This window comes from Pinus tabuliformis, chromosome 8 (genome assembly GCF_031772625.1).
Source record: "Pinus tabuliformis cultivar Carrire ecotype Pingquan chromosome 8, CPIR1, whole genome shotgun sequence".
Classification (NCBI taxonomy): domain Eukaryota; kingdom Viridiplantae; phylum Streptophyta; class Pinopsida; order Pinales; family Pinaceae; genus Pinus; species Pinus tabuliformis.
The window spans coordinates 364,779,690-364,851,778 of record NC_142294.1 but is presented as its reverse complement, the minus strand read 5'-3'; the positions used below and the strand labels follow the sequence as shown (position 1 = coordinate 364,851,778).

The 72,089-nt window shown below is 37.0% G+C and overlaps 1 protein-coding gene and 1 non-coding gene across 4 annotated transcripts; one reads left to right on the top strand and one right to left on the bottom strand.

Annotated features, from left to right (window-relative positions):
- Positions 1-60,767: 60,767 nt before the first annotated feature.
- Positions 60,768-62,069, top strand: LOC149235634 (copper transport protein ATX1-like). 3 transcript variants are annotated; one of them, XM_089461423.1, is made up of 4 exons: positions 60,768-60,965; positions 61,064-61,229; positions 61,344-61,425; positions 61,543-62,069. In XM_089461423.1, exons 2-4 carry the CDS (start codon positions 61,194-61,196, stop codon positions 61,689-61,691), a joined length of 267 nt encoding a protein of 88 aa, XP_089317549.1. In that variant the 5' UTR covers positions 60,768-60,965; positions 61,064-61,193; the 3' UTR covers positions 61,692-62,069. The 3 variants fall into 3 exon arrangements, 2 of the variants coding, with proteins under 2 accessions (XP_089317549.1, XP_089317548.1); XR_016268311.1 differs by having other exon boundaries at positions 60,768-61,229; positions 61,553-62,069; XM_089461422.1 differs by having other exon boundaries at positions 60,768-61,229.
- Positions 62,070-62,257: 188 nt separating this feature from the next.
- Positions 62,258-62,363, bottom strand: LOC149235633 (U6 spliceosomal RNA). Its single transcript, XR_016246830.1, has one exon. It is a non-coding gene; the product is annotated as a U6 spliceosomal RNA (small nuclear RNA).
- Positions 62,364-72,089: the final 9,726 nt, after the last annotated feature.

Genomic DNA, 72,089 nt, shown 5'->3' with positions numbered 1-72,089 from the left:
CTTAGTTAGAATCAAGACTATTGATGAAGAAAATATTACCTTCCTTGTTAATGGCCATATATTAAACTTATACTATAAGCCCTTGATAAGAATATTTTTTTTGTCAAATATTTGCAAAATAATTTTGATTTCAAGTTGGTTGAAAAAGGAGATCCTTCTCCTCATCTTCCAAATAAATTACAACTTATTTCCTTAAATTGAATAAAAGAAAAGAAAATAAATAATAATAATAAACATGAAAACCAACATTGTTGGCATGTCTATACAAAAAAACGTTAACTGAAAACCAAGAATCTTTGGCAGTTTAGATTTTCATAATTCCTTGTCTTGTCCCATTTCCTTTTTATCCCTCCTTTTTCTTCTAATGGAATTTTCAGTTCTAATAAGTATTCTTGGAGACCTGGTTTTCTTTAGAGGTTAGAAAAACCAATAAAGATCAGTTACATCAACAACAACAAGTTTTCTATAAAAGTTATAAAGTTCGAAAGGCAGCTACATAATTTGACAATTTTCGTAGCTCAGTTCAAATTCCATAGATAATGGAAAATCTGAAAAACTAAATCAATCTGTAAGCATTCAAAAGAAATCATAAATATGAAAAATAGACAAATGGCTACATCAAAAGGTACATACAAATAATATTAAGTCATTTTTTATTAAAGAATGATAGATCTATGGGCTTGTATACTAATTTTTAATACACCTTCTTTTCAAATTATGACCGTGTACTATAATACATCACGTTCATACCCGATCACTCTCATCGTAATCCATCTCATTATGATAAATTCCCCCCGTCATACACGAATGATTTGAAGAATATCAACAATCCTATAAAAATGGATCAAACAACCCATGGGAGATCATTAGTAAAAGAGAAATTCAATTTGTACTCAATCAATTGCTTATTTACCCATACCTTGCCTCCATCAACCATCAATCCTATTCTCTACCACTATATCCATCCTCAACCACCCTTGTCAAGAAAGTGGAAATTCAAGGGTGCAACATCTCTTTTGCCATGCGTGTTACTGTTAGATTCGAGCCACGTGGGGCAATTTTTCTTAGAGCTTATCCTCGAATCAGAGACTAGTCGCAGCACGTAGGATGGCTTCAATTATTTTAGAAATTAAACGACTATGAAGAGAAGGTCACAAGATATTTTATGAAAGCATTTGATGGTGTTGAATCACAAACAAGAGATATCATGCTTAAGATTTCTAAGTTAACAGAGGCAACATGACTGCCTCAAATTGGAAAAAGTTGGTTCAAAAGTTAGAGGCTCAAGGATGAATATTGGAGGAATTTCTTGCATAACTCGCACATGGACACCTCAACATTTAGAAAAGGGATACCAAATCACTACATTGAAGACTAAGTGGAGAAATCTACTGCTAGTCCTCCAAAAGTTTCTAACTTGTGAAGGAAGGTTTGGTACTATGCTCTTTTACCATGCTAGGTTGCTCATGCACTTTGTTGAAGGAAAATAAATGAATTTACCTTACTATTTAATGTGGAGTTTAAAGAAAATGGCCTTCAATATTCAAAGAGATTCTTGGAATATCGATAAATCCTTATATCATCATGGTCTGATAAAAATTCTCATTAAAGATCATCTAAATTCCATTGGTGATAATTGGAGATATTTTCTACTTAAATATCATTTTGTATAAGCTTAAAAAGAGGAATAATTTACAAAAAATAAGATATGACAAAAATCATCCCAAAAGCCTAACCCTGAAGTTGTTATATAAAAAAAAGAGGGTCTTCCAGACAATGAACCAGAACCGATGGAAATTCTAACAGAAGAGGGTGCACCACATAGTTGGTACTTGAAGAAGATTAGAAAGAAAAACAATAAACACGAGGTTAGAAGAGAGAATGAAAAAAAAAGAACACAATAACTAGGAGCCACGAAGAAGACAAAAGAAGTTGAAGAAAATCAAGCCAAGATACAAAGAAATGGTAGCAAGAGAAAGATTACACAAGAAACAATGAAGCTAGAGTAGAAATTAAGTAAATAAATTTCCAAGCTTTCAAATGAGCCACCAAACCAGAACCCTCCAACAGCTGTTAATCTTGAAGAGGAAGATGATGTTTACATAGGAACAAAGGTAGAATTTTCATTCCATTAGAGTCCAATAAGAAAGACTACAAAAATTTACCCATATCAACAAGAAGTTTATGTATACATGGAGAATTTGGAGAAAAAAGCATAGAAGAAGGTAAAGACCCTTGAAACTCAATTTCATGAAGAGGATTTATATGATGATAATCCTATATTTGATTCAGAGGTACATACAACTACTTCTCAAGGGAAAGAAGAAGTTATTGACACTTTCAAGCAAGATATTTCTCAGTTAGAGGTACTAAACAAGTATATCATAGAAGAAAATGAAATCATAGTATATCAAAGTACAAAAGGAACTTTTGAAGGCACAAAATGACAGTATGTTGTTAAGAATGTGTTTTTTGTATAAGAAAAACAAAAATATTAAAGAAAGCAACAAGGTGCTCAGAGATAAGGTTAAAGGGTTGCAAGAAAAACTTCTCACAAGAAAACCCAGATGGTCTATTAATGTGAAAAAAAAGGGGATGCCAAGCAATATAGACGTGTTGATAGACGTGGAGATTTATTTAGTTTTGAGTTTTGTGCATGAAGACATGCAACATCCTCAACATGGGGGAATGTTGGATCCTCAAATTGTCCTCAATTTTGACACTCTTTTTCCCATTTTTCCATCCATCCCATATATGTTTTGATATATATTTATAGGTCATAAGGTCATCAATGTCATTTCAACTATAACAAAAGGTATCAAATCATTATTTCCCATAATCTAGAATTTCTTTATGAAATTGACTAAAATATCTCTTTGGCTATTGAATTATAACATTTTCGTAGCTGACTGATTTTTCCGTAACTCAATCCATGGTTGGATAGGATGAAAATACTTTCAAAGCAAAAAAAAAGGACATGAGAAGATGCCAAATTTAAAGGACATGCTTATCCACCTATTATTCCAACTCAAAAGATCGACTAGATTGAGAATATGTTTGGTCAAACATATAGTTCAACAATGTTTTGTTCATGCGCAAGGGTTTTAGGAAGTGGTTTCAGCATTAAGAGAGCATGGAAAAATGATATCAAGAAAGCGAGTCTCATGTAGCTAATGTGTAGAAAAAGATGATTTTCTACAATAGATCAAATCATGCTAGATCCATTTCTTAGTTAAATTCAAAGACTGTGTTGTCGATCCACGAACTTGCCTCTCGACATTTATTTCTTTAATTTGTTAAATTAGCTAGTGTATAAATATCTCCTTGAATTGAAAGTGGAGATAATGAAGAATATATTATAGACACTATGTTTGGAATTGTTGAAGACTCTCTATTTTTATTAATACAAGTACTTTGTTCCTGAAGTGTGAATGTATCCTTAGCCAATTTGATTTGAATTCATAGCACCTTACACTCAACGAGAGGCCCCCAAGAACAACTGTAATATAGTTTAGATGCTTTGTTTCAATTAGTTACAGTTGGATTTGCAGTTAGTTTACTCTGTTCACATCTTTTACTCACTGTTGATTTTGTTGCATAGGATTGAGTGCTCTTTAAAATTGAAAACAACCAAAAACATTTTAATTGTTAGTTCTTTTCATTAAGATTTTCCACTTAGTCTCAGATTTAGACGTTTATATTTATTTAGATCTCTATTACACAAATTAGCATATCTCTTAAAGGAATGTTTTATAAGTAACTCTTCTCTAAGGTGGAGTTCATATCTACAAGAATCTTGAAAAAAGAGTTTGTTATAAAAAATTTCTCAATGAGTCTTCCATATGGTTACTCTATGCTTGGAAGAAGAATTTTTGCATACTTTGGAATGGCTAAATATCAAGACTCTTCCACAAGATGAGATGACTTAGACATGATGATATTGATTAACACTGAATATGGTTTCTTGAAGAAAGAAAAGGAGTTGATAATAAAAACTCCAAGGAAGAAGAAATTGCAGTTTCCTGGTCAGTTTGTTCCATGGGAATTTTGATTACAAGTGATTAGCATGGAGAAGGATCTTTAGTAAAAGAGGAAGATAAACCATGCAAAAGGATGTTGATCTCAGAAGTAAGAAAAAATTGAAGAGGCCATCATATCAAGGTAATTTTGGTATTGATGTCTTGGTTTTGGTTATCTAATCAATATATGTTTTGCTACTTGAAAGGACATTACATAAAAGAATAATGGAAGTTGAGGCAAGTATATCTACAATTGTTGGTTTTGAACTCAATGAATACATAGATTTAATGAATGGTTTTAGAAATCCTTGAAGGATTGTATGATCAAGATGTTTACATCATCTCGGGATTAAGAGGTAGCAATACAAAGAGATAACTCATTATTCATATGAACGATGAAGATCACTTTCATGTCTAAAGGGAGATATGACTAAACTCTACTTTGATTGGATAAATATAATTCCTTTATTGATGATGACTAGAGAAAAGTGATATGAAATATTGATGGCCTGAATCTTGTCACAGTTTGGATCTTACACATTTGAGAAGCTGAAAGCACAAGAAGAGGAGGAGACATGTAGCTACTTTAATATCTTCATGAAGGACTAGTAGCTGATGTATTTATGAAGACACATTAGAAATATTCCCAATGGAAAGGAAATAAAATAATCTCCTCTATGCTTTAGAGGGAGTAAGGAATCTCCCTAAATGTTTGAGAAGGAGCAAGGATCTATTCCCAAATCAAGATCAGATAATGAGGATATCCTCTTTAGGTTGAGAGGGAGTGATATTAGACATCATATTATCTTCTTCATGTGTCATCCACTAGACCAGGATTAACATTTGTACATGTAAGTGAAGGCCATGGAGGGAGAATGGTGGATGAAGGATTGGATAAGCATCTAAGATTAATACTCCTTGAGGATATAGAATCCAAGATAGGAATTAGTCTTGTTGATTAACACTCTTTGAGGATTGGACAGATATCCAAGAAAAGAATGGTGGAAGAGGAATGATATTCTTTGAGGATTGGGAATCCAAGATAAGAATAATACTAGAAGGAGATACCTAGTGAACATCCAGATGGGGTATGTACCTTGAAGAGGTAGTGTGGTGTCTCATGTAAAGCATCCCAACATTATGCTCTAATATAAATAGAGCTTATCAAAGTGAAGTCCTTACTATGTTGACAGTGTTGGTTATGATGTTGATGATTAAAGATGGCTTACTAATTTGAATCTTCTTATGAGAAACTCTTCAATTTGAGAATATCCCTGTACCGATTGTATAATTATGAATACCTCCCCAATAATTTGAAAAATGTAACTAGTTTTGGTCTTCATAATTTTCATTGTACTCATGTCATTATGTATATCTTATGTTACAAGAAAAATAAGAAAAGAAAAATATTATTTTAAAGCATAGGTTTCATGCTTCTTTTGATTGGTCATCTAGGTTAAGCATGTTCTCCATGCTTCTAGGGTCTATCATGTCAAAGTAATTATTGTCATGAGCCAAGAGAGTTAATATCATTTGTATAAGACCCTATTGGGAAATATGTAACATGTAAACGATATTAATTTTATGTCTATAAAGTAAAAAGGACCTCCAAGCACAAGTCAACCTTGCCAGTGACAAGTCGGCCTAGAAGAGGCTATTCGATCTCCATGACTATGTATATATAGAAGCAATTTCGTCCTCATTTGACACACATTCAATCTAGATAAGAGACAAGTTCGATTTGAAGTAAGAAGTAAGAGCGAAGTAAGGGTCAAGGAAGCAAGAAGAAATAAAGAAATGGAAGAAAGATATGATTTTGAGCCTTATTCTTTCACACATGCAAAAGAATTAGGGTTTATGTAGCTATTGTAGGGTTGAGAGTTGAAGGTGGAGATCGCAGATCTGAGTTAGCGGCTAAAGCTAAGATTTGAAGCAGGTTGAAGGAGGATTGACCCTTGTTGACTTGGTTGATATTTGACCTATTTGGAAGAGATTATTGGAGGGAATACTTGATGCTTGGAATAGGTCTTGGAATAAAGGTTTGGGTCTTGGTTTTATCATTTGAAGCAAATTCTATAAGAAGAGAAGAGATTCTTTCTGGGTTTTTCCCTTGGAGGGGTTTTTCCCTGGCTTGGAGCCTACTTCTTGTGTCAGTTTCTTTTATTGTTATTGCTCTTGATATTTGTTTGATGAAAAGATATAACAAGGAAACATAAGACGATAAATAAATTTCACAATAAATTATTAAGGTTAAGGAGAATTGGTTTAAATAGTTTCCCTACTAGATTCTCCAACATTATGGAGGAGAGAAAAGTAAGAAGTAATTGCAATAACTACTAGAGTAGGGCATGACTCAAACAAGTAGCTCATGTTTTGTGTCACCTATGGCACCCATCATAATTGTGCCAAAGAAGGATGGTAATTGGTGAATATGAATTGATTACAAGGAATTAACAAAAAATATTCTCAAGAACATGTACCCCCTACCTAGGATAGATGATTTATTTGATAAATTTCATCAAGCAAAATACTTCACCAAGATGGATTTCAAATTATGGTATCACTAGGTGTGAGTCAAGGAAGAAAACACTTGGAATACCACCTTAAAAACCATACAATATTTTTATGAGTGGTTGGTCATGCCATTTCAACTATGTAATGCACCAACTACATTCATGATATTAATGGATGATGTATTGTTCCCTTATCTAGATTCATTTTTTATTGTTTACTATATATGATATACTGCTTCATAGTGCTACCTAGAATGAGCACATATCACACTTGATTTAGGTGTTGGAGGCTTTTAGAATCACCAACTATTGGAAAATATCAAGATATGTGAGTTTGGACAACAATGTTTAGTGTAGTAGGAATGTCTTTAGGTTATGTGATTGGTGGAGGGGAGATCAAGATAGACCCTGCCAAGATGGAGGCCATCATGAAATGTTTTGTTCCAACAAATGTTTCTAAGATTAGGAGTTTCATTGGGGCAACATAATTCTTGAGGATATCGATAGTGTCATTTTTAGTGGTAGCTACACCAATCCACACCATAATAGTGAATGATAAGAATTTCCAATGGGTGTTGGGTCAATAGAAGGTATTTGAAGAGTGAAAGAAGAAAATCAGTCAAGCATCGATTCGTGCATTACTAAACTTGTAGTAGCCTTATTAAGTGGATATGCTATGGGAGTGACATTGATGCCAGGAGGAAGGCCTATATGAAATCATTATAAATTGTTTCATGGGGAAGCTGTCAACTGCCCTACCAAAGACAAGGAGCTATATGGCATAGTAGAACTTGTCAAAAATTGGCAGCACTATGTGATGGGAAAGGAGACAATCATCCACATAGATTGCTAGGCACTACAATATATGTAGGCCCAGAGTAAGTTACAACAAATAAGACACTACAAGTGGATGGTGTTTTTACAATAATTCCACTTAGTGACCAAGTACAAGAAGGGAAGCATAAACAAGTTGACCAACAGGTGAGTCAAGGCCACCTACATAAAAAATAAAAGCTTTGTGGACACTAGTGCACATGGATCCTTTAATCCATGATGCATATAGAGGATGGGGACTTAAGGGAGGTGTATCAACAACTATAGGGATAAAGTCATGTGGATGATGGTGATAACATAATTGACTATCATCTATAGAACACGTTACTCTATAGGCTTGATAAGCTATGTATTCCTAAAGCTCACTGACTATAGCTGATTAGAGAGGCTCACACCTCCAAGGTTGCAAGGCATTTTGGTGTTGGGAAGAAAATTTCCAATTTGTAAAGGCATGTGTACTAGGTCAAGATGTAAGAAGATGTAGCTAGGTTTATTAGAAGATGCATAGTTTATTGCTCTAGCAAGCCTAGTAATAGGAAACATAGTATATACCATCCCCTATTTGTACCCACTCATCCTTGGGAAAGCATTTACATGGTATTTGTGGGAGGTTTTCCAAAAACTAGGAAGGGACATGACTATCGGTTCATGGAATTTGACAAGTGCTGCCTGTTCTCATGCCCTATAAAAAGACCATCAGGGGGAAAGAAGCATCACAATTTTTCTTTAAACAACTATGGTGCATTTTGGGATACCTAAGAGCATTGTTTTAGATAGGAAAACTATGTTTATTATTGAATTTTAGACTACATTTTACCTGCAATCCCAATATTAGGAAACAAGGTCTATACCATCCCTTACCTATACCCCCTCATCCTTGGAAAAAGATTTACATGGAATTTATGGGAGTTTTCCAACAACCAATAAGGGACATGACTACTGGTTCATGGTAGTTGATAGGTTTAGCAAGATGTGTGTTTTCGTTCCTTGTAAAAAGACCATTAGGGGGCAAGAAGCATCGAATGTGTTCTTTAAACAACTCTTAGTTCATTTTGGGATATTGAGGAGCATTTTTTTAGAGAGGGACACTAGATTTGGGCTATCATGTGGGAGAAGAGGGAGACAAGATTTAAGAGGTCTACAATGTTCCATCCATAAATAGATGGGAAAATATAAGTAGTCAATAGGTATTGGGTATAGCATTTGAGGAGTTATAACCAAAAGAATTCAAAGACTTGGGATGGAAATGTGGTTAATATACAACACTCCTACAACAGAGTAGTCCACACTTCAACATGTAAGTCACCTTTTGAGACTTGTTTTGGATATTTTCCACCTTCACCTATGGATGTAGTATATGGAAAACTAGTAGGAGTGAGGGAGGATCTCATAAGGGATGATTTAAGAGTAGAAACATTTATAGAGAAGATCAAGAATGCCCAATTATAAGTATAAGAGGAACTAAATAAGTCACATGAAAAAATACAAGGCTTAACATGATCAACACAAGACAAAGAGGTCATTTAGAGTGGAGACATAGTATGATTACAATTGAATAAAGAGAGGCTATGGTGCCCGGGTAATAAAATCAAATCTCTACAATGTGGTCCTTAGGAGATAATGGAAAAGGTGGGATGTAATTACTATAGACTTAGTCTACCCCCATGCATGCATATCTACTCAGTGGTTAATGTGTTTTATCTCAAACTCCATGAACCTTCCATGTGGGATTATGAAGAGGAGTAGGTCTTTCCTCCCATAGAGGACACATTTCTAGATTCTTAGGAAAATTTGACAAAAGATATAATTTTACAGAAGAGGTCCAAAACTACAACATAGAGGCAACATGACCTTTGGCATATTGGGTTGAAACCACAACTTATAGGCAAGGCTAAATGGTACTCTAAGAAGAAGGTAGAGGAAAAATATCTCACCTCATTTTGTAAATATTTTGGGTATCAAAATCCTTCCAAAATGGAAAAGTATGATCTATATTGGATAATTATATAATTTACCATCCAACTGAATGCATCCAGAGTCAAAAAATGAAAGGAATTAACTTAAATGAGTAGTTAAATCGATAAGACCAAGTTTGGAGAATTAGGTTTTGAAACATTTCAGGGCTAGTTTTAGGCCTTAAATGATGCTTTTTTGAGTTAAAGCTTTCCTTCTTAATCATTGAATCTTGTGACATTTTTTTTACACTAAAATACCTTTCGAATAGTGCAAGAAATATGCCAATCATAGTTTGGATACAAAATTTATGCCTCCCAAAAGTTGACTTATCGTGATTGACAACCATAGTTTGAGAGGATGCCACACATGTCCCAATTATTCATGGAAAAGGAGCTATCCACATGAAAAATATGAAGAAGAATTTCGAAGCGTTAAATTTGTAACTCTGGTTGAGAGTTGAAGGGGTCAAACTTAAACCCTAGTTTTCTATCAAGCTACATTATAATTAGGCCAATAGGAGGAAAAAGAAGGTTTCGTTCACTATTGATTGTATCTTGTTTCATAGTAATAGAGTAGAACAACATGGGAGTGGGAATGAGAGAGCATAACAAAGGGGGTTTATATTTTGCAACATTATATAGGACACATATCTTAGATAACTCCACAGAGAATTCCTTTTCCTTTGTACTTTCTGTTATCACTTAGAACTATAAACATATGTATATAATCCTTTGTCCAAGTTAAATGTCAAAAAGTTGGTGTCAAATGGTTTTTGTCCTATGTGTCTTACTTAGGGTTGAAGTTTTAAAGGTGTTTGATGTAAATCATTCTCTAATCCTATCAGTCATCCTCCATCATGATTGTTAAAGCCATGTCTTGTCTTACCTATGTCACCGATCCTTTCCGTAATTTCGCAACGCAATCTCATTGGTCAGTTCTGCAGCGTAATCATTGTTTACCCATTTCGTAGCGCGTCAGCATCAAGCCGTTTCGCAGCGCATTTTGCCAATTCATAACTAACTGCGCTACGAAATTGCAGATTCGTGCGTTTTGTAGCATATATTCCTCAAAGGGTCAAGTCTGTTGATGAGTCATCACTTCTGTCCATTCATGTCAGTGGACGTACTTCCCAAACACTCATTAACCATCACTCCACCAATAGATTTTTAGGCATGCACATAAATATTATTCAAATGGTTTTACCGTGCAAAGATTTTTTATGATGATCGTAGATGATGCATAAATGACCAACCTGTGTGATGAGATATTTGATTTTGCAAGCGAGCCCGAGTTTTTCAAGTGAGCCTGTTTTCAAGCGAGCCCGCGTTAAAAAAAATTGAATTACCATTTGAGTTGAAGCTGTTGGCCATTCTCTGTGTGAAAATTTCAAAAGCGAAATGGAGAAGAAAGAGCATAGGTCTGGAAAATGTCAGAGAACAGAGCCTGAAGGTTTGGACCTTGCATTAAGAGATGAGGGCGTGAAGAAAGCCTTCAAGGATGCCGGCTGTTGGAATTTCTGTAAGAAGCTGCAGGGTGGCCATGCTCAGGTAACAAAGGATTTTGCCTTAAACTTCACGGGTTTGAATTCTAAAATAGCTATGTTAGAAGTTCAAGTGTCTCCAGAGGCAATTTCTACTGTAACTGAGATTCCAAGAGGGGGACAAGAGTGGTTTAAGAACTTTAAATTTGATATGAACCCCTGCAAAGAGTTTTTAAAAGAGGCATATGTGAATGAAGATCTAACAAAAGCTGTGCCTAGGAACTATGTTAAGGAGCACTATGCCCTTCTGCTCACCTGTATTCAAAAGTACTTAACCTGTGAAGGAAGATATAATAAGGTCTACTCCTATCACTTTAAGTTGCTGTTGCATTTTACAGGTAAAGCATCTATAGATATTCCATTTTACTTGTTTCGCAGTCTCAGCAAAATGTGTGACAAAGTGCAATTAAGGAAGGATGATTGTGAAACATCATTATTTCACCATGGTTTGGTTAAACTGTTAGTGCTGGATGGTCTTCAGAAAATTGGTAGAGACTGGAACTCTTTCATCTTCATGGCTGGTTTCCAGAGTAAAACAGGTCTTACTCCACAGCCGGTTAGAGAAAAAGAAGAATCAGTTGAGGAACCCACGATAGCTGAGCTTCGAAAGGAGGCAAAGGATAAAAAGAAGGCCAAGTCACAGTTGAGAAAATCAGTGAAGCCCTTGGTTATTAAAGAGCAACCTCAGCCATCATCAAAAGAAGAAGCTAAGCATAAGAAAGATGCACCTGGACCAAGTGGATCTGAAACAGTGTCAAGAGTTAGGACAAGGAGTCAAATAAGCAAAGAAAAAGGCAAAGCATTAGCTGTTGAGGAAAGCCCGATATCTAAGGCCAGCTTGAGTGATTTGCTTGAGGCCATTGAGTTTGAGCAGGTTGAACCGGTGCATGTTGAACCAATGCACATTGATTTGACTCAATCATCACCAGAAAGCACTAAAAAATCTAAAGCTTCAAAAAGACTGAGGTTTGATGAACCAGGTGAGGAATTTATCTTCAAACCAAGAAGACCTGTTACAAGAAAACAAGTAAGGGAAGCTGAGAAACTGCCTAGAACAGAGGTAGCAGAAGAATTGTCCAGAACAGAGGAGGGAGAGAGAATTAAGAAAAAAGGTAAGAATAGAATAGTCATTATTTCCCAAGGAGGTAATATTATAGCCATAAAGAACCAGTTGGAGGCAGCAAAAAATGAAATTGCTAAGGTGACAAATGCCACTAGGGAGTTTGCAGTCAGGTATGCAAATTATCGAAGAGCTGTGTTAAAAGGAAGTAAAAACCTAGTAGGTCAGGTGGATTCAGTAGCTGATGTTTATACATGGACAGTTCTAGCTCTCAAACAAGCTAAATTCATCAGAAAAATAAACATGAATCTAAGAGCTGAAAACAAAGCCCTGAGGAGGGAGGTTGCAGACTTAAAAGCACAGCTAGGTCAATTAGCTGCTCATTGATGGTGAGAAAGGTCTTATTCTAAGTTTTGTAAAAATTTTCTTAGTTTCATTATTTTGAGGACATATAGATCTCTGCCACATGTAAAGAAGGTTTAAAAATTTAAAGGTCCGAGCAGTGAAAATCTCAAGGAAAAGATAAACTGTTTAAACAGTTTCGCAGTTTCGTAGCACGCTACGAAACTGCGAAACCACTGTAGGTGTTGTTTTTAATACAGGCAAACAGTTCGATGGAATAATCAAAAATTTTCAAAGGAAACATCTGAGGGACATTTAGGAGACCGAATGAAGATAGCATAGCCATTCAAATGATGACAGGTGTACCTTTGTAAAAGTGTAATGTTTTGGTTCAAGTTCAAGTTTTTCTTGTAAAGGCACTTTATTATCGGTCATTAGGGTTTGGAAGGAGCTGCATACGGGGAGTTTTGGCTTGCACACCTGTTCATCAACGAAGCTTCCAACACATTTGGAAATATGGTGATGCTCATCATTTTTGGGATATTAAAGAGCTCGAGACATGCTGCTACATTTTCGAAGAGGTAGTGGAAGACTGGAACAGGAAAAACAGGGGTTTTATCCTAATATTATTGAACCATCAACACATCCAGCATCCAAAGCTAGCCTGGAACATTGAATATTATTCTCAGCTATCTCGGCCAAACTGAAAGGAGACAGGTGTCAAGGAGCAAGAAAGAATCATTCTACGAGGAGGATAGAATTAGAGTTTTAGTTTAATTAGGACTCTTTAAAATTCCAGTTTAGCACTTATTGTATTTAATGAGTCAGTTAAATAGCAGATAGGGGTAATTAGTAGCAGTCATCGAGCTCCCCTCATGCTGGAGGAGGAAGCTCAAAGTAGTTAAAGATATGTTTCTATATATAGATGAAACTTTGATGTAATGGAGGTTGGATATTTGAGAAAACAGAGTTTATTTTGGCTTGTGTAAAAACTTATTTTCAGTAATACAAATGACTGCTTTTCTTCTCAGGATTCTCACAGTGTTTCAAATGCTCAAGATATATGTGGTTTTGTTTTATCCTTTATGTTTTACAACTGTATAGATACACAATCACTCAGAATTCACTTTGCTGCTCTGATTTCCTGTGTGTATTTGTAAGTTGAGGTTTCTATGAGAGGTATTTTGAGTGTTTAAACATTACATGCCCTGACTTCTATGAATGAGTAGTTTTATAGTTTCCTGAAATGATGATTAACTCCATGAGCCCAATGGAAGTCTTTGTAATGTCTATCCAGCCAACATATGTGTTAAATTTACTTTGCAAGAGTTAGCCATCTCATCAATATTTAAAAGCAATAACCTTTGAGAGAGCCCTCTCAGGCTAAGGAGGCTAAGCCTTAGTCAAAAGTCTGGTTTGAAATAGTTACACAGAGTCTAACTAATCAGCAGCCTTCCAGTGCTTGATTTTGTGATAACACTTTCATTATTTCCATTCCTAAAAAAAAAAGAGTAGAGGATCCTCACCTTCTAGTTTTGTTTTCTCCTGAAAGGGTTTTCGAGAACATGTCCTAGTGTTCATTGTGATTGATGTATGTTTTTATTTCATATTTCTCCATTTTTTTCATTTGATCTATTGCATGCATAAACAACAAAATTAGCAATAAAAGATCTAGAATTTAGGAAACTAACCATTCATAGTATATTTTAGTTTTCTTTTAATAGATATGTTGTGACATTGAATTGTCTAATGGAATATCCACAATAGTTTGTAGATCAATAGATATTGATTCTTTGTTGGCCTTGCATTAATTTGATTTGTCTTTGAAACATTTTAGTTTATTCTAACTTTTATCATAGTCATCTTTGTATCCTCACTTTTTAGTACAACTTAAGATTTCATGTATTAAATATTTTACAAAATATTTACTCCTCTGCAATTCTATTGGTTCTCATATTTAAAGTGATATTGTAGGACTCATAATAAAGTTCTAGAAAAATGAGTTTTTCATTAAATAAATATACAACATTTCATTAAATATATCTAACAAAATTAATTATATTAATCCTTTTCTCCATCCTAACACTGGATATTGATTAAAATTTGCTATCTTTGAAAAACTACCTCTGTCACATCCTAAAAAATTGCTATATTTCCCTCATTCTTTGAGCTCACTACTAAACCTCTTTCCTCCACATCACCATCTACATGGTTGATCCAAGTGGCTCCAGGGACACACACAAGACAAAGAGGGCTTATGGAAGCTCGAAAATCAAAATGATCATAATGCTTTTGAACTAGGACCAGAGCATAGTTCTCGTCTTCCTCATCATGGCTATGTGAATGGTTTGTCAATCCGAGCTCATATGAGGGAGAATGGACCAGTCAAAGTTCTTGTCAAAGTTGGACTGTGGGCCAGGTTTAAGTGTCCTACAATTTGACCAATCCCGAGGCATGAAACCTAGCTCTCGAAAATGGTCAAAACTGTGGCCTCATTAAATTGCCCAATATCCCTTATTTTCTAAAGATTTGAAAATCACCCCTATTTTAGTAAAAATTCAAAAAAATATATTTTTGGGGTGGTGGGCCACCAACCCTGCCACCCCCCAAACCAACATATAACAAATAATAATTAACATTGGTCGACAGGCCATGACCCCCGTCGGCCCCCCAACCCAACTCCAACCGAACCATATATTAAACATAAGATTACACGGAGTGGGCAGGCCACCTCCGGTGGACTTGGCCCACACCCATCCCATACCATGACATTGCATTTAAGGGAGGCCGACGGGTATCAAGCCCGCGCCAGCCACGTGGGCTGGCTGGCCACCGTGCGGAAGCCCCATGTCATGCTCCAACAACCAATACACCAACCAAACATTAATGCCCCCCATTTAATCCAATGGCCCAATCCATTTAATATGAGGTGCTGCGGGAGTTAAGGGGCGAGCCACCCAATGCGGACCTGACCCCAGAACAAACAAAAAAATAAATACATGTGGTGTTATAAAAAATAGTTTCGTTATATATGGCAGGGGCAGGATTTGATCCCCCAACCTCCGCATGCCTAATATGGTGACTTAACCACTAGGCCAATGACTTTGTCATTGTTTTATCCACCCGAAATTTCATATAAACCCAGCATTTGCACAGTGCACCCAAGAATGGAGGACTAGGAGCGTGCATGGAAATTGAGGCAAGACAATTTTTAATTAATTTATTTGCAAGCGGAATGATGAACCTGAGTAAAAAACAGGCAGAACCATGATTGGGTGAAATTCTCAAGAGGGTGAAATTTTTGCAGTCTCCAAATTGGACAAATTTTATGTCGATCTTACACCTCTCAACGACATGAACCTGATGGAACATTCAGTTTCCTGATCTGAGCAACACATTTACAGACGACCTAAAGGAGGGAATCTTTGAGGAATTTAGGGGGAATCTAAGAGATTCCTTAAGCCCCAGATTTCCACTTTCTAAGAATTCAGAAATTTGACAATCAATCTTGTATTATTCGACGCCACAAATCTGATGGTGCATTCATGTTTTCCATTTGATCATTTCATTTTCAGCCACTTTTCTAAGTGGAGTGCAGGTGTCAACATTCAACGTGCGAGCACTCATTCCATGAGATTTTATGCCGCAAGATTGATGGTACAACCAACTTCAATATTTTGACATCCTTTTCTTCAGATGGCCTCATGATGTGAGGTATATGCAGTGTGTTCATGTACTTCTTTTGCTATGCATTCTATTGCACAAATCCCTGTTTTGATATTTGATGTGGGATCTTGTTTCTTACTTGTCTCATGATTATTGCTTGATGTGATGCAAAATCATTTGTGGGATGTACTTGTTGTCATGATTCATCATGTTTTGTTTGAGATCCCTTTGTCGTCATGTTGATGGGATACTCATGTTGTCACCATGTATGATTGCACTGAAATTCCTTTTATGCCATGTTTGCGGGATGCTCATTATCATCATGCATGAGTTCAGGTCATACTGATAGTAGTCCTTTTGAATGAGAGTTCCTGTAGAGGAACATCTCTTGGAGCCACTCCTGCGTGAGGGAATTTTCCTTGTATGATAGCCACATCACCTCTTATGTACATCATCACTATTGACAACACTTATTGCAATGATTTACACCATCTTGACATCGGGGCCCGGAGACGTAGTCCCTCCTCGACGAACTCCGTTATCAACGACTTATGTTTTCATGTGTTGACAAATGTCATGTTCTTCTTCTTTACAACATGTAGATGTATTCATTTATGTTCTTTTAAAAATGAAATTTAACACATCACAGAAGTAAAAGGTCTTGGAAGGGTCCTTTGTCACACCCAGACCTGGATCAAGTGGTATCAGAGCAGTCTTTGTGTGGATGTGAATTGCAAACATGAACAATAGAACATGCAGTGACAGAGGATGAAAAAGCGATGTACGAGACCATGCTCAAAATTTCCAATAGGGTGGAAATAATGTATGAAGCTCTACAAAAAGAGACAGAGGAAAAGGAGAAATTGTAGCTTCAATTGCAAGCCACGAAAGAGGTTATGGAAGAATTGAAGCACAATAAACATAATCTTCGAACAGAGAATGTTGAATTGAAGATGCGTCTACATGAAGAGAAAGAGGAAAAACATAGTTTTCTACGACAACTGCAAGCAAAGGATGAGGCCTTGGAAAATCTGCATCGTGACCCATGTGAGGTAAAAAGTAGTTCTTTGAATTCATGTATGTTTCCTAATGATGATATCACTATTTTTTAAACTTATACCATATGAAGTGGCTCCAAACTATTGAAGAAAATGGGGTATGAAGGAAAAGGCTTGGGCGTTAATGGCCAAGGCATTGTCAATCCCATCAAAGAAGAAGAATTACCCTGTCAGGTGAGACTTGGGTATGTCAGAAAGGAAGTTGGGGAATGCACTGAGACAGTGAGTGAACCACCAAGAACAGATGATGAGAAGCCCTCATTAGTTCTTTCTAAGTCAATAGAGGAGGTAAAAGATGTTGATTTCCTTTCAATTTCATCGTCACATAGTATTATTTCTGTTGGATATTTGGAGATCCCAATTACAAGGACAAACATGAGGCTCCTTACCAAGATGAGGCACGAGGAGGAAAAAGAACTTGGTGTTAATAACCAAGGCATAACTCAACCATTGGAGGTTGTGCAGAGACATCAATTTGCAGGCTTGAGATACACCGAGGGATAATTCTCAAAGGTGTAAGATGCTTCTGAGACATCATCGAAACCATCAAGGAAAGAGAATGACGGGATCACACCCCATCATCCCATGGCAGTGCCCATTGCAGGGAAAGAGCTAAGGCAAGCTCTCATCGCCATACTTACACCAGAGACAACAAGGAAAGGTACAGTCACTCTCCATATCCGAATGCTCATTTCGGTTATAATCATGTTGTTAATGATGAACGTAAAACATGGCATCGAAAAAAATGTACCTTTTGTGGATTACATAACCATACATTTTCTAAGTGTTGAAAAATAATAACAGCACAGAAAGGAGGAGGCATGAAAGACCCTCTCAACAGCAGGCAAAGAAACATGTTAAGAAGATCTGGAGGAAGAAAATGTATTGTAGTCATTGCAACAAAGGTAGCCATCAAGGAGCCACTTGTTGGAGGCTCCATCCAGAGCAGCACCTGAAAGACAAAGTGTCGGTGCATGAACCAGATGAAATGACTGTTTGACAAGTAAAACCACCACAAGGAGGTCCCATTCACATTGATAAGTGAAAAATGGTTTCTAGATATGCTAGCTTGTCATGGTTGTACTTTTGTAAATCATTTGTTGCATTTTAAAATGTAAAAGTGATGATGTGTTTTCCATCACTTGTTAAGCAACAATGATGTCTGGTCTTATTTTGTGTTGCAAGATAAACTGTGAAAGTGATTTCGCGTTTCCATCACTTGTCAAAGCAAAAATAGTGTTTGGCCTTATATTTGTAAATCATGTGTTGCAGTGATGATGTGATTTCCATCATTTGTTGGAGCAACAATGACATGTTGGCCTTGCTTTCATAGCTGGGGGTATTGTTTCCATTTCGATGTAAACTTAACCACCCAGTATGTGTTATAAACTCATGGCAAGTATGGGATGCTTGGGTCATTAGTTGGTCATGTAAGAAAAACATGTAATTTGCAAAATAATGTACTACAGGTTGTAGAGGTTGCAGGTGTCGGCTCATCACTTAGGCTCCGAAGAACAAAGGTGAAGGAGATGGAAGCGATACCTTTTCAGGACACTTGTGATGCAAACAAGGTATAGAGAAGATGCAGATTATTTTTCATGCTTTTGGAGGACCAAAAGCTCCTCAGTGGGGAGGATTGATCCAGGTGGCTCCAGGGACACACATATGACAAAGAGGGCTTATGGAAACTCGGAAATCAAAATGATCAGAATGCTTTCGAACCAGGACCAGAGAATAGATCTCGCTGTCCTAATTGCAGTGGTGCAAATGGTTTGTCAATCCGAGCTCATATGGGGGAGATCGAACCAGTTAAAGTTTTAGTCAAAGTTGGGCTATAGGGTAGGTTTAAGTGTCTTACAATTTGACCAACCCCAAGGCATGAAACCTAGCTCCCAAAAATGGTCAAAATTGTGGCCTCATTAAATTGCCCAATATCCCTTATTTTCTAAAGATTTGAAAATCACCCCTATTTTAATAAAAAATAAAAAAATAAAAAATAATTTTGGGGTGGCAAGCCACCAATCCCACCACCCCTCCCCCCAACCCCAACCAACATATCACAAATAATAATTAAAATTGGCCGATGGGCCATGACCCCCATTGGGCCCCCCAACCCAACTCCAACTGAACCATACATTAAACATAAGATTACATGGGGTGGGTGGGCCACCTCCGGTGGACCCAGCTCACACCCAACCCATACGATGACATCGCATTTAAGGGAGGTCGGTGGGTATCAAGCCCGTGCTAGCCATGTGGGCTGGCCTGCCACAATGCGGCGACCCCATGTTACACTCCAACAACCAATACACCAACCAAACATTAATTCCCCCCATTTAATCCAACGACCCAATCCATCTAATACGAGGTGTTGTGGGAGTTAAGGGGCGGGATGCCCAATGCAGACTTGGCCCCAAAACAAACAAAAAAATAAATACATGCGGTGTTATAAAAAAAAGGTTTTATTATATATGGCGGGGGTAGGATTTCATCCCTCGACCTCCACGCGCCTAATATGGTGACTTAATCACTGGGCCAACAACCTTGTCATTGTTTTATCCACCCAAAATTTCATATAAACCCAACATTTGCACAGTGCGCCCAAGCATGGAGGTCCAAGAGAGTGCACAGAAATCGAGGCGAGACAATTTTTAATTAATTTATTTGCAGGTGTAACCATGAACCTAAGAAAAACACAGGTGGAACCATGACTGGGTGAAATTCTTAGGAGGGTGAAATTTTTGCAGTGTCCAAATTGGACAAATTTTATGTCGATCTTACAACTCTCAGTGACACGAACCCAATGGTGTAGTCATTTTCCTGATCTGAGTAGCATATTTACAGATGACTCGGAGGAGTGAATCTTTGAGGAATCTAGGGGAATCTAAAAGATTACTTAAGCCCCAGATTTCCACTTTCTCAGAATTCATAAATTTGACAGTCGATTTTGCACTATTCAACGCCACAAATCTGATGGTGCATTTAGATTTTCCATTTTCTCATTTCATTTTTTGGCTGCTTTTCTAAGTGGAGTGCAGGTATCAGCATTCAATGTCTAAGCAGTCATTCCATGAGATTCGACACCGCGAGATTGATGGTACGACCAGCTTCAGCAATTTGACATCCTTTTCTTCAGATGGCCTCATGATGTGAGGTATATGCAGTGTCTTCATGTACTTCTTTTGCTATGCATTCTGTTGTACAGATCCCTGTTTTGATGTTTGATGTGGGATCTTGTTTCTTACTTTTCTCATGATTCCTGCTTGATGTGATGCGAAATCATTTGTGGGATGTACTTGTTGTCATGATTCGTCATGTTTTATTTGAGATCTCTTTGTCATCATGTTGATGGACACTCATGTTGCCTCCATGTATGATTGCATTGAAATCCCTTTGATGCATGTTGGCGGGATGTTCATTATCATCATGCATGAGTTCAAGTCATACTGATAGGATTCCTTTTGAATGAGAGTTATTGTAGCGGAACATCTCTTGGAGCCACTCCTACGTGAGGGAATTTTCCTTGTATGATAGCGACATCACCTCTTATGTACATCAGCACTATTGATAGCACTTAATGTAGCAGCCTACACTATCTTAACATCGGGGCGTGGAGACATAGTCCCTCCTAGACGAACTTCGTTATCAACGGCTTATGTTTTCATGTGTTGATGAATGTCATGTTATTCTTCTTTACAACATGTAGATGTATTCATTTATGTTCTTTTAACAATGCAATTTAACACACCACGAAAGTAAAAGGTCTTGGAAGGGTCCTTTGTCACATCCAAATCCGGATCAATGGCCTTCTTCACCATAGTTAACATTCACATCGCTATTTCTACATCATCCTTTTCAACTATTGTTGATACACTACCTTCTTCAACTTCGTCAACTATAGCACATAATACTCATAGACTTACTAAAGGCTTAATAACAGTTATGAGCAACCTTAATATATAGGAATTGCTAATGAGCATGGCCTTTTCTATGCCATAAATATCAAGGATAATTTGTATCCAATTAGGTCGAGGAGGCACTTGCAAAGAATCTAATACCAAATGTGACCTAGCCATATTTAACTTCAATTATTCTAATGGGTGAAAGTCCTAGAGATGCATTAAGAGTGGAAAAAAATGTATTGTATGAGTAACTTGGTGTTCAAAGAAACATACTCTATGTAAGAGCTAATGGAGTTTTCTATTGAAAATGGGGTAAAACTACATTCCTTTGATGAGATTATAACCTTTGTAAGTGAGTATAATCATGCAATAATAAGCAAAGAAACCACAAGCACTAGGTACAAGGCAACCTCAGAAATACCATATTTGTAGAAAATTTATGGCATACAAGAGAGGATACCATATGCAACCATGAAAGATATGAAAGGAACATTAATGGAAGAATGCTTAAAGTTTTCAACAATATTTCCATGTCGGGAGGGCAATGTTTCAACAAAGAATCATAGAGTTCAAGAAGATTTAGTGTGCAACTATGATTTGGTGGAAGGCCATTGAGAAAGCTCAAATTTAATTTTCTCAACACATTTGGATTCTAGAAAATGATAGTTGAAATTTGTAAAATGACTTGTTCCATTTAATCCTTATGCAATGGCCATCTACATATGTTATAGACATTTTTGTGCCTCGCATCAGGGAGCATGGAATGTCGATAATTACAGGGATCCTCAGTCCCTAAACATGTTGTTCTTACCCCTAAAAGAACAAGGTCATCAAACAACAGAACTTCCAATCAGTTCTCCACCTGAAAACACTTCAAAACAGGCTTATTTTGGATCATGTTAGCTGCTTAACTGAGCTTCTGCGCTGTAATGTAACTGTCCCACTCTGTACCTGCGCTGGAAGTAAAAAGTAATGAAGGCTACCTGCGCTGGGCGAGATTGGCCAAGTGGCACAGTCATCCTGCAAGGTGTCAACTGCCCAGGAAGCTTCCAAACTGACACTTGGTTCATCAGATTCGCCTTGTGATGAGTAAGAGGTACTTGATCACCATGTGTAACCAAGGATCTCCAAGTGGACTCAAGAACTGAAGATTAACTGAAGAGGGAGAGGACACAAGGCAGCTTCATGTTAGTCTCAAGCTGACTCATCCTCTCTTCTTCTCTCCTATATATAGAGCTCTTCTATGAGGTCTAAGGGGGCTGGAATTTTGTATTAAGCAAGGAGGTGCTGTTGGATTACAGTTAGAGCTATTGGGTGATTGTTTTACTAGAGGTGAAGAGGAGAGTTCTTGCTGCTGGGGAGGTGCTGCTGGATTGGAGCCATCATTGGTTGTAACCTTCTCAGAACCCTGTTACTTTCTATCAATAAAGTTTTGCATGTTCTCCTATATACTTGTATTACATAGATGTTTTGTGTTTACAAGTATATTTGATGCACCCTAATCCATGTTTCAGTTATGAGTACATGTATCTTGTAGTTTGCTCTCTTGTTTTGTGCAGGATCTGTGTGTAGCTGGACCGGCTGAGAGAGCAAGAAGCTGGGAACGAGATACAAAGAGAGAAGGACAAGGATCGACTAAGCGAAAGACACCAGGTTGGTTGACCTTCTTTTCATTCTCTCTGTATTTTCATAAAGTGGAACATCAAAACTTTACTTTCAGTTGTTGCTAAAGACTGTCACCTTTAGAGTAGGGATAGGGTCATCCGCGTCGGATACTTTTCCCCACAACAAACTGGCGACTCCGCTGGGGAGCCTAGTATCTTGTTGGTGTTTGTAGTATTTTGCTATTCATTTCTTGAAGAAAAGAGTACCAAATCGAAAAGCTTTTGACTATATCAAAAGCGAAGTAGAGGGACTGCTACTCTTACTCTTTGCTGAGCAGATTCAAGATTTGAAGAGCTTATCTACAAAAGAATCTTTACTCTTTGTGATAGATCTTCATCCTCTTGATCATCCCTTAGCCTGTACTTGACCTATAGCTTTTTATTTCAGCAAAAACAGTGCATTTTTGAGCTTTTTATGACCCGGAAAACTTTGTAGACGAAACTCTCGTGAGTCAGTGCAGGCTGTACACAGGCAGCCTGCATTACAGCGCAGGTACTCCCTTCGGGAACTGCGCTGAGAGTAGAATTGGCAGACTAGAACCTGCGCTGGTCCAGTTAGCCCTTGTCTTGCTCAGTCTTCCTTTTGTGTCTTGGCCCTGTTTGCACTTGTTTTTGGCTGATTGCTTGCTGGTTATTGTACTTGCTGTAAGCCACTTCTCCTTGACATTATTCCACCTCAGTTGTGTGATGAAACTGTGAATGTTCTTTCAGTATTTCTTGTTTCAGTTACAGTTTCCCATTGTGAAAAGCGAACCAGTATAGTTGTGGCCTCTTAGATCCTGAACTGTAAAAGTGTCTGTGTGATCTTATGAGCTAGTTTCATTACTGTTCATGGCTGTTTGAGTTTGTTTGCTTTTCACTTTATGGTTTGAATTCATATATTTTTGGTGTTGAAACAAGTACCTGTAAAGCGTCTTTTCATTTTAGAAAAACTGGTTTGTTTACGCTGTAAATTGAATTCAAAAATCATACAACAGTTTTCCTTTTGTCTACATCAACATTAAAGGAAAAGAAAAGAAATACATGCATCTTGCATTTGCATTTTGATAAGTTTGGGTGTCTGATCTAGGAGAAAGTGCATTAGTTTGTGCTTGGTGCTCTGTGTGGAAAGATATTGTTTTTCTCTCCCCTCAGTAGTTAGTATTTTCAAAGCTAAAAAGATTGTGAAAGCTTGCTTATCATTTTAGCTGCATTTAGGAATTTGTACCAATACATCTCGTGGTGATCCTGAAAGACAAACTGATAAACAAGATCAACTTAAAATATATTGAATGAATCTAAAAACGCATTGTAACATAACGCTCACAATAGAGGTCTAGGTAGAGACGTGTTCCGGCGTCGTTAAACGTAGTGACTGTCGATCTCTACGAAGGTGGGTGATTCCTCCTGAGGGACGATAGCACTAATACAGATTTGAGCTCCCGCGTACCGTCGCGTATATTGGGAGACCCCTATAGGAAATTATCCTTTATCCTTAGGAAGCCGTGTCGACCGCCCTACTGATCGCAATGCAGTGAACACTGCATTCATGAAGATCGACCACCCGTACCGTAAAACGTATTCTGTGGTTTCGCGAAAGGTTTGGCACACCCTCTGCCTAGATCTCCAGAGCAGTTTCTTTTGGCTCTTTTCAAACTCTATAATTGAAAAGGTCCAACCGAGCATTTGTCACTTCGGGCTCGTTAATACATCGAAGGCGACTAGAGTCATCTTTAGCTTTTTCTCGACTCTTAAAACATGAAAAAGCAAAGTTGTGTCTAAAAGCGTCTAATAAAATTCATTCAATACGGAAACATAATTCCCCTTTTTGTATTTTAGTTGATCAAGTAATCCGCAACCGTGGAGGAAAGTCAATTAAAACCTCGTCGTTCAGGGAGGCTTGCGAGTCAACCACCTTTGTCTCCGGAACCGAGAGTAGTACGGGCAAAGCGATCTCGCTGGACCAGGTCAAAATCTCCTTTTAAAGTTAGAACGGAAGTTCCAACAACATCTGAGATTCTGGTCACTCCCAATATTTCTGGAATCCCTGCCTCTATTGAAGAAGTTCAACAGCAACAGAAGGACAGTTGTACTGATCCTAGTCTGAAAACAAGTACTTGCATAACTGAGCCAGTTCCATCTGAAACCGGTCCACAGAGTCTTATTGTTCAAACAACTGTCGCTGTCGAAGCAACCCCTTCTTCGGTACCAGAAATCTATTACGGACCTGACGGTCTGCCTCTTCCTCCTGGTCTGATTGCAATAGAAGAAATCGTAGAGGACCAGCAAGCAAATACTCCAATTCATTTTGGAGTAGGTACCACTCTTTTTCCTTCTGCATCAGAAGTTTGTCTATCGCCATCAGAAGTTCCTGAAGAATTGTTAGGAAGTTTATTGGATAGACTTAAAATGTCTGAACAACCGTCGACATCTAGAACTGTGCCAAACGACACAGCGACAACAGAAGCTCCTGCTGCCATTCCAACGATGTTTGCCGGCATACCAGCCGTCCCGACTAGCTCTCATCAGCTAGAAGGAGTCCACCCAGGGACTATTATGACAACTTGGTCTGTTCCAGTTTGTTCTTCCGGTATAATACCCGGTAATTCTTATGTTGAAACTAGACAAATTGATCCCTTTGGGAATCATTTTGGGCCATCCAGTCCTCAAAGGCCATCTACACCCTTGAGCTCCAAATTGTTACTGTATGGGGGGCAATATGCCCTTTCACTTCCCCTTTCGGGGGGATACCCATACGGCAGTTTTCAACCACATTCAGGTTTGACTGAAGTAACGACGAGTGGTTGGGTACCTATGTTACCTCAACAACCAAGAGTTGTATATTCCATGCAACAGTGTGTACCTATGTCTAGTATCCCGACGACGCCAGCAATTGTAACCGTGTCGCAAGTTCAATCGATGCCTGTTGTATGTCAACCCCAAGTTGTAATGCAACAGCCTATTGACCCTGCAACACAACCACAATCGCCAACTGCCGAGACGACACAGATACAAACGGGGACCATAACCCCGCACCTTGGTCCGTCGGTTAGTGTCGCACAACAAAACATGGCTTCACAACCAAGGATGGTGCAATACCAACAACCTCAGTTTCAACAGGTGTACCAAGGATCTGAGCAACAGATCTTTGTGAATAGTGGGCAACCCTATATTCAGAACGGGTTAAATCAACCACTTTACAGTGGCCAAGCCCACCAGCCATATCAGTCATATCAACATCAGTTGCATTATGCTGGTGTGCAAAGGCCTACTGCTCAGGCGATTCCATCATATCCAGGGTACGCCTCGTCAAACCTGAATCAACAGTTGCCATTCGTGGCGACCTTAGAATTACCAGATTTACATCGTTTGACAAACGATCCAATCGCCTATGCCCATTGGTGGCCAGCGATTCCTCACAAACTTCCTTCGGACATTCCTAAATTCAATGGAAATCTGGGCGAAGACCCGTCGAATCATGTGATGACATTCCATCTGTGGTGTTCGTCGAATACCTTGAATGATGATTCGATAAGGCTTCGCCTTTTCCAGAGGACATTGACTGGTCCGGCGGCCAAATGGTATATTGAATTACCTAGAGCCTCTTTCGACAATTTTAGTTCCCTAGCCACGACTTTCTTAACACACTTTCAGTTACCTATAAGGTACGAAACTGGAACAGAGATTTTGACCAATTTCAAGCAGACAACGGCCACACATATATCTGATCATATACATGAGTGGCGTCGTCGTCGCAGAATGGTAAAGACCTATGTTCCAGATCAGCTATTAGCTGAGTGGTTTATAAAGTCGCTTCTGCCGGCAATTACAGAAGATGTGGCCAAGGGAGGCGTCGTAACAGAGGAGCAAGTTATTGCTTGTGCTCAATATTTGGACTTAGTGTATACTCAGTCAGGCACGCTCTATGATAAGATACTTGATGCCCCCAGACCGGAATTTTCAATCCCTCCTCCTCCCGGATCGAACAGTGACTCTCATGCCGGTGATGGCGTGATTGGAACTGCAAACGCTAAGTCGACAAGGGATTCGAATAAGAAAGCCCGTAAGACTTCGAATCAAAAAGCAAATCAAGAGATTCTTGCTTCAGAGGTAAACGCTGTATCTACGGATAAAGACAAAAACTCCAATCAACCAGGAAGCAAGAAGAAACAAAACAAAGGGAAGAAGAAGAATCAAGGTGGATCATCCCCTCAAAAAACTTCTTCAAACCCTCCTGGGCAAAAGAAACAATTTCCTCCATGTCAAATATGTGATGAAAATCATTCAACAAAGAACTGTCCGTTCAAAGCTGAGTTAAAGAGGTTCCTAAAAAGTTCCCAAACTTCAGCTGTGTTGACTGATCCGTTTCCCGCCCCAGGTCAAAATATGGTTGATAGTGGAAATGCTTCCCCGTCTCAAGTGCTTATGTTGTCGGTTTCTAAGCAAAGTGATGCTCTGATCTCGACTAGGAATAAAGATTATGGGAATCCGCTGGTGTCGAACGACAAAGGGAAAGATCAACCCAGTAGTTCGACAACGACTTCGGCAGAAGTTGTACCCCCCCTCACACATGAATTAACAATAAAGCCGCCTAAGGGAGTAGTCCACAAGTCGACATTCAACCCTCGCGCTAGAGCGGCGCAACACTATAATATAGTGGAGGATTTGGCCCAATCGCCATCTGCTATGTCAACTCTTGAGGTACTACAAAATTGCCCATCCCAAAGACAGGCATTGTTATCAGCAATTGGTGGAGTGGATCCTAAAGATTCCAATCTTGTATCCTTTGATCACAAAGGATATGATCCTCAGTTACCAGCGCAATTAGCTTTCCTTATTCAAGTGAAAGCACTCAACAAAACTGTTCATAGAACGATTATTGATGAGGGTGCATCGACATGTATCATGTCGATGAGTTGCTGGAAAACTCTTGGATCTCCAACCTTGTCGCGATCTTCGACGACATTGAAAGCATTTGACGGTAGGTCGTACACTCCGTACGGTATCCTAAATAACTTTAAGGTTGAACTAGGAGGAAAAACAGTAGAGATTGATGTTGAAGTCATTGATGGCAATCTTGACTATAACATCCTACTGGGAAGACCATGGATATATGCCATGGCAGCTGTAGTGTCGACATATTTTAGGAAGATCGCATTCCCATTTGAAGGAGGGATTACGATCGTCGACCAACAGAATTTCCTCCCTAATGGTTCACAAGTTACTGGAAGCATTCCCCTGATCCATGGGAGCGACCATTCGATAAAAGATATCGGAGTAGGCTTGCTAAAAGATCCCACAATGATGGGAACTTTCGCGTTGCCACCTCCTTCCCATATAGTGGATATCCCGTTTGTAGCAACATGCAACATGGTATCTTCATCGAAGGTCGCAGAAGACAAAGTCGTCATGGATCATCAAGTGGTATTGCCTCCTAGCCCCATTGAGATATTGTAGCAATCAATGTTTCGGGCATGGGAGGTGAGCCCAAATGAACGCTCGTCAAGCGTTTGGGTAGATAGGTCCGAAGAATATGGTACCCCATTAGATCCATGGTCAAAAGTTCATGGGACTGACGAAGGAATCTTACAATCAATGATGATTGAGGGGACACCATGGAATGATAACCACCATCGTTCCCTTCTTCCAGAGTGTGAAGAAGAAACTCATCACGACCTATATCACCCTTCAGTATTTGAATTCCTAACAAATACTGTAAATACGGTGGATTCAGAGAGAAACCTATCCAATATTGAAGAGACTATAGCCATAAACATCTCGACAAAATCTGATGTTGTTGAGAATATTCATGTCGGCAAAAGTTATTCCCCTTCAGAACTGGAAATATATAGTGCTCTCTTTCGCGAATTTAGAGATGTCTTTGCATGGTCATATGATGAAATGCCAGGCATTGACTCGAGCATAGTTGAACATGAAATTAAAATGTATCCTGATGTCAAACCAGTAAGACAACGGCTTCGGCAGGTACATCCGAAGAAAGCCGCTGCCGTTAAGGCGGAAGTTGAAAAACTCCTCCATGCTGGATTCATCTACCCGGTTCCTCTAACCGATTGGGTATCAAATATTGTCCCTGTTATGAAAAAACAAGGGACGATAAGAGTGTGCGTCGACTATAGGGATGTAAACAAAGCCTGTCCAAAGGACAACTACCCTACACCCTTCATCGACCAGATAATTGATGAATGCGCCGGATGTGAAATCTTTTCCTTTATGGATGGATTTTCCGGGTATAATCAAATAAATATCCGCCCACAGGACCAGTCTAAGACTGCATTCATCTGTCCGTGGGGCACATTCGCTTATCGAAAATTACCCTTTGGTTTAAAGAACGCAGGGGCGACGTTTCAGAGGGAAATGAATTATGCCTTCCATGACATCAAGAACATTGTTCAACCTTATCTCGACGATCTTCCGGCTCATTCGCGGAAGCGGACTGATCATCCGCGGCATTTGAGAGCAATATTTCTACGTTGCCGACATTATAAGATAAGACTCAATCCGCACAAGTGTGTGTTTTGCGTCGGTTCTGGTCGTTTACTTGGCTTTGTTGTCTCTAAGGATGGGATTCGTCTCGACCCCTGTAAGGTTCAGGCGATCATTAATTTGCCTCCACCTTCAAATTTGCTTCAGATTCAGAAACTCCAAGGGAAAGCAAACTTTCTGAGGAGGTTCATTCCAAATTACGCAGAACTTGCCAAAGGTTATACTCGTCTTTTGAAAAAGGATGTACCCTTTGTCTGGGACCAGGTTGCGCAAGCTTCCTTTGACGCTCTGAAAGATTGTCTAGTAAGAGCATCATTAATGTACGCCCCAGACTATCAAAGAGATTTTAACCTGTATCTAGCTGCAGCAGATACGACCATTGCGATGGTCTTAGTGCAAGAGGTCGATGGAATTGAACATCCTATTTATTATTTAAGTAAAAACTTAAATGATACAGAAAGTAAATATTCCTATGTTGAAAAACTAGCGCTTGCTGCTGTTCAAGAGATTCAAAGATTTCGACATTATGTCCTCTTTAGGAAAACTACCGTTTTGTCAGATTGCAATCCCATGACATATATACTGTCGCGACAGTTGCTTGGGGGCAAATATTCAAAATGGATAGCCATCCTTCAAGAGTTTGATTTAGATTTTGTAAAATCCAAATCGAAGAAAGCTCTAGTTTTCGCGGAATTATTGTGCGATCTCCCATCGTCGTCCAACGATGAAACATCAGAAGAGTCAATCGTGGATGAAAATTTGTTTCTGATATCAGTAAGCGATGAGTGGTATGGAGATATCATTGTTTATCTCCAAACCCAAAAATTTAGGCCTAATACCTCACACTCGGAACGGAAACGTATACGATACCAATCAAAAGATTACATGATCGTCGGTGATACACTTTACCGTCGTGGCGTCGATACGATTCTGAGGAGGTGCCTTACCCATGAGGAGGCCGAAAAAGCCCTGAATGATTGTCATTCAGGCGCGTGCGGGGGGCATCAATCTGGATATGCAACAGCACAAAGAATCTTACGAGCAGGACATTTTTGGCCAACTATGTTTAAAGATTGCATAATAGCTGTTAGAAGTTGCCATGCATGTCAGATCTTTGATAGCAAAACCAGAAGACCGCCGGCACCCTTACAGCCGATAGTTGCTGTTGGGCCCTTCGCCAAGTGGGGCATCGATTTCATGCAATGTAACCCCACCTCGACCGGGAGGCATGGGTATATTATAGTCGCCGTTGACTATTTTACCAAATGGGCCGAGGAGATGCCTACATTGGATAACACTGGTGAAACAGCTGCCCTTTTCTTTTTCAATCATGTAGTCGCCAGGTTCGGCGTTCCGCAAGCTATAGTGACAGATCATGGATCGTATTTTCGCAATCACATGATGGTTGAGTTAGCTGCCAAACTAGGGCTATCGCACGACAGCTCTACCCCGTATTATCCACAAGCCAACGGACAAGTTGAAGCAATCAACAAAGTCCTGAAGCGTATGTTGCAAAGGATGATAGGGGTTCACAAGAGAAGATGGCATCTAATCCTGTACTCAGCATTATGGGCTTACCGAACCTCGGTAAAGAACGCCACTGGGTTCACGCCATTCCAATTGGTGTATGGCCTGGAGGCAGTCTTACCGATCCAGTGTGAAATTTCGTCTCTTAAACTCGCAATTGACCTCCTCCCCGGAACCTCAGAAGAAGAGGCTCGTTTCCTGGAATTGATCCAGTTGGATGAAAACCGTCGTGATGCCGCTTTGGCAAACAAGGCTCATAAGAAACGAGTCAAAACACAGTTTGACAAGAATGTCAAACCGCGCAACTTCTCTGAGGGTGACTTGGTTTTGCTTTACGACCAAGAATCCGATAAATTAGGAGCAGGAAAATTTCAGTCCTTATGGATGGGTCCCTATATTGTTAAAAGGGTGTTAGCAAAAGGAGCCTACGAGTTAATGGATTATGATGGAATACCACTGGCGCAACCCCGTAACGGGTTGTATCTCAAGCGTTACTATGCCTAAATAGTAACCTGAGTGCTTTTGTTGTATTTTGTTTTCGCTAAAATGTTTGTTTCGGTAGTAATCCACCCTTCTCGTTTGTTGCAGATGTCGAATTATTCTGATACATATGTGGGATATGCCGACGGAGCAAGTCGTAGTACGCGGAATTTGTCCTCCGCTGCCTGGGCCATTTTTGATCCAAGCGGCGAGTTAGTGAGTTTCAGAGGTGTGTGTATTGGACGGTCAACAAACAATATCGCTGAGTATAGTGCGTTGATCGAACTCCTCTCTGATACCATTGCTCATGGTATACGCTGACTAATTGTTAGGCTAGACTCACAACTTGTGATACTACAACTCACTGGTATATATTCAGTCCGCAATCCAGCTATTTATCGTATGTTTCTAAGAGTTAAGATTTTGGAAAGAGAGTTTGATTCATTTCAATACCAACATATTTCCAGAAACTTGAACACATTAACAGATTCATTGGCAAACTATGTATTAGATAGACATTTACAACATATATAAAAAGAGATGCATCGGTGCTATGCAAGTGGATCACAAATAAACTGAAATAAACTCCGAAAATCAAAATATATAAAGCTGTTTATAGTTTGTACATAATGTGCTGTAATCAAAACAAAATTGGTCATATGACCTAGAACTCAAAAAGATTCTAGGGGGCACCCTAGCCTAGTGGTGCTCATGAAAGTACGTCACGGTCTGTGCGATCATGCGCAAGAGACGAGTCCATCGTCTAGGTACGCCAATGGTGTGCCGCTGCAACTGTAAAGGTAACTCGTCAATCTGTACATCAGGAAGACCACGAGTAAGGCTCTCAACCTGCTCCTGCACAGCTGCAAGTATCTCAGTATCACCAAGGTCGCGAATAACAACTCTCCTAGCAGGCTCTGCTGCTGGGGCAGCAACTGGCGATCGTGGACGAGCTACTGGACGAGCAGGACCAACATCTGCATGTACCCAAGAGTTTGATCAGTTTTGAACAGTAAACATCATGAATAAAAACAATAAACAGTGATATGGTCAGAGATTTTACCAATAGCGCCCCATTGCTCGCCATCCGGAAGCACCAAGTCCGGATCACCTCGGTAGTCCATACCCACATATGGATACTCAGAAAATGCCATCTCCTGACGCTCGAACCACCTAAAGAAGGACTCAGTGAATGTAATATGAGGTTGACCAGCATGCCGGGACATATGGTCAACCCACCTCTGCATGCGTGGCTCGGTCGGAGAAGGCACATCGAGCAAGATGTACTGAGGTTGCATCAATGGGATTTTCTCCAAGACAAAGGCAGTGAGAATAGAACCAAATCCAAAGTTCTTCAGCCCCCCGTCCTTTACCTTGGTCAATTGACTTTTCATCTGGATAAGTACTGCATCACACCAGTTAAACACTTTCGGTTGGAGACACTCCAAGGCGTGCTGCATATAAGATCTGTTGGCAACATGTAAAGCTGCGCTACCGGCCATCCTACCAATAGTAAACAGAATGGACCTGAGAGACCTGTCAGTGATGTCACGGATATTGATCTTGCCGTCTTTGCTCGGTTGTGAACCTTCCCGGCAATACTGATGGATATAGTCTCTGGTGGAAGTAGTCCCTCGAGCCGTACCTGACAAAGAAATGGGAGCACCCCGCCTTGACAACCCAGTCAAGAAGTACATGTCCTCTATGGTCAAGGGGAAGGACTTCCCCCTAATCTGGAATACTTGGTTAACAGGATCCCAAGCATCAAGCATATACTGCAGTAAAGAAATCTGTGCTCTCATGCTAGAGATACGGAAGAACTTCAGCAGGCCACAGTTCCGAAGCGCGTTCACCGTGACTGGGTCATGGAGTGCAACCATGTCCTCTGCTTCATGTTCTCGTTCTCGCCATGTAAGGGACATTTTGTTCAAATTTCCCTACAATCAAACAAGAGAAAGAGTAAGTTCCTGATTTTGATGAAAATCTGGCGAAAAATCATCAAAAAACTCATGCAAAATCAGCTGTTTTAGGCCCAGCGCAGGCAGAGAGTCTTCCCCCTGCTCTGGAACTCAGTCTGCCTTGAGGCTGCCTGAAATACAGCGCAGATTTCGAAAGGGGAACCTGCGCTGATGCCAGGGCGCCCTAATGGAACCCCTGGGGCCCAGAAACTCTGAAAAACATGCATGAAACTGAAAAAGGAAACCATGAAAGTGAAGGGCTAAGGTTTAGCTCCTACCTGGTCCAAACGGCGCCGAAAATCGTCCACAGAATCTCCCGGAATCAGCTGGTGAAAATCAAGGAAGAAGAGGCACCTCCAGAACTCCAACAAGCAAAATGCAAATGAAATGGTAAATGAGAGGTAAAAACCCCTTTTTATGACTTTTTACATAGTTTAAAGTTAAATATTAGGGTTATAATCTCGTTTTCATGCAAATATTGTCCATTTCTAACAAAATTTGTTGCAGCAATTGAAGATGAAGTACCACATTTGAAAAGAGAAAAGCTAGTAAAAGTAAAAAATGGAATTTGACCATGAATCGAGCAGTTTTACCACGGAATTTATGCTCGTTAAAAAATAGAAAAGTGTGAGCAGAGTTTTTCGCCAACGTTCAAGCTCATTAAAAAATGAACCTATCTCGGTAAATAACCATTGCAATCGTAAATTTATAAGCCTTAAAAGACTTGGTCGTGTTTTCATCCATCACCTCCATTTTATTTGGCCGATCGTTCACCCCCATATGTGTGTTTACCTATTTTGAGGAACAGCTGCGAAGAGTGATTTCACCTAGCCATCCTTGTGACACTACCGTGATTGGAAAATTCCAATTTGTACCTGGAATCAGTTGCTATCCCTGTTTATCACTCGTTCCCCAAAAGACGAGTCTTCTTTGAGCTCTTTTCACTGACTCGTAAAATATGAAAAGTTTGCCGAGTTTTGGCCTTTTAGCTCGTTAAACGACCGAAAGCTATCCCTCCTCTAGATTTTAATCTTTTTGGACCCGAGGGATTATTACACAAAAAGATCGAGCGCTTGTCTTGTTCGGCTCGTAAAAGTACCGAACAACCATCCCTTCTGTATTGTTTTATACTTTTTCGGACTTAAGGGATTAGATGACGAAAAAGGAATTTCGGAGTTAACTTTCTGTACCTTTTCAGACTCTCTAAAAATGAAAAGGACCGAGTTTTCATTGTCGTTAGACTCGTTAAAATGATTAAATAGCGACAAACTTGTCTTTAGACGAGAACGAGTTTCCCTATCGCTAGGCTCGTTAAATCATAGCGATGGGCTTGCCCGAAGGGCAGGTTATAGAACAAGCATATGTTATCCTCCTCAAGCTTGACAAAAATAAAGAGGTACTGGTCAGAAATGACTGGGGAAAAATTGGGAGAACATCAAAGTTTAAAGGTAGCAAGTCACTCTTGAACATGACACTTTTCCTCCGTACCACATCGGGTTGGGTTGTTTCATTCACCGGTCTCATCACCATGGTCCTCGCCACACCATCCACATTTGGGGTAATGCTACCGATCCATCGCATCAGTGTCGTTATATGTTCAAGAGGGGTCATTCTGAAAGTGTCAACCGTGTCCCATCCACTACCATACATTATCCTTCATCCATTCATGATCGCCACCCTGAATCATATTTCACAGTTTGTTTTCGCCTCCACTAAAATCATTAGCTCCGTTCCGTGTCATTGATGTGGGATTCATTAAGGCCCTCCCTTGACGGATCGCTTCTTGTCGACTTCAGCTCATTATCCAAGAAGTTGATCTAGGAACACCCCCATCAGTACTTTGAAGCTTGCATGCCTCAATGGCAAGTTTCTCACTTCCGGCGACAGGTATACATCAATGACCTTCGACCAGAAGATTTTGCATGGCGTTCGACGCCAAGTCCTTTATTCACGCCACGTGAATTGTACTGCAGTACCTTGAGGGTCATCGTCATTATTGGTGATTCCTCTCGCGCTTGTTAACGGTTTTCATTATTGACCGGTAATCAAGCGATGTCTTTCCATGTTCGACTTCAGCGCAATTCTCACATGGATCGACTTGTACGTAGAGTGAAGATCGAACGAGTGTGAAGACCCCGGATCTAGTTTCATCCATCCAGGCTGCGATATATATTCAGGAAATATAAAAGCATTTGCCATGTACATCATTGCAGCAGATGATCATCCTATTCAAAGGATGATAATTTCAGCAGAAAATTATCAGTCTATCTTCAGACGATCGTCTGTCATATGTACCAAAATGTATTTATAGAAAGCTGAGCATGGGAATGTCTGCCTCAGCTAGATCATGAGAATAATGATGAATGAAAAATAATGTATTGTATTGTATTGTATTACAGGGCACTCTCCTCAGCACTGGAACGAACTTCGGATCCTCTAGATAAAGCATTTCACCCAATAAACGGCCTCATACTTTAGGGGGCAACTGTTATAGACATTTTTGTGCCTCGCATCAGGGAGCATGGAATGTCGATAATTACAGGGATCCTCAGTCCCTAAACATGTTGTTCTTACCCCTAAAAGAACAAGGTCATCAAACAACAGCACTTCCAATCAGTTCTCCACCTGAAAACACTTCAAAACAGGCTTATTTTGGATCATGTCAGCTGCTTAACTGAGCTTCTGCGCTGTAATGCAACTGTCCCACTCTGTACCTGCGCTGGAAGTCAAAAGTAATGAAGGCTACCTGCGCTGGGCGAGATTGGCCAAGTGGCACAGTCATCCTGCAAGGTGTCAACTGCCCAGGAAGCTTCCAAACTGACACTTGGTTCATCAGATTCGCCTTGTGATGAGTAAGAGGTACTTGATCACCATGTGTAACCAAGGATCTCCAAGTGGACTCAAGAACTGAAGATTAACTGAAGAGGGAGAGGACACAAGGCAGCTTCATGTCAGTCTCAAGCTGACTCATCCTCTCTTCTTCTCTCCTATATATAGAGCTCTTCTATGAGGTCTAAGGGGGCTGGAATTTTGTATTAAGCAAGGAGGTGTTGTTGGATTACAGTTAGAGCTATTGGGTGATTGTTTTACTAGAGGTGAAGAGGAGAGTTCTTGCTGCTGGGGAGGTGTTGCTGGATTGGAGCCATCATTGGTTGTAACCTTCTCAGAACCCTATTACTTTCTATCAATAAAGTTTTGCATGTTCTCCTATATACTTGTATTACATAGATGTTTTGTGTTTACATGTATATTTGATGCACCCTAATCCATGTTTCAGTTATGAGTACATGTATCTTGTAGTTTGCTCTCTTGTTTTGTGCAGGATCTGTGTTTAGCTGGACCGGCTGAGAGAGCAAGAAGCTGGGAACGAGATACAAAGAGAGAAGGACAAGGATCGACTAAGCGAAAGACACCAGGTTGGTTGACCTTCTTTTCATTCTCTCTGTATTTTCATAAAGTGGAACATCAAAACTTTACTTTCAGTTGTTGCTAAAGACTGTCACCTTTAGAGTAGGGATAGGGTCATCCGCATCGGATACTTTTCCCCACAACAACATAGGCCTCAAATTTTCCTTCTCAAGAAAATATTGCTTCCAAAGAAACCCTTGACTTAGGTGCAATTCTTTTGTGTCATATCAACCACCGAATTTATAAAGTTCTCCAAAACATTAGAGGTCCAATGTAGAGACCTCTTCTCCATTATGAGCCAACAATATTTTCTCGAAGATAAATACATTTCTTTTTCTAGTCACGTGGTTGCAAAGAATGTAGTGAGTGCCAAATAACTATGCATCTCGACAATGTTGGTGTTGTAGTGGGTTTCTTTTCCTTTTTTTTTCAATTTGGCCAAACCAAATTCTAGGAGGGTTTCTTTGCATTTTTTTTTTCAATTTGGCCAAACCACATTCTATGAAAGGAGCATTTAAATAGCTGTCCCGAAGAAAATTTTCATCCTGTATGTCCTTATTAGTGACCGCTTTTTTGGAATATTTGTGAATATAAATGAGCCTCCTTGTTATGCCAACTGTAATTTTGTATCATTATAGCTACAATAGTCAATCAAAATGTCATTCTCCGTATAATAAAATAAAGAAGAAAATTAATTCACAAACAATTGTTATGGAAAGAAAAATATAAATTAAAATACAAGCCTCCCAATTGTCCAACATACTATGGAAAGAAAAATCTAAATTAAACTACAAGACTCCTAATTTTCCAACCTGGTATCCGAGCTAAGATTTGAAGATCATAACACATTGACGTTTAATCAAAGTTTGATGCTCTTTGTGATTTCATTGGCTAGTTGCGGTATATTAAACATAATTTTCGATTTCTTGTATTAAAGATGGATCTTTGAGGCTCAGATTTATATAATATTGGTTTGTTATATTCCTGAGCAAGCTTGCACAATACTATGTACTAGAGCTCAGGGATATTTTCTAACCGCATCTATGGCTCAACTTGGTTTTGATTTTGTAGCAAGAGGCTCGATATATGTATCCTGTGTCTCACATAATCAAAATAAGACTCACATTTATTATAATAACCTACACTTGTTATAATCTTCCATGGCCTGTTTAGATATGTTCTCCGTGGCTTGCTCATTACAAAGACACGATATCTTTTCTATGGCACACAAAGGACTCATGAATCAATCATACTATACTGACATCAAATTAGATGGCTCACTCTGACTACTTCTATGGTATCACAAATATCCTGTGATATTGCACCACATTATGAAGGATTTATAACTGTATGGTTGCTGTGAGATTCTGGGCATATAATACATCAACCTTACCTATTTGATGAATACCCTGATCCCAATTTTGACGTGAAGTGGCTCGGTCTCGTAGGAGAAGTAACAATGTAGTTCGCATGGCAAATTTAGATCTCACTGTGGCTTTGGTGTCACACTCCATACTTTGGCTGTGGTTTAAATTCTTTGGGATCCGCTCATAGTGGTGACTTGTTGATGGCTCGATTGTATACTTCTGTGGCATCAATAGTATTGAAATCCATATCGTGATATGGCTTGCATAATTGATAAAGAATGTGACTCGCAATGCTACAGTGGATGGGACATTAGTATACCATGGTTCGTATAAACTACATTGAGATAATATGACTTAATCAATAATGACATGTGGCAAGTATATTGAAGGATAAATTTATATGCCAGACAATTGTACATGTTACTATGGCCACTATGCATATACATAGAGTGACATATATTTGATATGCTGTGTAAAAGCTAACCTATAGATTTGATAATCATTCCTGTGGTTTTGAAGACACAAACTTGAAGTATGGATAGTCATGATAACTTAGAAGGCCTATGTGAGGAATGGCTATGATTTTGGAGAGTTATGATGAGTATGTCCTCTATGATATACTAGTGACCTTGTTTGACAATAAGACTGTGATCAATAATATGGTAGTAACTAGATGGTAATGACAATGATGGTAAATGGACAACAGTTTGGATCATCTCCAAGAAATGTGATAACTTGGTTCAAGAAAGGAATGATATCTAAAGATTGGCATAAGATCTAATTGGCAGATCAACATAGGAGAAATTGAGTCATTTGTTGAAGAATTCTTGACACATTATTTGAAGGCACATTTTCTGGAATGTGGCCAAACTTGACACTTGAAGAGAATCCATATCTTTGCAAGGAAGAAGTAAGGTAACATTTGCAAAGGTACATGTTTATTAATTTGTGTCAAGCTCATGTTGATTATTTAGAAGATGAAGGGTTTGTAAAGTCTTTAGGGTTTTGCAATTAATTTGTTGCATCTAGGGTTTGTAGATACGTGTAGTCGGCCCTTAGTATTTAGGGTTGCTAAACCCTAGATTGAATTAACCTTAGGAACGAAAAACCTAATTGTTTGTTCCCTTTAAAGAAGTCATAGCTCTTGGGCAACAAAATCTAGGGTTTGTATGAAGAATTTAGGGTATGTTGTAAAACCCTATTAAGGGTTGAATTGAATAAACCCTAGGGCATGAAATCAAAACTCTAAGGTAGAAATTTAAAAAAACCCTAACAAGGGTAAGATAAACTAATATAGGGTTTGTAATAAGAACCATAGAGCTACATCTTCTAAGAAACCTCGAAAACCCTAGATTGACAAAATTTACATCATGCTCTTATCTTTGTATATTTTTCATGGTTGTACTTGTGTGAATTGTAGGTTCATAATGAAGGTTGTCAAAATTGTAGAAGTAAGATGAGAAGGATGGAAAAATAAATCAATGAAACAATCATGATTGTTTATGACTTCTTGAAGAAGATGAGAATGATGGAAGGAAAGAATTGTAGGGACCCTGATGGATATGATGTTGAAACTTCCAGCTAAGGATGAAGTAGAATCTCATTGCAATACGGAGATAAAGAGAGAAAATAAATGTTGATTTTAGAGGAAGCAAACAAAATAATTTTATACATTGTCTAAGAAGCTATTATAATTTGATAGTTGTGATATTGATGGTTTTCTTGGGATATGACTTGTATCCCTGGTAGGATATATTGCAAAAACATGTGAAAATGATCAAAGGAAATTATTCATGGTGATACTAATCAACATCCTATGTGATCTCTTGGAGGAATTAAGAAATGCTAACTTCATGTAAGAAGGTTGATCATGACAAAAAAAATATCATGGATATGATGTTAAATCTAGCTAATTGGCTTATTCCATAAATATGTTGATTGATGATTATCATGGAGAAAGATTCTGGTACAGTTTGAAGAAATACCATGTGAGAGGAAACAAGTAAGAAAAATATTTTATCTTGATGAGAGGCCATCATGATGAGGTAACTATGATTTGGTATTGGTTATCTGGTTGGTATATGGTTTTTCTATTTGGAAGAATGTTGCAGAAATACATAATGGCAGTTGAGGTAATTGTATCTACAACTATCTGTTTTTAATTCATGAGTTAAGTGGATGGATTTTGTAATCCTTGGAGGATTATATGGTCAATGTGTCTACATCATCTTGGGATTGAAAGGTAGCAGTACAAAAATATATCATGATGTTTATATTTTAATGACAATGAAGATCACTTTCATGATTTGGAGGGAGTTATGATTAGCTTTACCTTGATTGGCTTAATATAATTCCTTTGTTGATTATGACTAGAGGAAAGTGATATGAAAGATTGATGGCCTGAACCCTGTCATAGATTGAAGAAATCTTGGCCCCATTACAAAAATCTCAATATGATGAGATGCAAGAGGAGTAGCCATGCATCTAGTACTTGAATATATCCATGAAGAACTAGTATCTGATGTATTGATAATGACATGTGGTTATGACTTCCCAATTGAAAGGAAGTAAGGAATATCCTCTACGTTTGAGAGGGAGTAAGAAGTCTCCTTAAATGTTTAGAAGGAGAAAGGATCTATTCCCTCATCAAGAGGGAATGAGGATGATATCCCCTATTAAGAGGGAGTGATGATGGACATTATATTCTCTTCTCCATGTGTCATGCATTAGGCTAGGACTAAAAATTTTACATCTAGTGAAGGCCATGAAGAGAGAATGGGCTCCAGAGGATTGGATAAGCATCGAGATTTCCTTTAGGATAGAGAATCCAAAATAGGAATTAGACCGACACTCTTTGAGGATTGGACAGGTATCCAAGACAAGAGTGGTTGAAGAGGACCAATATTTTTTGAGGATTGGGAATCCAAGATAGGAATAGTCCTAAAAGGGCATAACTAGTGAATGCCCAGATGGGGTATGTGCCTTAAGAGGTCACCTAAAGCCTCCCAAAATTATGCTATGATATAAGTAGAGCTTGTCAAGTTAATGCCTTCCTTACTATGCTGACAATGTTGGTTATGATGTTGATGCTTAAAGATGACTTAACAATATGACTCTTCTTATGAGAATATTTCAGTTTGAGAGTTTCCTTGTATCAGGTGTACAATTATTAATACCTCCTTAGTTAAGAGGTAGTGTTGGAGAATGTAACTAAGTTCATTCTTCATAATTGTATCAAAATGTATTTTGTAAAAATAAAAGAAGAAAAATAATTTTGTGTTCTTTTGTTTCTATGATCTTCATGTTCATGTGATGGTAATTAATTCACAAGCAATTACTATGGAAATGAAAATATAAATTAAAATACAAGCCTCCTGATTTTCCAACAATGTTGGCTTTTGAGATTGAACTAAACCTGGAATGTGCATTTTCCTAGAATAAGGTATAATGACTATAAGGTTGGATAAGTTACTAATGAGAGAGTTGGGTATTAATATCAAACATAAATACTTGGATCATGATCAAATAACTTGGGAACTACTGCTAAGGGTGCCTTGGATAAAAATACCAATATTCAGGCACGCTATTTCATTAAAGACTCAACACCACTACCTTCTCCACCTTGTTGCTCAATATATCCTTCACAACTTTGCCATGGGGGCTTCACTGGGGGAGAAATACCATACCACATGCATTTGAGGGATATATATTGAAGAAAAAATGACATAATATATTGAGCATATATAATAGAGGGTAAAGGGTTTTTATATGTTATGTATAAAAAAAGGAGTTCAAAGTTAATGAAAAAATATAAAGGGTTATAAAAAATGTCAATGAAAAAATGGATATCTACAATATCTAGTGAATTTAGGGTTTTTTTAAATTGGGAAGGTGTCTTGGGTTCATATTGGTAGGGGGTTAAATAAAGCGATTTTTAGAGTTATTTTCAAATATGTAGTCAAAAAAAGGGTATTTTTTAGTATGCCACAAATGCACATGTTATGTTAGAGGTTCATTGAGTGAAGGCCAATTAACTTTGCACATCCTCTTGAATGGTCATCAATTAATGCACGGTTTCAATGAATAACACAATGGTATGATAATAATAAAGCTAATATTAGGGAGACAAGAAAGAAACTAAGCCCAACTTGGACCTCGTCATAGGCCAAACTAGTTATTTCATTAGACATGGTAAAGTCAAAATTGCATAATTAGGTTGCAACATGCTTGGGGATGACTTGACGAAATCTTAATTAAAGGAAGCTTGGGAAGATTTTTGGTAGGGTCATTGCCAATGTAATAGAACTTGTTAATATCACATGTTTAAGGGAAATTTTAATTTTATGTTTTATTTTTTTTTTAGTTTCTTGTCTAAAACTATATTTCTCACATTTCAAAAAGATTTATATAGAAATTACAACATGGTTATATATTTTATATAAATAATCCATAATTACGTATATAATATAATATTTGTTGTATATATATATATATATATATATATATATATAGATATATATATATATATTATTATTTTTGAATAAAATAAAATAGGTATGAGAGGTTTGTGTATGATCTTTGATAGAAAGTGAGAAACAAATTATGATCTATGGGAATTCAGAACAACTAACAACAAGAAGGTATTAGGACAATTATAATTGATCAAATTATAACATTGCTAAAGGAAAAAGGATTTGGTTGGTGATTCATTGATGATAATTAGTTTTTTGTTTTATTAATCTTCTTCTTAATACTTTCCCCGCATCTTATCCAAATAAATATTGTATTCGCATTGGCCTAGGGCTTTGTGAAAAATTGCATTATGTCAAGTTTTCTAAGGACATAATTTCAAAGGCGATCTTTAAGTTGACTTATGCATGGGGTTGGACGAAGGGATATTAAAGGTAAAGGAGCAAGGTGGGGGTGCCCTTTTTTCATTCCCCTACCATGGAATTATAATGCATTAAGTAGTGGATTCCAATCAATAACAAGTTTCTTATCATGAAAGTGATAAGAGATGCAAAATTATGGCTCATAAGAGGCTTAATCCATATACCCTTGTTTATTAGAAATATTGTGGGGAAGCTATATAGTGGTCTCTATTTGTTAATTCCAATGTCATAACCAACATCCCCATCCCTAGACCTCGTGACATTGAAGAAATGAGTTTGAAGGTTCAGAGTGTAAGTGAATGGACCAGGGAACCACTTAAAATTTAGTCACACACACACATATATAAGAGGTGAATTGGATGAGGCATTGCTCAAAATCTATTTGGTGGATAATACTATTTTGTCTCAAGGAGATTATTCGTGACATATTTGCACCACTTCTATATAATTGCTTCATTTCCATTCTAGGAATAAGTACTATGTCCTATGTAAGTTTGTGAAGATAAAACATAAGATTGATTCGTGAGTGTCGATCAACATTCACTGAACAATTTACTTTAATGAAACCCTCTAGAGAGTGACACCCTTCCTTTCTAAACATTGATTCTTTTTTTGTACCCATGTGGGTTTCCGATCATTCTTTTCACTAGGTTCATGCCGCTTCCCACATCTTGCATTCCTCAATTTACACTCTACATCACTTAAAAGACTCCTATGCATCGTATGAGTGTGTGACATTTTTTTTTCTTCATAATCCCACATCTTATCAACCTGCATGAATTCCTCCCACTCTTCCTCATCCCACAAAGCTTCATACTTAGTCATTTCTTCAATTCACCATCTCTTTCACACGTGAGTGCAGGAAACCTACTTTTGCTACTCTATGTCTCTCATTCGACATTGATTTTATTCTTGATTATTTTTTTGAGACACATTAAATTACCACTACCAACACGTATTTTGTATGATATAAATTCACTCTTATATTGAATAAGGAAAAATTTCACTAAGACTTCGCTATCCTTTCAAATTAAAATGACAGTTGTTGTTTATGAACCACCTTTTGTGACATCTATTGAAAAAACAAATATTAATGATACACTTAATACTCCCATGTCTTTAATAAGTATTGTCAATACTCCCATGTCTTTATTATGTATTGTCAATAACTATAAAAAAATGATGGCAAGAAGAATGAGAGAAACTTTTGTGCAGATAATGTAAACACAATTGGATGATAAGACTGCAACTTATAGTGGTCTATTTGTTACAAGTGGTATTATGAATTTAACCTAAAGTAAAATAATAATAATAAATCATGGACTTTAGTTATTGTACATTCTAGTTGCATGCTCAAAGTTTTGGACTTTTTAGAAATTATTTCTTGATGTGCTAACAAGTTTCAAAATAGAAAAAGACATATACAACTCAAATACGGTGGAAAGGATCCCATTTTTCTCATTCCTAGTGTATTCAAGAAGATGCTTCAACTTCCAGAAGTGAACAAAGTCTTTAATATTGCAAAGGTAGGTGTCTTTCATCTTCGGTATTAGGATTAGGCAATCTTCTATAACATGATCAAACTGACGGTAGTACTGACATGAGGGGTGCGTTGGATTTTGACAGTCGCGTGTAAAGTGGCCTGGTTCTTCGCAGATGTAACAAATTATTTGGCCCATACATCTTCCAGCTCCTCCTCCTAGTCCTCTTCCTCGTACTTGAAATCCTCCTCAAGCTGTAGGTGAGCCTTATTTGTTCTGTGTGCAGTTTTCAACCTGCATCCTATACCACAGAGTCTTTTCCATCATTAGTTCATTGCTTCGACAATTCCTCTTGTCATGACCAACTAATTTATAAAAGTTACAAAAAAGTTACTTTGGAGACTATATAAACTTCTGCAATAAGGAGAAATTATTAGTTGAATGTTGTCCTGAAACTTGGCAAATACTACACCAGGTACTTGCACTAGTGCTTGATCTATGGAAGATTCTAGTTTTAGCGGGTTAGGACCTCCCACAACTATATAATCCTAGAATATAGGGCATTGGTCCTTATGATGGCCTTCATCCTTGCATTTTGTGCACCAAACTTCACATTGTGTCTCTGTCTTAACCTCCTTTCCCTTCTTCAAGTTTTGCAACTCCATATGCAGGGTTGCTAGTTGTGCTTGGATCTGTTGAACTCCTACATTTGTATCCTAGATTGGCGAAGCTTCTAGTTTCATCGCGATTTCTAATGCTTCAGCGTGCGACCGAATCTCCTGCTAAGATAAGAGTAATCTTAAGTGAGGTAATAACGAAGGTATGTACCAATCCCTATGTTGTTCATCCGAGATCTGAAGGTTAGCCTGACTTAGTACTTCAATCGTTGATCTATATCCCATGCAGATTCATTAACCTTTTTCTTAATCTCCTTGATCTCAGTCACACACTGAGCTTTTGACTTTGGCTTCGTAAATTCTGCGTTTAGCGCATCCTTCATATTAGCTAATGAAGCAGTTGGGTGAGTCATGTTGTATCTGATATACCAGGTGAGCACCCTATCCTATAACACTATAACTAGATGCACTTTATTTGTATCATCATCGTTGATCTGTGTGATTTCCACACAACTTTTGTGTTGAACCAAAACTGTTCAGGATCCTTTGATCCTTAACCCCTAAATACAAGCATTTTTATTGTATTTGTCATACTGAATAACATAGGTGGAGGTGGAGGTGGAGGTGTAGGTGTATGAGGTGGAGGTGAAGGTGGAGGTGGAGTGGTTGGACGTTGAATTACGTAAGTAACCTGATCTACAGTCTACGCCGCACCTCTAGGCGTACTAGGGCTACTTCACTCTTCATCACTTTCAGATTCTCCCAATAAGGGACTTCACTCGCTTTCGACAAATTTGTCTTGATCTACTCTGAATTGCTTTCCACTTCACGTAGATCCAGTTGGACCCATTTTAAACATTAAGGTAAAGGCATAACCTTCTTTTTGCACAAAAGCATTTTAATCTAGGTTTTTAGCGATTCTAGGTACTTACCTCTTGGACCCATGAATAATTGTCGTTCGTCTGCACTATAAGACACAAACGTATCTATTGCAAATTCAGTGTTGAAACCACCTAAGATGCTATCAATCCAATAATCAACAACCCACACAACCTTATAATCATATCTTTCAAGGCATTTGATGAGTTCTGGAGTCCACACAATAGGATCTTCGCGGTTATGAGTAGGTTCTCTATCCACTAATTTTGATAGCCACTCATACAACTCGCAGGGGAACAATGAAAAGAAAAATTCGTGCACTTCTATGTAAAGATACCTTTGTAAGAACTTTTCTTTTGAAAAATGCAGATTCCTATTCTCCTGGCTTGCAAACTCATGCATCTTTCGATCTATCCACTTTTCAATTTCCTTCTTAGTCAATATCCACTTATGCCACATCACACATCCCTCAGATAGATCCCAGTCCTAACAAAAAAACCATTTGTTGGCTTGAGGGGGCTTGGACCCAAGTTCAGAGTTAACTGAGCTAACCAAAAAAAACCTACACCTTTTAGAAACAACCCGCATATTGCAGGTTGCAGTCTCACCTGAGGCATTATTGGGGGTTGCTAGAACCAGGCTTCTGCATCCAGAAGGTTATGTGATGAGGTTTAAGGTGACTTTTGTAGTTTTAGTTCAAATCTGACCTTCGCGAACCCTTATTCATGAGAATTAGATTATTTCCAATTAAATAAAGTTATAAGCTTCGCATAACTATCTAATCATGCATAAAACAACATCTAATAGTTGATCCAGGTCTTTGTGGAGAAATTAAGATAAATTATAGATAAATATTATTCAGTTGCCCGTAAATACAGAAAATACACAGTGCATAAAAATAGACATAGATTTTCTTCAAATATATTTCTATTACTTCATATCTTCTTTTAATACCTTTCTAGACCCTGCACACACAGCTGCAGGGGCCCACACACTCAGTTGCAGACTTACCAAGGTCTTCGTGCACTCAGTTGCAAGAGCCTTCCCCTTCACCCAAAAACACAAAAAGATATACAACTTACAAACCCAAAATCATATCAGAGAAAGTGGTTGATTAATTCATTTCCTTAGACTTTCTAAGACATCTCTTTATATACCCTTCATTATTACAATTCCATGGCCCGCAAACGATTGAAGGATCTTAAAACAATATCAAAATATAAGCGGTTTTAACCTTCCTAAAACCCCTTGACACCTATTTGACTTGCGCTACTCACGCTCTGCTCCTCAAAATGTGGAGACTTACAATATTTTAACAAAATTTGACCCAGGGGACCCTGTCCCAACAATTTTGTTTCTCTTCTAGGTATTTTTCTTATTTATATGGTTCGTAGGAGCCCCATCCCCATCCTTAAATGCATTAATTCATTTTAATTTCTTGGATATTACAAACTCTTATTTAATCTAGTGTATATTTTTGAAGAGGTTCCATAGAGAACTAGCATGACTTCACAGCTAGTGAAATATTTTGACTTTAAGTTTGAAGTTTAAGATTTCAAGTGTGTAACTCCTTTCATCCCTATGAGTTTGAATGCTATTATACATTAAAGTTCTTGGCAAATATGTTCCATTTTATTTCTTCTATTCAATATGTGGTTCTTTATTTTTTTGCTATGTTGGAAATTGATGTCAAAGAATATTAAACTTTATTCATGGTTATGTAAATAATATATCACATTATTGTGAATACTCATTCCATTATAATATCTTGGTCCTCTCTTAGGCATTTCTTGTTTGTATTTTTATTTTATTTTTGTGTTCTTTATTAAAGAGGAGCGCCACTTCTATAAAAATGAGAGGGGAAACCTTTCCCTCAATGTTATCTTCGAGGTTTTGACCAATCACAGTGATCAACATTAAGCATGAGGCAGAAGAAGCACAATGATTTATAATGAATTTGACTCATTAAATCATTGGTAGGATTCTTGTGATCGAAAGGTTATAATCAAGAATTGTATTGAGGACCAATGCATGTTGGATATTGCTAGCTAGTTGTTTGTGCTCAAATAAATAGAACATTAAGTCATGACCTTTATACAAATTGGGAGAACAAGTACCTAGAGCTTGAGTCAATATTATTTCTCTATATTCCTTGCTCACTAAAATTTTGGCCCATCTTAATCTCCCGCATGAAGTGATAATGTCCCCCACCACCCACAACACTTTTGTATTTACTTCTATTAGGGATTCCTCTCACTATAAATCTTTAGGGTTAATAAGGAGGTTATAGTTACTCAATGCTCTGCTCAATTGGAATTGGTGGATGTTGTAAGGTGAAGCTCTCCTTGTGGATTAATTAAACATGGACATGTGCTTTATGGAGAATGCTTGGGAGCACCTTGGGGGAGTTGATGGGCTTGACAATAGTAGCTCATCAAGGGCTAAGTTATTTTCTTTATTTGCCATATTTTTCATGTAGTCCTATTGTTATATTAGTTTATACAACAATACACATTTTAATTTTTTACCATGGTGAATCGGTAACTTGTTGGAGTAATATGGGTGAGACCCGAGATTTACCAAGAATTTATGACTTAGCAAGAGCCAAGACTCCACAAAGGTGGGAGAACCTACTCCCTGAGGCTTATCATAATGGGCCAAAGATGCCCCCATGTGAAATTTTAAATTAGGTGTAGAGGATAACGTCTCATTATACCAATCACTCAATCATCCCACGAAGAAACAATATACAACAATACTTTCCTTTTTACCATAATAAATTGATAACTCGTTAGAGTAATTTAGACAAAACCTAAAATCAAACCAACACCTACCATCATAACATCAATTATAACAATATACTTACCATACTCATTAATTTAAGATTTAGATCAATAAATTTAAAAATATAAAAAAAAAAAAACATTATACTTTTATTCCCACATCAAAACATATTACAACTTTTTATATTATAATACTATTAATTCAATCATAAATCTTTTATATACAAATATATCTATTATTACAATATAATAAATATATAAGTATTTCAAAATATATGAAAACACAATATATAAATATAAATAAAAATAAAATTTCAACCATACTCTTTTTTTTCCCATAATTAATTGTTTTTTTGGTTTGTCCTGCCGTAAGTCCCACTTTCCTCCCTTTACCAAACATGTTAGTCACGATAAATGTCTTCCTACCATAAAAAGCAACCACATATGTGTATCGACTCACCACTCAAAAGCATTTATTAGACCGGGAAATCACTGGCGATATTATCGACTTTTTTAAATAATTACTTCACAATAAGTATTTTATTTTAATATTAATTTTTAAGAGTGAGTTTAAGTATTTTATTTTAATATTAATTTTTAAGAGTGAGTTTAAATATTTTATTTTAATATTTTTTTAAGTGAGTTTATAATAAGTTTATGTTGTAGGTTTATTTTAGAATGATTTTTTAATAATTTAATTATTAATAATTATTATATGGATAATAGAGATTTAATTTTTATAAAATATTTTTAGTATTATATACACATTAAAAGTTAAAATTTATTTTTAAGTAGTTTTTTGTTTTTTTAATTACATTTATTAATGAATAGAGTATTTTATGTCAATGTACATTTAGCTTGAGTGGTAGGGATGGTGGTTTGCCATCCCATCCACCCACGTTCAAGTCCCTGGAGATGTGCCCTGTCATAGTAAGGTTGGAGGGATAGGTGTCCCATTGGAGTCTGAGATCCCGACTCTCGTACCAGACGTCTCAGTCCTAGGCTGAACTATGAGTTCCTGATATACGTGGCTTGCAGGCTGCTGCATATATCTAGAGAGGTTGCTAGTTCCCTACAAAATTTTCTTTAAAAATTAACAAAATGCCATATTAACAAATGTCATATGAATTATGGTTTTTTTGGATATGTTGTATTCATAAGCCATGGTATTGTAATAAAAACTATTTAAAAATTAAGAATCTCCATAATTAAATATGAGCGAATCTTCATGGTTAAGAATCTTGTTACATGTTTTTTTTAACTGTATATATGTTTAAGTTATATTTTTTATCATTAATAATAATAATAATAAAGTTATAATTTAGTTAATTTTATAACTTTTTAAACTTTAGCAACTTGAGATGTATTATGAGATAAGTGTTTTCATGCTTATTATGGATTGATGCCTATTGACATTCACCAACTATTTAATTTATGTGGTTAGGCTAACCTAATTTGAAAAAAAAGAAAAGAAAAATGAAAAAAGAGAAAGAAAGAAAATAAAAGAAAGAAAAAAGGAAAAAGTATTATTACTCATAGTAATTTGGTTGAGATTTTATATCTGAGATTAATTTTTAAAATTAATTTAAATTATTATAATTTAAAAATGAAATAAATTTAAAATTTTTAATTTTATTATGATGTAATACTTAAACTTATTTTCTTTATTTATATTGTTCAAAAACCACATTATAGAATTAGTTCATAAAAAATTTCTAATTGTTTTTCCTTTCCAACATGAATACATGATTTTACGAAAAGAGGGGTTTTGTAGGTGAATACCTTACAAAATTGTTCCAACAAAATACCTGAGCAACAAAAAGAGGGGTTTTGTAGATGGATAACTCATAAAACTTCCCCAACAAAAGACAAACTTTACAACACATTACTAATTGAAAATGAAACCTTTCATGATGGCTTGTTGCATGCAAGCGTTTCCTCGGGTTTGCCATGAAGTGACTTGGGCCCCTAATTTTCTATTTTTAGATTTTCTTGTATCAACCAATTTAACTAATTTTTTATTAGACTTCATCTGCCATTAGGGAATTATAGCAGTTTTGAAACTCCCCATTCACCTTATATAAGTTCTTCGCACCCGAGACACGTTCTTCCGTATAATGGGCCTCAAGATCTTTTTAAGAGCTTTTCCTTCCAAAGGTCCAGCAGCTCTGGTTGCACCCTCCGGTACTTATCAGGGGAGAGTAGGGGTGGGCGCCAATGCTTGTTCTTCGACATTAGTGATTTCTTTCACCTAATCTTCAGTTTTCTCTTTGACTGAAAATCTTAGCTCCTCTCTTCTATAACTATGGGCTCTTAACTCTAAGAAGAGAGAAAACCGAGGTAATGCTTTAGTCGGGATTATAGAATAAGGCGGAACACCTCTTTATTGATTGATCGGTTCAACTTACTTCATCTTTCTTTCTCCTTGTCCTCCCACACATAGTTTCAGGGAAGGGACTCTGAACCGGGAAGCTTGTCCTCCCATCCGATTGTACCATCCGAGGGTATATAGGAGGCAGAGGTTTTGATGCGTAATGACATATATAATTCATTCATGGATAATGACATAGAGAAGATCGAAATCTCTCTCCTTCTCTCTCATTCAGAAACCGATAACATAATGACATCTATAATATATCGCATTCCTCTCCCCCTCGATGATTATCAATAAAGATATTTCAAGAATCAATAGAGGTAAAATTACCAACTACTATTCAATCAACGAAAAAATACAAGATTTTGAAATTCGTCCTAATCGAAACGTGTTCTCAATGTCCCAAGCATATATATTTCACAAGATATGGCAGATAAGGGCATTAGATATACAAAGAATATTGGATCACGAAAAACCACAAGATCTGCAGAAAAGTTCTGTTAGGTTATTAGTAGCAACCGGCGACCGTTTCTTCGCTTATCACAAGGTCTCCTTGATAGCTGGAAGTTCTTCAGGAGTATGAAGAGCTGGAGGACTTTGTACCATCCATTCCAGTGTGGTTGGATTATGCTCAACAGCCCGGGGACTTGGAGCACATCTTTTGTTGTTTCCACCGCCTAAAGTGATTGTTACGACCACGAAGAAACGAAAAATCCCAACTACCTGCCACTATTCTTTCCGGGGCTGAGAGTTTAGCATGCTGTTGAGTGGACTCGCCCAAGATGCCCTATCTATTTCATAAAGGTACAGGGTATAGCAACAATTATAATTGGATTCACAAGAATTCATGCTCGTGTTTCACTTCCGGATTAATTAGAAATAGCCCGATTCACTTAATAAACATGGCAGGAAAGGCATGCTTCCTAGATATTATAGACGTAATTATGATGCGGACAATCCAGTGGCTCCGCTGGAGAATCTTACTTGGTTCGAAACCCCTCACATGTAGTGCCTTATTGCACACCCATAAACTTAGGAGTTACTAAGGTCTTGGCATGGTATTAGTTGAGTTGTGCACCTTTCCCCCGAAGGGTAAAGCTTCCAATTCCTCTCTGACCCCCAGCCCAGAGTTCCCAGAGAGAAATGCCTATAGGACGAAGGATGGAGGGACTAGAATTTGCTATTTTGCTTCGATCCGTGTGAGTAAACGCCTTATATATGATGTGGTGGTTTTCGTTGATCAGATAGCAACTCCCTTCTTTGTCGCCCAACAACCAACCCAACTACTCGCCAAGCAGCCTCTCCCCCATCCATCAAGCGAAAGTAGCGTACTGCCTCTCCCTCATCCAGCTAGCGTCCAGTCCAGGTAGCGTACTGCAGCACCGGATCCGATTGATTCTGGGGAAGAAGGCTGGGAGAAAGAAATCTCGATGTATGCACAAGAAATCTTATCTATTCCGACAGACACAGGCTCTTGGTATAATGAACTGAGATAGTATTTGCAACACAGCATGGCTCCTAGTCATCTAAATTCGAAATAGAAGAGATCTTTACGACTCAGGTCCACCGAGTACCAACTGATCATCACTGGGATACCTCTTTTGGGATTGGAACAATGAGGACTAGGCTGAAGAAGTCACTGTTGACTGTTAAGGACCTTTAGGTACTCGACCATAGGGAGAGGAGAGGATGCGTAAGCAGGCTCGACTGTTAAGGCCGCCATCACCTTTAGGTACTTGACCATAAGGGAGAGGATGCATAAGCAGGCTCGACTGTTAAGGCTTACTGCCTTCACCCTAGGAGGACATTGAATGCTACCTATTCCCTTAAGCCAGGAATGAATCGGGGGTACAGCACGAGCTCTTATATTTGGTACCATGTTCCCGCCGCGCCATTCTGCCCACCGGCATAACCTCGAACAAGGAGGGGTCCTTCCACTCCACCACACGGATTATAAGCACCTTACTGGGTGAGCAGGTGAGGGTGAGCAGTCATGGGTGAGCATTTCATTAGCCCCACAGCAAGAGTGGTTCATTATCAAATCAAGGGTAGGTGAGGTTATGCAACAGATAGGCATCATCGGGATAGGGGATATCATCTTACCTTCACTAAAGCTAGATAGGTTTTGCAATAAGTGGGTTCGTTGACCCTCCCTACAGATAAGCAATCCATCGGGATTCATATGACATATATAATGAATGAATGCATAATGACATAGAGAATATATGCTTTGGCGGAGGTTTGAACATCTTTCCCTCTCCCGATGGTCGAGCGATAAATCCCTACTATTATTGTCATTTTAGGACCCTTTAGGGGGGCTCGACTGATAAGGATGCGGAACAGGAGTTACTAGACTTTATGGATGATGCGTTACATATGATGCACCTGTTGAGGATCATACTCATTCATAGAAAACCACCACTCATTGTCGATCATTGCTGCCATAATAGCTGCCGATCATTGCCAGGAGGTAGGTCATTGTCAGAAGGTCAGCTGATAAACAGTCGCCTGGAGGTCTTTGCCAGAGGGTCCGCCGATAGTCAATCATTCTAGGGCGGGCGAATAGATAGGAAATGCTTGAAATACCAAGCATCGAATGCGGAAGTTTCGATCAAGATATTCGAGGGAGGGTGGGTGGAGAGACGAAAGCTTGGCTGCTTTACCCCACTCATTTCAATAAGGGAAGGGGTTCGGTTCGAATCCGGACGTATCTGATTTGATCATTAATCTTTAATTCAAATATCTTCAATTTACACCCCTCGCTATATGCTTTCAATGGGATATCTCCCACAATTTTCCAGTTTATTTTCATGATGTTTTTCATAGGTTTCTCCTTTAGGAGGGATCGATTGCAAGATTAAGAGAGAATCCTAAGTGTGTTCACCTAATGTTTTCGCTATCGAAAGTCCCTAGTAGAGACCATATATATTTGCTTGAATATTTGTCACATGACTAGGACCACATGAGTACTTGAACACTTTGTCCTCCTCAAGGCCATAGAGTACCCCTCCCTACCACCCTTGATGTAATACTTAAACACTTCAATAAAGAAATAAAGTTATTATTTTTTCTATTTTTAAAGATCTATAAAAATTCAAAATATATAAATATAATTGTAAAAATATAATTATATTCATAAATATAAGCTAAAATTTTAGGAGAATTTTTGGAAAATCGATAATTTGAAAGATCGTTCTGCCACTATTACACCACATACAACTATTTCATAAATGCTACAAACGACTAGTTATAACATTCTCTAAAGACTTCAACCCCATGCAACTATTTAATAAATGCCACAAACGACCAATTACAACATGTCTCTAAAGACTTGAACCCCATGCAACTGAGTAAACAAATTGTTCACTAAACCACTCTGGCTAACACTCTTTGACTTATTTATATTTTTCATTAAAAAACATTATTTATATTTATTTTACATAAACAATTTATAAAATTAAATAAACAATATTTTTTTTATAAAATAAAATAAACTTAATAAACTTTTTAAAAATAGCTCTATTTCAAGGGCGACAGGAGCGGGAGGGGTGATATATTGCCCCATCGAATATGAAGAGATAAGTTACACTTGGTGCTTAGGGACAACCACAAACAACAAATCCAAATATCTAATGATGTGGAAATGTTTAGATATTGCTAGGAAAAGGGGCATAAGAAAGCTTAAAATTCTAGGGGATTCGATGATTGTTGTTAGAATGATCACTAAGTCTATCGACTAATGATTCTTCATTCCCTCCTATTGTAAGAAGAATTGCACTCCAGTTGAAAAAATTCGAAGAAGTCTCTCTCTTTCACATTTTGAGGCACCTAAATGGAGAGGCAGATAGATTAGCTAACTTCAGGGTGGAGCTTGAAAGTGGATCCATCGAAATTAATGGAAATGATAAGGGATTTACCCCCATGCCATGACCCAGTGCGAATGATCCTCGATCGAAGAGCTAGAAAAACTGGTGGCGACTTGAAACTTTGGCAGAGGGAATTTAATTCTCACATGGACAAAGGCATTGTCAAGATAATTAAGGAGAGACCACCTTGAGGCCTTAATAAAATTAGGTCGATATGTGGTAATTTCTTGTACACAGTGATATTCTCCAAACATGCTAGGATCGCGACAATGGACAAACAACTTTGATCTTGGGTGCTTTGAGATTCAACCTGGGCACATTAATGGTGCAGGATATATCACAACCCCTCCCATCGTTATTCATAAATTTGTTGAGAAGAATGTTGGTTCGACTCCTCGTGAAGGACAATTTTGCAACCGATTTAGAGTTCAGTGAAGATCAAGGCTTAATTGAGATAGAGGAGCATATTTTCAGGAGAAAGGACACAGAATGCCTATTTAAGAAGGCTTCTATGGGTCTTTAGTCACCTTCATTTCACTTATATGGTGTTCACTTCATATTTGTGTGCATATAGATCATCTAGCATTGGCGATGAGAGGAGAATGACACATGGAGTTTGAAATGGAGAAGTGGAAGAAAACGATGGAGCTCTTGTTAAAACTGTTAATGGGTCGAATTGATCTTCTTTCCAAAAGGCTGGACCTGATGGAAAGTGGAAGTGAAGCGAGGGATAGATTGGCTGAAGCAAAATTCAAATGCCTTGAGGCAATGGTGGAAAGAAAATTCACAAAGTTGAAGGCAAAGTTAATGACTAGTAATGTTGAGGCATCAAGTTTTGACTTCTTCGTAAATGTTTAAGAATTCATGTTCGGCTAGACATATGCTAATACTAAGGAGCAGCAAGAACACTCCGATGATGGTGCAGCACGCACAGGAGCGAGCAAAAAAAGAGGTAATCCGAAATGGATATGATGAAGTTGGGGCCTCAAAGCCTGTATAATATTTGTATGGTTTATGTATTGCAAGTACATTTTGTTTTTGGGTCAAAATTTTAGAATATATGGACGATACCAATGTAGAATTATAGTATAGAGAGTTCATAAGGGAAAAAAGACACTTTTATGGATTTATTAGAATATTGAAGCAACAAAAATAACATAAGCAAGTTTTGTAGTTCCATATGTAAATGGTTTTAGCCATGCAATCCAGGCTTTATAGTAGAAATCTAACCAATTCATTTAATAATAATAATAATAATACTAATAAAACAACTCTATTTTATAAATACTTTCCATTTTTTTATAATTTATAAAATTAAGATTTGAATTATAAAAAAAATTCCAATCATAAATTGTAGATATTTATTATGAATAATATATAATATTATCTCTTAAACATATTTATTTTTCGATAAGCATTGAATTTCTGATAATAGCTATGAAAATAATCTATTATTAATGAAATTTTTTTATTAATTAATTTATAAAATTTTAAAAGAATTATAAATATTGTGTTAACCGTTATAAAAGATTTTTATTCTAAATTTTATAATTTATCTATATGATGACGGTGATTAATATTTATTAAGACCGATGAGGTCTATTGGACCTTAAGAAAAGAAACTAGTTGAGACTTTTTGAAATTTTATTTCTATAATCAAATAGAAGGGAGAGGAGCGCTTTGAGATCATTATAGTTATCTTGGTTGAACAAGTCAAGAAGGTTGGAAGTCTGGAAGATGTTTTGAAAATGAGAACAAATGTGAGTGGGGGTAGAGCAATCCAAGAGAAAGTGTTTTTCATCTTTAATTCTCTTAGTGTCACACAAAAGACATATTCTTTCTTCCCAAGATGTTTCAGGGATATACCAATGCCCAGTTTCATTCCGAAGTTCGTGGGAGCTAGTTCTTATCTTTGCAATGTTCTTTTTCTTCTTAGCACTAGTCAAGACAAAAATAATTCTAGTTAGCGAGAGAGCGGTTGATCACCTCCTTATAGTACCTTAGCTTCCTTTTCCCCTCAAGCTCCTTATCATCCCATAATTTGTCTTGAAATTTGGAAGTGATATTATTTTTAATATCATCTCTATTCTCCAAGATGATCTCCTCCTTTGCCCTCCAATAGTTGAGCCATGTTTGGGCATCCTTGTGCCAACCCTGCTTGAGGAACCTCTTGGTTTCCATGTTGTAAAGTTTCTTTTTAGACATCAAAAAACGAAACATAGTCATACTTCCAATAGTAGATAAACTAGCTTTAATAAAAGAGATAAAATAAAAAATATTATCTTTAATTTTGAGGTTAAATTATAAATTATTTTTAGATTATCTCAGTCTTCTCTTACAATTCTAAAAATATATAAATAAAAATTCTAAATTAAATTATTCTAAATTTATTTATTTAATATGCAATATATTATATAATAATAATAATAAAATTATATTGAATAGTGAAAAGTGTCATATAAAAATTAGGTATCTATTTACATATATATATGGGAGATGTGTAAGTTTTGTTTGATTATTATTTATTAATATAATATGGAAATAATTACACATGATAATAATTAATTTATTTGAGATGTTAATAATTAATTATTATAATTAATTTATTTGAGATGTTATAATGTATGAGATGTTATAATATATTTGATTTAGTAAATTTTTTGGTAGGTAAGCACTCATAAGGGATTTGAACCAGTGACCTATCACAAAAGATGTCTTAACAATGCACTCATTCACTATCAATCCAAAACCCATAAAATTTGATTTAATAATTTTAATTATATATTTTAAATTTTAATTATTTTACATTAATTATATATATTTATATATTTGATTATAAAATTATTTTCTCTTAAAATAAATATATTTTTTCTTTTTCTTTTCTTTTAACCCAATAAACCCATTATTATCTGATATCAAATTAAATTTTTTTAAATAAAAAAACGAATGCTCTATTTGTACAGAGACATGTCATCAACTCTCTCTATCTCTCTGTTTAGAAAAAGTAAACGTACCGAGAACCATTGTTCGAGGTTCGTTGCACATTACATTTGGGTTTATGTTAAGTTCTCTTTATTAGAAGGCATTTATATTGTTTTTAATTTTCTAAAGAAAAGGATATAGTTTGATGGTCTTTAGTGTGGTTTAATTAATAGAGGAGTTTGAGTTTGTTTATTTAGTCATTTGATAATATAATTTTTAGTTAAATTGTGATTTATTATAGTTTAAAATACATGTATGGATATTTAAATAGATTCAACACTTTGAAGTGATACTGGATTTCTGTAAATTAAATAACTTAAACTTATATTCTAGTGCTTTAGGTGTTTTCCATAATGTTGTGGAATGAATTTATGCATTGAAAAGTGTATTTTAAAGAATAAGAAATCAAATCTTGCTAGAAATTATATTCCCAACTTTCAAACAAAAAATCATTTTGTCTATTTATTTTTTAAATAGTAATTAATTTTATAATGTTAATATAATTGTTTTAAAAATGAAGTAGCCTAATCTCGCCTAATCCCATGGGATCGAGCAGAGGGTGACAAGGTGTTATTTTAATGCACTCCATGGTAATTCAGTGGGAAAAATCTAACCATGCTAAGAGCTGGTGTGGCCTAGGCCTCGTGAAATGACTAGGTGATTTTGAAGGCCTTAAATGCCCCTCGGTCGTAGCTACCCAAGCCACAATCAAGCCACAAGTTAGAGGTGCCGGTTATCTCACCACTCATATAGCCTAACAACAAAAAAATGACATACCCTAACTATTTGACAAAATGATTATTTTTGACACAATACAAATTTGAGCAAGATTATGATTTCTTAATATTTAAAATGCACTTTTAAATACATAAATAAATTTAACACCCTAAATAATTGTTAAGGTACTAAAATTTGCAAATGCACAATTTAAACTTATAATTATTAAAAATCTCTATTAAAATTGGGCCAAAATTGATCATTGAAAAATGCATAAATAAAAACCATTTCATTACACGTTTAAAAATTATTGTTAAGGTAATAATAATTACAATTGATATATCTAAAGAGTATTTTTCAATGAAATAGTGTAATAAGTACCATCATTATCGCACATGAGTGCATGATGTAGTGGTCGGGGCAGTCGGTTTGCACGCACCCCGGTCGTGTTCGAATCCTGTGGAGCTGCGTGGAGGCTGCAGCGTATACTATTCCATGGCGTATACTGTTCCTATGATGGCGAATATTCAGATTGTATGATGGCTTAGATGTGACAATTATTAGCATTCTGTGATACATATACAATGTAATGAAAAAACAACACTATAATGCTTTTGCTTGGAAACTAACCCCTCCCTTTTTCTTTAAAAAAAAAAATACCATCATTATCACGTGTCCCCACACTGGTCAAGAAAGAGACATTGAATGGTTCTTCATGCGGCTAATGAAAGAGACATTGAATGGTTCTTCATGCGGCTAATGAAATCACAGTTCATAGCAAAACTTAAAAGTGAAAAAATACTTGTTTGGTAAAGTCATTTCATTTAATTAAAAAATGATTTATTTATTTATTAAATTTATTTATTTAGCATTCTTTTAAACTGAAAGTAAAGTTCTATACATGCGGCAAGATTTGTATTATCATGACGATTGTTCAGTAAAGTGACGTCAGTGACAAGGAAAGGCAAGAACTCTCTCAAATGTGGTAAAGCCGTAAAAGATCATGAGTTTGATTGCAGGAAAACCATTAAAATATTCGAGCAAAAATACCTCACAGAAATATTGAAAAATACCAAGCAATTAGCTTCAAAATAAAGCAAACTTTGAGGACAACATGACAAACTTGACTTTTTGTGGAACAAGAATCGAATGGAATAACAAAACAAGCAACGCAGAGACGGTTTGAAATACATTCGGTGTGTGTGGAAGAATATGGCCGTGCACATCAACCGAACCCAACGTGATTCCCAAGGAGTAAAGGGTAAAAGAGATGGAAAGAATATTGTAACCAAAACCCACATGTTTTCTCTTCTCTATTTTATTCTATTTATTTTTTGAAGACATTATTTAATTAGAGGATTTTGTAAATAAAAATTTATAAAAACATGTTAGCTATGCCAAAGCTTGACATAACTTGACATGAGAAGACTAAAAAGACTATACTTTCATATTGCTTGTCATGGGAGTATGGGTGACACCCCCATGAGATCAGTGGAGTGACTTGCTTTGATACTGCTTGATGGGGTGGGTGACGCCCCCATGGGATCAGTGGAGTGACTTGCTTTCATACTGCTTGATGGGGTGGGTGACACCCCCATGGGATCAATGGAGTGACTTGCTTTCATACTGCTTGATGGGGTGGGTGACGCCCCCATGGGATCAATGGAGTGACTTGCTTTCATACTGCTTGATGGGTGCTTGATGGGTGGGTGACGCCCCCATGGGATCAGTGGAGTGACTTGCTTTCATATTTCTTGATGGGTGGGTGACACCTCTAGATATTTGAACATGGGTGGGACTACTGCAAATCAATTTCTAAAACCGAAACTCCAGAGGTAGGAGTTGGTGATGGGACATGCTTTCATATTGCTTGTATCCTCCTACACTATGGGCATAGATTGACATGAAAAGACAAAAAAAAACTACTAGTGTTGCAAGAAAAAAACACAGTGAATCATAACAACTATTAGGTAGAAATCTCTAGGCATTCTACCTAGTTGATCACTACAATCATTTAAACAAAAGAAGATGTTGGCTGATTACCATCATCTGAAGAGAAAAAGATGTTGACCGTTTAACTTTGTCTCAGCTTCATGCCATAATAGATGAAATAAAAAAAACTCATGAAATGGGCAAAATGTAGTAAAAACCACAACCTCTTTTGTGTGAACTGACATAAGATCTGCTCCTAAACACCCTTCTCTTGTGTGAACTGACATCACAGTTCTCCTAAACACCCTTCTCTTGTGTGAACTGACATCACAGTTCTCCTAAACACCTTTGTTGGGAGAATATTTTTCCTAACGTTATTCACAAAGAAAAACAGTAAAAAAGCAGAGATGGAAAGAATATTGTCAAATTTAGTGTTATAAAACAACTCAGGAATCTCCCTTCGCGAAAGCAAGCAAACAACTACCCACACAATCTGGTTTTGTTCGTTTATCCTCTCCGTTCTTCTGAGTTCCTCTATTTTTAGCAGTAAGATGACCATGAATTTCATGTGTGTCATCTGCTCTGCAAGATCATCCAGAGGAATATGAGAACCTCATCCGTTTCTTCGTTCTGCAGTCTCCTGCTTATCTTCATCCAAAGGCTAGGTCATCAAAGATTCATGGCGGTTGTGAATTCCAGAATTCTGCTTTAAACTTCTTCCTTGTTCTTATGAGTCTCCTGCTTATCTTCATCCAAAGGCTAGGTCATCAAAGATTCATGGCGGTTGTGAATTCCAGAATTCTGCTTTAAACTTCTTCCTTGTTCTTATGAGTATGGGATAAGCAAAACGAAATTGATCTAGATTGCAGAGGACAAACCAGAAGAAGAGCCCAATGTCTGCTAGTGATCCAGATCCAGATCAACCACAGGTATAGTTTTATATAGACATAGTTGTATTTGTATTCTAGTTTGGCCACTAGTTTCTATATGAATTCTTTCATTAATGGCTGCAATGCTTGTATATTGGATTATAATGGGTGCAGTTTTATACATTAGTGTTGAAGATAAGAATGGACTGTAATGGCTGCTTCAAGAAAGTGAGAAGAGGTCTTCTTAACATACACAGTAAGCATCTCTTTTTCTTCTTCTTCTATCAGCAGTAGGTCTAACTTTTTCTTTTTATAATTCCAAGGGAAGGCTGAGACGTGGTTACTTATTGTGTGTGGAATGATATTATACGAGACATCTATAGCCATTGGATAGACAGAAAGGAGAGCACAGTTAAGGTTGAGGGATCATTCGACCCAGATGAAATGGTGAAGACCATTGCAAAAAAGACTGGTAGGCGGGTGCAAGTGTTGGACCGGTACCCTTCACCCACTCCTCCCTGAACTGTATCTTGAATCCTATTTATATGTGCAATTTGAAGCAGTGTCACAGGAATTTGGATCCTCCTCCAGACAAAAAAGGTTGTGGTTTCTGTAAGAAAATATCTAAACTAAAATAGTGGGTCATAGAAATTTCTGAGCCCTTCCATGGAGAAATTTCTGATGCCTCGTGATCCTAGTCCTCCCTAAACTGTATCTGAATTCCAATTTTATCTGCAATTTGAAACAACGTGACAGGAATTTGGATCCTACTCAAGGGAAAAAATAATTGTGGTTTATGTAAGAAAATATCTAAACTAAAATAGTGGGTCAAGGGAATTTCTGATCCCTTCCATGGAGTAATTTCTTATGCCTCGTGCTGCAACGGATTGACCGGGGATCTGTTATATGAGATTTGTTGTACTGAGATTGTGTAATGCAATTCTTCTTAATATATGTTGAATTCATCATTATTGCATTATATCTGTTGAATTCTGCGTCCATTCGCCTTCCCAGCAATATATCTGTTGAATGCTGCGTCCATTGCCCTTCCCAGCAATATATCTGTTGAATTCTGCGTTCTTTTGCTTTCGAGGCCAGAGCTTTTCTTGATTGTGGGTGTCATCTTTGCGCAAGGCCATGTGAATCTACTCTGTATTGTTCCAATTTTATGGGATGTCTACTCTGTATTAAAGCTGTACATGTAAATTTTAATAAAACATAATTTTTATGCAGAGAGTGCTGTCTTCTATGGGTTAATTGATTAATTTAGGGTGATATAATTATATCCTCTTTCTATGGGTGAATTTAGGTTGATGATAATATATTTTGTTACTTAGATTATATATAATGTGGAATAATTGATGTAATTATATTGATTTATTTAATTATTGAAGAAATGGTATTTTCTATATATATAAATTATAATTATATAATTTATTTCTAATTATGTTTAATATGAATTTATTGTGGATTTGAATTTGAGTGGAGAAAATAACAATTTTTTTTCTTAACTATCTAAGATAAACTCAATTGATAAAACTTCTTAATACCTATATGCTTTTTATCACCTTTTAATATATTAAGAATAACTTTGAACACTTATAAATTGAATAATAAATTTTTAAATTTTTCTACAATCAAGCACTATATTATTTTTATTTTTTTATTTTTAAATCTTTAATGTGAGTTTACTTAGTATACTATTATATATTTATTTTTATTTTTTGTAATTTTAAATCTTTAATGTGAGTTTACTTAGTATACTATTATATATTTAGTAAATCTCATGGTATGATCCTTTTTCCATAAATAAAGTCTCATGCATTAATTAATTTAAATTAAGAAGGGACAAAATATGGAAGAAATGTGCAACTCTCAGGTGAGACCAGTTCAACCTAAGAATGCCTGCACTCAACTCTACTCTACCAATTAGCCAATAATGGCATACATCTAGGGTTACACGTTACTTGAGGAGTTATAACAATCTCCTCAAAAATAAGATCTAAGAACTAAAAAAGATCCATAATCTCAACAAAACATAACTAACAATTGTAACCACCCCTCCCACATTTAACCAGTTTAACCGGCTTTCCAGTGTAAACATGAGACAAAGAGCTACTATGATATGACTTGACCTCCTAGATCTAATTAAAGAAGTGGGGCCAACAACTGGAACTTACCAACCACAAACTGATAGCTTATAGGGTTCACATGACACTCAGAGGCAAAACAACCACTCCCAGTGTCGAAACCCTAAACTAGATTGAATTTTTAGTGACTTAGGCCCACAAAAACATGCATGACAAGGCCTCCATGCGGTTATGGCCCTCCAGTTGCATGCATAAGCCTGTTAGGGTGCGACTATAGCCAAAAATTACAATTTTAAGCATGCCGTCCCAGAATCAGTTTTTTCCAGACCACTGCTTAGAACTCAATGACACTTTCCATAATGATAAATAACATAAGGACAAAGCCATTCATACAAAACTTGATCAAGTACTTGACCTAAACAAGCCTAAATATGATAGTCATTTTGTCAAACATATGGTGAACATATAATCTACAAGTTATGAATGCATATATGGACATAGGGGCTTGAAACTTATTTCAAAATCACCAAGAAGGTCTATTTCCCTCTCATTGTAGCTACAATAAAATTTGTTAGCTCATGCATTCATTAACCATTATCGATTAATTAAAACATATCAATATCCATAGCTAGAACCTGTTATGGAACCATGCTTATAACCAACATATAACAAGAACAATAACCATGATAGAACAACCATCAAAGCCACATAATAACAAATACAAGTACTCATGAAATGCAATAGGAAAATATATCTTATTAACATATGCAAAAGTCAACCAAGTCAGGGACTTCCATGTACCACCTGATCATAGATTGAGTTGAACCAAATCTTTCATTCAACCAATCACCCCCGGGCCATATTCCAAGCATGAATGTGGGACTGAAGCCATAAACAACTAGAGATTCCTAGAGATTAAACCACCTCCACCCTCATGCTCCCATGATCTAGCCAAAACCGGTTGATATCACATAAGAAAAATGACACAAAAGCAACAAGGGATTCCCGAAGATTAAACTGCCTCTGCCCTCATGGTATCATGATCTCACCATAACCGACCAAGAGATCACTATGCCCAAAATAAGATTGGATGCCTCAGAGTTTCTCCACCAATATCTTAAGGAATTTTCTTGTCTCCACTCACCCGTCGAGGGCTTCCTGAAGATTAAACAACCTCCACCCCAAACCTTGGGAATGTTCCTGAGACCAGCTCACCTAGTTCTGAAACCTTCCGACAATCTAATACTCAACCACACAAAAGAACCCCATCACACCATGGCTATCTGGAAATGGCAAGGCAAGGTTGAAGCCACTGTCACACCCGATGAAACCCATGCTAATGACAACAAGAGAACCAAATACAAAAATGCATGTACCAGGCATTCACAACCCAGCTAGGAAATCACACATGCAACCTGTTACTTGCAATTCTTCCTGCTAAAGTTGCTTGATCCAACCTTCCTTATTTGTCCTTCCTTTGCCTTCATTTTCTTACTTTCTTCAATGCTAGAGTTCTCCAAGAATGCTTTAAGTGTGCAATAGTATGAGAGAATAGAGAGAGCTCCAAACTGAATTGGAAAATTGTTGAACCAAAAAAATATGTGAACTGATCCTCAAAAACAATTTTATTATCGTTGCCTTTAGATTCTTCTTTATAACCTGCATTTCCTATTCCATCTCTACCAACATGTTCGATCCAGTTAGTACCCTATTCATTAGATTACTCCAGCTGATGGGCATATTACAACTCTGCCCATAAAGTGCTACAAACAGACTCATCCTTAGTGATTCTTGATACCCATTATTGTAAGAAAACTTACTCCTCCCACCTCCTCTATTGGTGCATATCATACATCCTCATCATATCCTCAAGAATCATGTTGACCCTCTTTGTTTGTCTATCTTTCTACAGATGATATATTGTACTAAAATCCAACTTTGTCCCCAAACCTGCAAACAACTCCTTCAAAACCCTGGAAGTGAACTTGGCATCTATGTTGGATACAATCTTCTTAGGAATACCATGCGACCTCACTATATCCCTGATAAAAACCCGTGCTACCTCACTAGATGAATTAATATACTTCACTGGAATGAAGTGAGCTACCTTGGTCAACCTGTCAACCACAACCATAATGGAATCATGTTGTCTAGATGTATTTAGAAAACCTGTAATGAAATCCCTGGAAATGACCTCTCATTTCCACTCTAGAATCAGAATCAACTATAATAGACCACTTGAATACTTACACTCTTCTTTGACTTGTTGACAATCCAAATATCTAGCCACAAACTTCCTTCTTCATATTCAACCAATAGTAGAACTTCTTCACAGATGTCAATGTATTTTGATATCCCAAATGACTTGAATATGGCTTAGCATGAAATTCCCTCAAGATAAGCTTCTTTAGTTCACTGTTGTCTGACGCACAAATTTTTTCCCTAAATCTCACCAAACCACTTGCCATAAGATTATAATCCACATTCTGATCACCTGTACCCTACTGCTATAACTTGTTCTTAAGTTGTTGGTACCTGTTACTAGTTTTAAGCAGTTTAAGTAGTTCCTTTTTTCTACCACATTTTATATCCACATTTGCATCTCATTTTGCACCTAGATTTTAGTTTGAATTTCCATCTAGTTATGCATCATTTTTGGCATCCTTGGTTTCACCCTTTTTTAGTCCCATTTTTCATCTTGTTTTGTGTCTTTTCTTACATACTTTTTGCACCCAATTTTGCATCTTAATTTTACACCATTCTTTGCATCCTCATTTTGGTGTCCATTTTTGCATCCTTGTTTGCGCCCAATTTGGTATCCTTTTGTATGCCCTATTTCGTTCCCTTCTTTGTGTCTAGTGTTGCACCCTATTTTAATTCTACTTAAAAACCCTTTTTGTGTCATTTTTTGCATTTTGTTTTGATGGCTAGTTTAACATCCAATTCTACTCCCAATTTTGCATCCATGTTTACATCCACTTTTGGCTTCTTGTTTATAGTTTTACTTTTATTTCCATATATGACCCTCTTTATGGGTTCATTTTACTAATTTCAATTAGATAGTGAAATATATTAACAGTTTCTAGATATCATTTTGCTGTAGGATTTAATGCACAATTAGATGAACATAGAACCCTCTTAGTTTATCTTGAAAGCCTAGGATAGACCGAGTAAGAGAAAGGTTCTTCTGAGGTTCATGATTCTTAGTAGATCAAGATGTAGAGTAGAGATTAAGAAGAAGAGAAGGAAATCTCGTGAATCCTCACATGCAGGTCTTGTTGGAGATTTTAGTGTAGCTGAGAAGAGCTCCTAGCTAGCTCCAAAGCTTGGTCCTACACATAAGAGAGAGAAAAAAACAACCTTCACAACATAATATCTTGATAATTGAAACTATTGTTGAGCCTCGAATATGTATATTTTTCTATCACATAGTACCACTATTTCATAACCTAAATTCCGACATTTTTAACTCATTTCATACCGTATCCTACATGTCGTGGTTGATTATCATTAGTTTTCTTAGCTTTTCTATGATTAGATATTATTTAGTCTTGATTTACTAATGACGATTTTTGCTAAGTTCATTTTCCATAGAGTTCCATTGCAAATATTCTTCACAAGCCAATTAAACTAGTTGCTACAGGTTGAGTACGTAATAAATTCATGTAGGTGAAAATATCCAATTTGGAGCTTCGACATCTTGGCATGCTTACAGGAAAAACCGAGGGAGGTTATTGTCCAAAATGATGTTCAAACACCTTCCCATAAGTTGGATTGCACCCAGCTCGCACATGTGGGTCTCTAGAAGAAAATCAACAAATTTGCTCAAAATCCACAAAATTTTCAAAATGCCAAGTTTGACCTCGATTTTCGTGAAGATGGATGTGGATCTCAAAAATCTGAGAAAATCGGTTTTTTAACCAATATAAAAAATTATCTATAAGAAAAAGTTTTTCTCAATATTCACTTTGGTTAAAATTTTATATGTAGGTCTTTGAGGCAGTTTTATAAAAAAAACATTGTTTTCCCAGAATTCTAGAATCTTGCCCAAATTTGCAAAAAGAGCCAAACATCCAACTTCGGGCACACTTTATGAGGAAATGGAGTTGAATGAGAAAAATACAAAAGAATTTTTCGTTGAAAATATGAAAAATTAGGTTCCCTCAAAATAGTTTTCCAAAATTTTCCATGGTTATGAAGATATGCAAATATCTTTGAGGCCAATTTGTTAAAAATATGCAATTTTCCAGAATTAAGGAAAATGACTATTAGAGTCAAAATTTGCCTTGTAAACTTTATAAATGGCTTAGCCATGACCTTTGTGGAGGAAGAAAATGAGAGATCGAAAGGATTGATATAATAAGCTTCGCTTTGCCTCAAAAGGACTGAAAGAATGTATGCATAGAAACTTATGTTTTGAATTTTAATACAACTATGATTCTACACTCAATTTGCTGTAAGTATTAATGTGTTTTTGTTTTTTTTGAAGAGAGTATTGCGTTAATTTAGAATTTCTTTGGGAGTGGTAAGGGCCCACCACTGCTTGGAAGTAAGTTTTGTAAAACATCATAGGATAGATCTAGACATAGGGATTTTATTTTGAAAGAATTTGTTAATTAGATCTCATAATTCTGATTCTGTACTCAAGGATATAATTTGTTTTCTTGAAATTAAATAAACATAACATCTCTAAGTCGTTGCACGCTATTGAATGGTGTTGATCGATGATTGTATTGCATAAATAATCCCTTTGTTATAGGTTTACGATTAGAATACTTAAAGGTGCTTCTTAATTGGATAAACAAGAGATTGATAAACTCTATTTCTTTTAGATATGAATTGAAATCAATTCCATACCTTACTGATTCACTATAATTTCATGCAAAATTGTGTTTTGGCAATCAATTATTTGAAAGCAATGCAACGAGACCATTAAATCATTGTTTGGAGTTGTAGTTTAGTTTTGAGATGTATTACAACTATAATTAGTTATTGATAGAATTGTTGGTTAATGCGCTTATGTTTGAATGATTTCTTGAGTTTAATTAAAGTAATCTAAGGATAAAATAGTTTCTTATTTTGTAATCTTTTAAATATGAAAGCATGTGAATTAGAACCTTGGTTTACTTAGTTTCCTTTGAAACAATTGCAGAGTGATGTTAGAGGTTAAAGTTTGAATGCTTATTGATTTGTGTGATCTCGGGAATTACATTAGTTGAAGTCTTGTTTTTCCATTTCCTTAGTTTAAGATCATTTGAATGAGAGTGAATTTTATTGGAATTAATATTTAGCATAAGTTTGGTATCATTTTAAATTAATCTTGATTGATTTAATATTCTTGTACTTAGATTAAATAGATCTTATTATTTAGATTGAGATTTCCATTTAGATTAAAATCATTTGAATAATAATTTGTATTGCTTGGTTTATGATTAATTAGAGTTAGTTTCATTTGCACAGTGATTAGAATTTCTTATTCATATTGTTTGAGCATGTTTTCCTCAATTGGTTAGTTTCAAAATATAAATAGCAATTATGTACTTAAACAATAAATTGATTTCTCACTCTAGTTTACGTTAGATGTTTTGATCTTGCGGTATCTTCGCTTGTGCCTCTAAGTCTTACGACCCCAATTTGATAATTTAATGTTGGAATTACAACACATATAATTTCCCCAACATTTTTGGTGCCATTGCTGGGGAGGTGCTAAAGGGATTAGAGCATAGATTCTTTCACAAGTTTTCGGTGTGATCTTAGTTATAGGGAAACTAGAGGGCAGAGATGACGGTAAGACGTGAGTGAAGAGCCACACATCTGCTTTTGTTTGGGGTCACTCCAAAGTCTGGTTGTCCAAGTAAGCGAGGAGTTCAAGTTTGGTAAGTTTTATTGTAATTAGCAATTTTAATTCGTTTAGATTAAAAATTCAAGCTCTTTAAAGATAAAACATTTTTGGGGTGCTATAAGAACCCGCAGGTACTAATCCATGTTGCGAGACATGGATCATCAATTAACAGGAGAAATTCAAGAATGATTGATAAGCTTGAAGAATGTCCCTCGAAGCACTTTCTCAAATCCTACTAGTAGCTGGGGTCTCTACCTCTTAGGAAGAGTTCATCTTGACCACATTCAGGAAATTATCAATCTCTTCACAACCAGAAAAGGATTTAGAATTCTCCTGTGATTCATCTTGTCTATCCACCAAGGAGATTTAGAAATTATGTACCAAAGCTGATGGGGAGCATCCAATGGAACCTAAGATTGAAGAACTTTCACCATGCCCATCAACAAGCCCTGTATGCATTCTGGAGACCAATTATCCAAGTTTGCTTGACATGACCAATACCACTAGGATTACATTGAGCATTGGTTCTAGATCACAATTTGGTCAAAATACCACTCTCATCTTCCAATACTCTTTGTATCACATCTTTCAAAGTTGATTTTTCATGCTCATGTATATTCTAAATTTTATATCTTAAATCTGAGCATGAATATATCTTTGTACTTGATCTGTACATGGATTCATTGGAAGTCCTCTTTCACTTGAAGGAGGACATCTTTTATTCAATATAGTAGGAAAGTTAGTAAATACATAAAAATAGTGAAGAGAAAAATAAGTCCTTTTGTGAAAAATAGCTTGTCTAGCACAACCGGGCAAGGATTTTGTTTGAAAATCAGGTAATTGGTGGGAAATGTTCCCAATAAAGTTGGTAATTTTGTATGAGTTCTTAAAATCATGTATCTTTCAAGTCATTATGTCTTGTACTCATGTTGATTTATGTGGGATCCCTTAAGGCCCACTTGCTAACAAGCCTTATCCCATCGACATCAACAAAGTATTTGGGACCAAGGTTAGGGTTAGATAAGGTACCTAGGAGCCTACATGCCTTAATGGCAGGTATCCTTGTCATCTACTAAGGGAATACATCAATGTTTCTTGGTGTATGAATTCTTTAGTCCATTCGAATTCGACAAACCCATTCATGGCTAGTAGAATATACCTAGTGCCTTGATTCCCATTGACATCAAAGGTGGGATATCTCACATTGGTTAACAATCTCCTCAATGGTTGGTAATCCAATGATTCTTGCTTATGTTCAACATTGACACTATTTTTTCACATATACAAGTTTACATATGGGTGTGTAGCAGTTGAAGACTATATGGTTTTGAGATATCAACACAGGTTTACAACAATTTGGATTTTTATATCAGCATTCCCATTGTCATTTGCAGTAGTAGTCACCTTTCCTCAGTTGTTTGGGGACATACAACTCCTCAAGCATGGGGGAGAAGGGGGATTTCATTTCATCCTTCAGTTCTTCAGTTCATCCTTCAGCTCTTCATTTCATCCTTCATCTTCCTTTATCAAATTCAAATCAACTTCCATTACAACTCTTATTCAACATAACATATTATTAGTCCCATTAGCTCCATCCAGTCCATCCTCCACTCCATCTTGCAGCATCAAGCACATGTACAACAAGGTAAAACTTAAGGTAAATTTGGCTTAATATTCTCTAATTCATTAGAAGGTTAAGGAAACTTAATGATTCACCACTTCTCATTCCATGAATTTCATCTTTCATAAACCATTTGCTTTATTTCCATTCATTACATATATACTTTAATTACAAGACCATGTTAAAAGAAAAATCCTTATGGTGTAAAGGCAGTCTCTATAGTGTCTTCTCCTTCCATGATGACAAGCATTCTATTCATAGGATGAAGTCATTGATACCATGAAATGATAAAGGAAATCACCTATAAGCATTAACCTTGCGAAGACAGATTATGCGAGCACCCATTCACCATCTCCATCACCAAGTTATTTTCATCTATCATCTCTCCCTCATCCATCCCGTTCTTGCCATCAATTTGTATTGCTATGAAATCAATATGATATGTTAATATGAAGAGTATTGCCCCACAAGAACCATCACCTCCAAATATTCAAGTAGTGCTGCTCCACAAGAACCAACACCTCCAAATATTCAAGCAATGTTGCTCCACAAGAACCAACAACTACGAAACAATGTTAGAATTTGTCAATGAGCAAGAGATTTGTTTGCATGAGGACATGTAAACCCTCAGGCATGGGGGGATGTTGATCCTCGAATATGTCTATTTTTCCATCACATAGTACCATTATTTCATAACCTAAATTCTGACATTTTTAACTCATTTCATACCGTAATTCCACAACTTTCCGCCAATACGTATCCTATGCCTCGTGGTTGATTATCATTAGTTTCCTTAGCTTTTCTATTATTAGAGATGATTTAGTCTTCATTTACAATGACGACTTTGTTAAGTTCATTTTCCGTAGGGTTCCATTGCTAAAATTCTTCACAAGCCAATTAAACTAGTTGCTACAGGTTGAGTACAAAATAAATTTCTATAGTTGAAAATATCCAATTTGGAGCTTTGACATCTCGACATGCTTCCTGGGAAAACATAGGAAGTTTATTGTCCAAAGTGATGTTGTAACACCTTCCCATGAGTTGGATTACACCCAGGTCGCAAATGTGGGTCTCTTGAAGAAAATCAATAAATTTGCTCAAAATCCATAGAAATTTCAAAATGCCAAGTTTGACCTTGATTTTCGTGAAGCTGGAGGCGAATCTAAAAAACATGAGCAAACGTTTTTTTACCAATATAACAAATTATCTATAACCAAAACCTTTTCTCAATATTCTCTTTGGTTAAAAAGTTATTCGTGGGTCTTTGAGGCAGTTTTATAAAAATCGTTGTTTTCCCAAAATTCTAGAATCTTGCCCAAATTTGCAAAAATAGCCAAATATCTAGCTTCAGACATGATTTCTGAGAA

Bases quoted from the DNA above. Each gene is read 5' to 3' on its own strand.
- LOC149235634 (XM_089461423.1), top strand. From the start codon at position 61,194: ATGTCTGCTAGTGATCCAGATCCAGATCAACCACAG. The intron at 61,230-61,343 runs GTATAGTTTTAT...TAATGGGTGCAG, and splicing joins CAGATCCAGATCAACCACAG to TTTTATACATTAGTGTTGAA. The intron at 61,426-61,542 runs GTAAGCATCTCT...ATATTATACGAG, and splicing joins AGGTCTTCTTAACATACACA to ACATCTATAGCCATTGGATA.